At 45.7% G+C, this 72089-nt stretch overlaps 3 protein-coding genes across 4 annotated transcripts; 2 read left to right on the forward strand and 1 right to left on the reverse strand.

Annotated features, from left to right (window-relative positions):
• Positions 1-16571: 16571 nt before the first annotated feature.
• LOC123398817 (pentatricopeptide repeat-containing protein At2g02980, chloroplastic) lies at positions 16572-18565 on the forward strand. Its single transcript, XM_045093268.1, has one exon. It carries the CDS (start codon positions 16617-16619, stop codon positions 18408-18410), a length of 1794 nt encoding a protein of 597 aa, XP_044949203.1. The 5' UTR covers positions 16572-16616; the 3' UTR covers positions 18411-18565.
• A 3689-nt stretch (positions 18566-22254) lies between these two features.
• On the reverse strand, positions 22255-23699 carry LOC123398820 (leucine-rich repeat extensin-like protein 6). Its single transcript, XM_045093269.1, has 2 exons — positions 23119-23699; positions 22255-23014 (listed from the first exon to the last, which is right to left on the reverse strand). Exons 1-2 carry the CDS (start codon positions 23682-23684, stop codon positions 22402-22404), a joined length of 1179 nt encoding a protein of 392 aa, XP_044949204.1. The 5' UTR covers positions 23685-23699; the 3' UTR covers positions 22255-22401.
• A 10231-nt stretch (positions 23700-33930) lies between these two features.
• Positions 33931-38124, forward strand: LOC123452681 (pentatricopeptide repeat-containing protein At5g64320, mitochondrial-like). Of its 2 annotated transcripts, none has more exons than XM_045129385.1 (2): positions 33931-36380; positions 37247-38124. In XM_045129385.1, exon 1 carries the CDS (start codon positions 34040-34042, stop codon positions 36200-36202), a length of 2163 nt encoding a protein of 720 aa, XP_044985320.1. In that variant the 5' UTR covers positions 33931-34039; the 3' UTR covers positions 36203-36380; positions 37247-38124. The 2 variants fall into 2 exon arrangements, with proteins under 2 accessions (XP_044985320.1, XP_044985319.1); XM_045129384.1 differs by lacking the exon at positions 37247-38124 and adding an exon at positions 36632-36824.
• The last annotated feature ends 33965 nt before the right edge of the window (positions 38125-72089 follow it).

Here is a 72089-nt window from a genome sequence, read left to right on the forward strand (position 1 = left end):
CCATACCACTCTGTAGTAGTTCGCGACCTTGTCGACCTACGAGGTTTGTAGTAACTTGATCCGAAGCTCAATGATCACCATCATCAGCTTCCACTTCAATTGGTGTAGGCGCCACAGGAACAACTTCTTGTGCCCTGCTACACACTAGTCGAAGTGATGGTTCAATAACCTCATCAAGTTCTATCACCCTCCCACTCAATTCTTTCGAGAGAAACCTTTCCTCAAGAAAGAACCCGTTTCTAGAAACAAACACTTTGCTTCCGGATCTGAGATAGGAGATGTATCCAACTGTTTTGGATATCTTATGAAGATGCATTTACCCGCTTTGGGTTCGAGCTTATCAGACTGAAACTTTTTCACATAAGCATCGCAGCTCCAAACTTTCAAGAAATGACATCTTAGATTTCTCTAAACCTTAGTCTATACTTTTTCATCTCAACGGAAATACGCGGTGCCTTATTTAAAGTGAATGCGGTTGTCTCTAATGCATAACCCATAAACGATAGTGGTAATTCGATAAGAGACATCATAGTATGCACCATATCAAATAGGGCGTGGCTAAGACGTTCAGACACATCATCACACTATGGTGTTCCAGGTGGCATGAACTGCGAAACAATTTCCACATTGTCTTAACTGCGTACCAAAACTCGTAACTCAGATATTCATCTCTATGATCATATCGTAGACTGTTTATCCTCTTGTCATGACGATCTTCACTCTAAAATAGCTTTGAACTTTTCAACATTTCAGACTTGTGATTCATCAAGTAAATACTCCTGTATCTACTCAAATCGTCAGTGAACTAAGAACATAATGATATCCAATGCGTGCCTTAGCACTTATTGGACTGCACATATCGAAAATGCATTACTCCCAACAAGTTACTCTACTTGCTTCATGTGGCATGTTTTGCATGTCTCAAGTGATTCAAAGTCAAGTGAGTCCAAACGATCCATCAACATGGAGCTTCTTCATGCATTTTACACCAACATGACTCAAGTGGCAGTGCCACAACTAAGTGGTACTATCATTATTACTTTTTATCTTTTGGCACTAATATTATGAACATGTGTAACACTACGATCGAGATTCAATAAACCATTGAGGGTAATTATTCAAGCAAATAATATAACTATTATTCTTTTAAATGAATAATCGTATTGCAACAAACACGATCCAATCATGTTCATGCTCAACGCAAACACCAAATAACAATTATTTGGGTTTCACCACCAATCCCGATGATAGAGGGAGTGTGCGACGTTTGATCATATCAACCTTGGAAACACTTCCAACAAGTATCGTCACCTCACCTTTAGCTAGTCTCCGTTTATTCCGTAGCTTTCATTTCGTGTTACCAATCACTTAGCAACTGAACCGATATCCAATACCCTCGCGCTACTAGGAGTACTATAAAGCACACATCAACATCATGTATATCAAATATACTACTTTCGACTTTGCCAGCCTACTTATCTACCAAGTATCTAGGGTAGCTTTGCCTCAGTGACCGTTCCCCTCATAACAGAAGCACTTAGTCTCGGGTTTGGGTTTAGACTTGGGTCTCTTCATTAGTGCAGCAACTGTTTTGCTGTTTCACGAAGTATCCCTTCTAGCCCTTGCCTTTCATGAAACTTAGTGGTTTTACTAACCATCAACCATTGATGCTCCTTCTTGATTTCTACTTTCGGAGTGTCATACATCACGAATCTCTCAAGGATCATTGTATCTATCCTTGATATGTTATAGTTCATCACGAAGCTCTCACGGCTTGGTGGCAGTGACTTTGGAGAACCATCACTATCTCATCTGGAAGATTAACTCCCACTTGATTCAAGCGATTGTCGTACTCAGACAATCTGAGCACACGCTCAAGGATTGAGTTTTTCTCCTTTACTTCATGGACAAAGAATCTTGTCAGAGGTCTCATACCTCTTAACAAGGGCAAAAGCATGAAATCACAATTTCATCTCTTTAGAACATCACTCATGTTCCGTGACGTTTCAAAACGTCTTCAGCGCCACGCTTCTAAGCCATTAAGTATTTTGCACCGAACTATCGCGTAGTCATCAGAAACATGTATGTCGGATGTTCACAACATCCACAAACGACGCTCGAGGTGCAGCACACTGAGTGGTGCATTAAGGACATAAGCCTTCTGTGCAGCAACGAGCACAATCCTTAGTTTTACAGACTCAGTTCGCAAAGTTTGCTACTATCAACTTTCAACTAAATATTCTCTAGGAACATATTAAAAATAGTAGAGCTATAGCGCAAGCTACATCGTAATTCGCAAAGACCATTAGACTATGTTCATGACAATTAGTTCAATTAATCATATTACTTAAGAACTCCCACTCAAAAAGTACATCTCTCTAGTCATTTGAGTGGTACATGATCCAAATCCACTATCTCAAGTCCGATCATCACGTGAGTCGAGAATAGTTTTAGTGGTAAGCATCTCTATGCTAATCATATCAACTATACGATTCATGCTCGACCTTTCGGTCTCATGTGTTCTGAGGCCATGTCTACACATGCTAGGCTCGTCAAGCTTAACCCGAGTGTTCCGCGTGTGCAACTGTTTTGCACCCGTTGTATGTGAATGTTGAGTCTATCACACCCGATCATCACGTGCTGTCTCGAAACGAAGAACTGTCGCAACGGTGCACAGTCGGGGAGAACACAATTCCGTCTTGAAATTTTAGTGAGAGATCACCTCATAATGCTACCGTCGTTCTAAGCAAGATAAGGTGCATAAAGGATTAACATCACATGCAATTCATAAGTGACATGATATGGCCATCATCATGTGCTTCTTGATCTCCATCACCAAAGCACCGGCACGATCTTCTTGTCACCGGTGTCACACCATGATCTCCATCAACGTGTCGCCATCGGGGTTGTTGTGCTACTCATGCTATTACTACTAAAGCTACGTCCTAGCAATATAGTAAACACATCTGCAAGCACAAACATTAGTTTAAAGACAACCCTATGGCTCCTGCCGGTTGCCGTACCATCGACGTGCAAGTCGATATTAAATATTACAACATGATCATCTCATAGATCCAATATAACACATCACATCATTGGCCATATCACATCACAAGCATACCCTGCAAAAATAAGTTAGACGTCCTCTAATTGTTGTTGCATGTTTTACGTGGTGACCATGGGTATCTAGTAGGATCGCATCTTACTTACGCAAACACCACAACGGAGATATATGAATTGCTATTTAACCTCATCCAAGGACCTCCTCGGTCAAATCCGATTCCACTAAAGTTGGAGAAACCGACACTCGCCGGTCATCTTTGAGCAACGGAGGTACTCATAGTGATGAAACCAGTCTCTCGTAAGCGTACGAGTAATGTCGGTCCGAGCCGCTTCGGTCCAACAATACTGCGGAATCAAGAAAAGACTAAGGAGGGCAGCAAAACGCACATCACCGCCCACAAAAACTTTTGTGTTCTACTCGAGATTACATCTACGCATGAACCTAGCTCTGATACCACTGTTGGGGAACGTCGCATGGGAAACAAAAAATTTCCTACGCGCATGAAGACCTATCATGGTGATGTCCATCTACGAGAGAGGATTTCCGATCTACGTACCCTTGTAGACCGCACAGCAGAAGCATTAAGAAACGCGGTTGATGTAGTGGAACGTCCTCACGTCCCTCGATCCGCCCCACGAACCGTCCCACGAACCGTCCGTGATCCGTCCCACGATCCGCTCCGATCTAGTGCCGAACGGACGGCACCTCTGCGTTCAGCACACGTACAGCTCGACGATGATATCGGACTTCTTGATCCAGCAAGAGAGACGGAGAGGTAGATGAGTTCTCCGGCAGCGTGACGGCGCTCCGGAGGTTGGTGGTGATCTAATCTCAGCAGGGCTCCGCCCGAGCTCCGCAGAAACGCGATCTAGAGGTAAAACCGTGGAGGTATGTGGTCGGGCTGCCATGGCAAAAGTTGTCTCAAATCATCCCTAAAACCCCACTATATATAGGAGGGAGGGAGGGGAGGAGGCAGCCTCAAAACCTAAAGGTTTGGCCGAAATTGAAGGTGGAGGAGTCCTACTCCAATCCTACTTGGAGTAGGATTCCACCTTCCCACTTGGAAACTCTTTCCATCTTGTGTTTTTTCCTTCTCAAACCTTATGGGCCTTAGTGGGAACTTATTCCAGCCCACTAGGGGCTGGTTTATCTCTTTCCATAGCCCATGAGACCCCTTGGGGCGTGACACCCCTCCTGATGGTCCCTGGCACCCCTCCCGGCACTCCCAGTACACTACCGATGAGCCCGAAACTTTTCTGGTAATGCACGAAAACCTTCCGGTAACCAAATGAGGTCATCCTATAAATCAATCTTCGTTTCCGGACCATTCCGGAAACCCTCGTGACGTCCATGATCTCATCCGGGACTCCGAACAACATTCGGTAACCAACCATAACTCAAATACGCATAAAATAACGTCGAACCTTAAGTGTGCAGACCCTGCGGGTTCGAGAACTATGTAGACATGACCCGAGAGACTCCTCGGTCAATATCCAATAGCGGGACCTGGATGCCCATATTGGATCCTACATATTCTACGAAGATCTTATCGTTTGAACCTCGGTGCCAAGGATTCATATAATCCCGTATGTCATTCCCTTTGTCCTTCGGTATGTTACTTGCCTCAGATTCGATCGTCAGTATCCGCATACCAATTTTAATCTCGTTTACCGGCAAGTCTCTTTACTCGTTCCGTAATACAAGATCCCACAACTTACACTAAGTCACATTGCTTGCAAGGCTTGTGTGTGATGTTGTATTACCGAGTGGGCCCCGAGATACCTCTCCATCATACGGAGTGACAAATCCCAGTCTTGATCCATACTAACTCAAAGAACACCTTCGGAGATACCTGTAGAGCATCTTTATAGTCACCCAGTTACGTTGCGACGTTTGATACACACAAAGCATTCCTCCGGTGTCAGTGAGTTATATGATCTCATGGTCATAGGAACAAATACTTGACACGCAGAAAACAGTAGCAACAAAATGACACGATCAACATGCTACGTCTATTAGTTTGGGTCTAGTCCATCGCATGATTCTCCTAATGATGTGATCCCGTTATCAAGTAACAACACTTGCCTATGGCCAGGAAACCTTGACCATCTTTGATCAACGAGCTAGTCAACTAGAGGCTTACTAGGGATAGTGTTTTGTCTATGTATCCACACAAGTATTATGTTTCCAATCAATACAATTATAGCATGGATAATAAACGATTATCATGAACAAAGAAATATAATAATAACTAATTATTATTGCCTCTAGGGCATATTTCCAACAAATAGAACAACCATTATTCTCTGACTTAAATGAGTAGCCGTCTCGCATTAAGCAAGATCCTGATACAATATTCATGCTCAAAGCTGGTACTAAATAACAATTATTAAGGTTTAAAACTAATCCCGACGGTAGATGTAGAGGTAGCATGCCGACGGCGATCACATCGACTTTGGACCATTCCCCACGCGCATCGTCACCTCGTCCTTGGCCAGTCTCTGCTTATTCCGTAGTTCGTGCTTTGAGTTGCAAATGTGAGCAACAGCACCGGTATCAAATACCCAGGAGCTACTACGAGCGCTGGTAAGGCACACATCAATAACATGTATATCACATATACCTTTAACGTTGCCGGCCTTCTTGTCCGCTAAGTATTTGGGGCAGTTCCGCTTCCAGTGACCTTTTCCCTTGCAATAAAAGCACTCAGTCTCAAGCTTGGGTCCATTCTTTTTCTTCTTCCCGGCATCTGGCTTACCGGGCGCGGCAACAGCTTTGCCGTCTTTCTTGAAGTTCTTCTTACCCTTGCCTTTCTTGAAACTAGTGGTCTTGTTGACCATCAACACTTGATGCTCTTTCTTGATTTCTACTTCTGCAGACTTGAGCATCGAGTACAACTCGGGAATGGTCTTTTCCATCCCTTGCATGTTGTAGTTAAGCACAAAGCCTTTGTAGCTTGGTGGGAGAGACTGGAGAATTCTGTCGATTATAGCATCATCCGGAAGTTCGACTCCAAGTGAAGTCAGACGACCGTGTAACCCAGACATTTTGAGTATGTGCTCAATGACAGAACTGTTCTCCTCCATCTTACAGCTAAAGAACTTGTCGGAGACTTCATATCTCTCGACACGGGCATGAGCTTGAAAAACTAGCTTCAGCTCCTGGAACATCTCATATGCTCCGTGTTGCTCAAAACGCCTTTGGAGCCCCGTTTCTAAACTGTATAACACGCCACACCTAACTAGAGAGTAGTCATCACTCCGCGTTTGCCAGACGTTCAGAATTTCCTGGGCTGCTGCAGGAGCGGGAGGGTCACCTAGCGGAGCATCAAGGACATAAGCCTTTTTAGCTGCTTCAAGGATGAGCTTCAAGTTGCGAACCCAGTCCGCATAGTTGCTACCATCATCTTTCAGCTTGTTTTTCTCTAGGAATGCGTTGAAATTGAGGTTGACGTTGGCCATCTACAATATTTATAAAGACAACTTTTAGACTAAGTTCATGACAATTAAGTTCATTTAATCAAATTAAGTATGAACTCCCACTTAAATCGACATCCCTCTAGTCATCTAAGTGATACATGATCCATGTTGACTAACCCGTGTCCGATCATCACGTGAGACGGACTAGTCACCATGGTGAGCAACTTCATGCTGATCGTAGTCAACCATACAACTCATGTTCGACCTTTCGGTCTCTTGTATTCGAGGTCATGTCTGTACATGCTAAGCTCGTCGAGTCAACCTAGGTGTTTTGCGTGTATAAATCTGACTTACACCCGTTGTATGCGAACGTTAGAATCTATCACACCCGATCATCACGTGGTGCTTCGAGACAACGAACCTTCGCAACGGTGCACACTTAGGGGAACACGTCCTCGAAATTTTAAGAGCGATCATCTTATTATGCTACCGTCGTTCTAAGCAATAAGATGTAAAACATGATAAACATCACAATGCAATCATATAGTGACATGATATGGCCATTATCATCTTTGCTCTTTCGATCTCCATCTTCAGGCATCGCATGATCATCATCGTCACCGGCGTGACACCATGATCTCCATCATCATGATCTCCATCATCGTGTCTCCGTGAAGTCGTCACGCCAACTACTACTATCACTACTACTATAGCTAACCGTTAGCGATGAAGTAAAAGTAGTAAGCACATGGCGTTGCATCTCATACAATAAATTAAGACAACTCCTATGGCTCCTGCCGGTTGTCATACTCATCGACATGCAAGTCGTGAAACCTATTACAATAACATGATCATCTCATACATCATACATGCAACATCACCACTTTGGCCATATCACATCACATGTCAAACCCTGCAAAAACAAGTTAGACGTCCTCTAATTGTTGTTGCAAGTTTTACGTGGCTGATTTGGGTTTCTAGCAAGAACGGCTTCTTACCTACGTGACAGCCACAACGATGATATGCCAAAGCTATTTACCCTTCATAAGGACCCTTTTCATCAAATCCAATCCGACTAGAGTAGGGGGAGACAGACACCCGCTAGCCACCTTTTTGCACGGTGTGCATGTCTGTCGGTGGAACCAGTCTCATGTAAGCGTACGTGTAAAGTCGGTCCGGGCCGCTTCATCCTACAATACCGCCGGAAAAGAATAAGACTAGTAGCGGCAAGCAAATTGACAAATCACCGCCCACAACTTTTGTGTTCTACTCGTGCATAGAATCTACGCATAGAAAACCTGGCTCGGATGCCACTGTTTGGTAACGTAGCATAAATTCAAAATTTTCCTATGCATATTCAGATCTTCCTATGGAGAGACCAGCAACGAGAGAGGGGTAAGAGCATCTTCATACCTTGAAGATCACTAAGCGGAAGCGTTGCTAGAACGCGGTTGATGGAGTCGTACAAGCAGCGATTCCGATCTAGTGCCGAACTACGGCACCTCCGCGTTCAACACACGTGCAACCCGGTGACGTCTCCCGCACCTCGATCCAGCAAGGAGGAGGGAGAGGTTGGGGAAGGACTCCAGCAGCACGACGGCGTGGTGTCGATGGAGAGACGAGGTCTCCCGGCAGGGCTTCGCCAAGCACCGGCAGAGAGGAGGAGGAAGAAGGGCAGGGCTGCGCCGAGAGAGAGACCAAAGTCTCATCTCCAATGGCCAAAAGTGCCCACTACATATAAGGGGAGGGAGGGGCTGCGCCCCCTTGAGGGTTTCCCTCTCCTGGGGGGGCAGCCCTAGATGGGGGCTGGTGCAGCGGCCAAGGGGGGGAGGAGGGGTGTGGCGCACCCCGGGTGGGCCTTAGGCCCACCTAGCTTAGGGTTTGCCCCCCCCTTTTCTCTCCCCCACGCATTGGGCTGAGTTGGGAGGCACACCAGCCCACCTAGGGGCTGGTTCCCTTCCCCACTTGGCCCACCTTACCTCCCGGGGTCGTTGCCCCCCTTCGGTGGACCCCCGGGGCCACCTCCGGTGGTCCCGGTGATCCCGGTACGTTACCGATGATGCCCGAAACACTTCCGGTGTCCGAAACCATCCGTCCTATATATCAATCTTTACCTCCGGAACATTCCGGAGCTCCTCGTGACGTCCGGGATCTCATCCGGGACTCCGAAAAACTTTCGGTAACCTCGTATAACAATTCCCTATAACCCTAGCGTCACCGAACCTTAAGTGTGTAGACCCTACGGGTTCGGGAGACAGGCAGACATGACCGAGACACCTCTCCGGCCAATAACCATCAGCGGGGTCTGGATACCCATGGTGGCTCCCACTTGCTCCACGATGATCTCATCGGATGAACCACAATGTCAAGGATTCAATTAATCCCGTATACGATTCCCTTTGTCTGTCGGTATAGAACTTGCCCGAGATTCGATCGTCGGTATACCTATACCTTGTTCAATCTCGTTACCGGTAAGTCTCTTTACTCATTCCGTAGCACGTCATCGTGTGATTAACTCCTTAGTCACATTGAGCTCATGATGATGTTCTACCGAGTGGGCCTAGAGATACCTCTCCGTCACACGGAGTGACAAATCCCGATCTCGATTCGTACCAACACAACAGACACTTTCGGAGGTACCCGTAGTGCACCTTTATAGTCACCCAGTTACGTTGTGACGTTTGATACACCCAAAGCACTCCTACGGTATCCGGGAGTTGCACAATCTCACGGTCGAAGGAAAAGATACTTGACATTAGAAAAGCTTTAGCATACGAACAATACGATCTAGTGCTATGCTTAGGATTGGGTCTGGTCTATCACATCATTCTGCCAATGATGTGATCCTGTTATCAATGACATCTAATGCCCATGATCAGGAAACCATGATCATCTATTGACTAACGAGCTAGCCAACTAGAGGCTTGCTAGGGACACATTGTGATCTATTTATTCACACATGTATTACTGTTTCGTGTTAATACAATTATAGCATGAACAATAGACGATTATCATGAACAAAGAAATATGATAATAACCATTTTATTATTGCCTCTAGGGCATATTTCCAACAGATCAGGCATGCCCGCCTCGCCCGCATTGGCCCGTGTTGGCCCACATCTACCCCACATATATTCGTCCCCATCCGCTTGTCGGACCAAGCCCTAGCCACTTCATCCCACTCCACTTCACTCCCCTCCACTCCCATCCACCACCCAAGCTCACCTTCGGCATGGCTAGGCAGCGGATCTAAGTCCTTCACCTCCAGATTCGTCGATCACGAGCTCGTCCCACGCGGCCCCGAGGAGGAGATGGTCGTCCGGCTTGTGCTCCGCCGCTCCAGGAAGGTGGCCGCACAACGGCAACGCTCGGACTCGCAACGCTGGGAATCCATTGCGTCCGCATAATAGGTGGTTGGATCCGGCTTTGCTGCCTCACCGGAGGCAGTGCAGTCAGTCTAGCGTCTAAACGTCGTGGCGGAAGCGCAACCCCTCCGTTGGCGCGCCGAGCACGAAGCATAGCCGACCTCATACAATGCCATGGTGCGGCGTGCCCATCGGGCAAGGCAACGGTCATGGGATGTGGTGGAGGTCCTCGTGGTGGTGGATGTTGGAGATTCGGAGTAACACTCTCCGACGCCTCGTAGGGTGCACCAGTGCGGTCGACGCAACCGCGTCGTGGTGGACGTCGGCTCCTCCCAGGAAGGATCCGTCATCGACCTCACGTCGACTAACACCGTCCAGGTTATGGGCTTCGACGAGGAAGAGTAGGGCATGGGAGACGGCGAGAGCTCGATTCCCCTGAGGCGGGTAGTGTCCCATGTCCTATTCTACCTCGTCGACGACCGAACCGACACTATGTGGGGCGCAGCCAGCCGCCGGACATGGGCACGGCGGAGCCGGACGATCTCCGCTTAATATTAGGTTTACGTTGCATGTAATAGTATGGATTTGAGGTTTCTAATTTGAGGTATCGGGATGTAGAACACATTATTTAAGACGTGACAGGTAAGTGTCCACGGACGCGCCCGAACAAGTTAGGTGTTTGATGGATCGGATTTGAGAGATGTGACTGTAGATGCTGTTACATCACACTTGGGTCGCTACATGCCTTATGTTTAGTGCAACATGATAAGTCAAGGTTGGGACTTGTGATAGAGAATTTAACAAATTGAAGCCTGTGAGGAAAGAGGTCATTGTTTGCTCAACTAGTAGAAAGTTTAATGAAGTGGCTCGTGTTCTTGCACAATTAGGTCCTAGAGAGTTGTGTGGCGGTGTAATGCAAGATGCTGTGCCAACCTGCATTTTTAGCTTGATGACCTTCCGCAATTATAATGACAAGTTATTTTCTAATTAAAATACAACATGCTTTCAACAGTTTTTATTTTGGGCAAGGCAACAGTTTGGCAAACCACGAATTTGGCTAGCAATTGATTATCTACCAACTTATACTTTGCCCATCCCACAAAACTTGTCAAAAGTTAGCAAGTCATGGAGTTGCCAAATGTTAGCCAGCCAATTTTTTGGCTACGGACCAATCATGCTCTTAATTACGTGGTAGGAAGTAATGAACATACATATGGTGATATTGTTAGGCTATGGATGTCGTTGTGCTAAATACAAAATCTATGACTTGTTATAGAAAAATAGGCACACCGGCAAGGAAATGATTTTCTTATTGAATTTTTACTTAACACGGTACAATTGTAAATACTCACATACATGTATATACTAAGGAAAAAGATTCTGATCACGCGATCCCACAGTAAAACTCCACTGTTTTCCTTGTGCTCCACGTGCCCACGTGAGCCAGCACCATTGCGCCCACATTTTTTCCTTATCTTGAACGAACATTTATAACTGAGATCTTGTTGCAGTAATTATGTTTGCAAGAAAAAACTTGTTATAAAGAAAATAAAAAATACTGCAACTGGGATCTTGTTGCAGGAATGAGCTTTGCAACAAGTCGTGTGTGACAGAAAAATAGAAAATAAAAAAGAGAAACGGACGAGATCTTGTTGCAGGAATTATGTTTGCAACAAAAGCCTTATTACAGAAAAGAAAAATGAGTTTTGCAACTGGGATCTTGTTGCGGAAATGACCTTTGCAACAAAGCGCCTGTGATAGAAAAATAGAAAAGAGAAACATACGACTTGCATCATACAATCGGACAGCGTGCAAGGCGACGGATGTTTTAAAACGTCATTTTTCATTGAAGGAACATTGCCGAAACATTGAAAAAAAAAATGAGCACCAGCTTTAAGTTTAGGACTTGAACTCTGTTGAATTGGTTTTACGACAAGAAACCTAGCAATTTGAGAAACATGATTTAAGAAAGAATAGAATGGTCGTGACCAACTTTACCGGAAATAGCGTTGGAGGGCGTTTTCCTTCGTTCACGGAGGGTACGCACGTAGCCATCCGTCCACGCTGGGGCTGGGGCTGCGGCCGCGGCCCAACCAACTCAACTCCCTGCCGATGATGGGCGGCATCCATCCATCCATCCATCCATCCATGATGGCAGCACCGCCGACGGCGACCGGGCGCCGAGTCAAACGACGGGAATAGTCGCCCGCGCGTGCCCCGTCCGTCACCGGCTCCGGGCGGGGGTTCGAGCGGCGCGCGCCCGCCTCGAAACACCCGCGCACCGCTCTACCCATCCATCCATCCATCCATCCGGATCACGTACGCTCCACGCCTCCACCCGACAACGACGACGACGACGAACCTGGGATTGGGATGGGATCTCCGTGCCGTGCGTCACTGTTGACCCCAGCTCGTCCGTCCGTCCGTCGTTGAACAGTGTTCCAACAGCCCTGCCTTTTGTCTCTCCGCACGCATTGACCTTTGGCTCGGAGTAGTAGCTAGCTCCTCGCGTAAAGCAAAACGCGGGATGGGATGGGATGGGATGGGACGTGATTTGACCCCTACGCTTTTGGCCTCCTAGATCCCCCCTTAAAGAAAACACACTCTACCTTGATCTCGTTTTTCACACACCGAGTTTCGACAAAATAAGTTGACCGAGGAAAGGAAGAGTAGACCGCCGTGTCCACAGCATCTTCCAATACATGACCTCGATGTGAAAATAATAAATTCTTGGAAAACACTTAAAATCAGGCGGATGATTTTCCCACCTTTTAAGTCGCTTCCCCCTCTCATCACGTGTCTCGCAGCCTTATCTTTTCATTCATTCAGATTTTATCGTCTCCCTCGAGCTAATCCCCTTTGTGCTAGCACTGTATCTCTCCCTCTTCTTCTCTCTCACGGCGTCCTCTCCTGCTCGGGCTGATTCGCAAGCCCGGCCAGCCAATCAGCGCAACCTCGTTCCTATTGCAGGAGGAGCCAACCGGCGGCAAGCCGGTCGGTTCTTGCAGCGACGCTTGTTGAGGAGCAACACGGGAAGGGGAAGGTTACGTGCTTCGCCAAAAGGTGCGGTGTTGCGAAGCGCTGGAGTTGCAGTTGAGCTACGTCGGAGACATCGGCGCTGCGTTGGAGCTCTGTTGCGTCTGCAATGGAGCTCGACCGCGGTTGCAATGGAGTTGTGCCGGAGCATCGGTGCTGCGTTGGAGCTCCGCGAGGGCTGCAATGGAGCTCTGTCGAAGTTGCAATGGAGCTTCGTCGGAGCCGTCGAAGGTTTGTCGAGGCTGCAATGAAGCTCGGTCAGAGTTGCAATGGAGCTCCGCCGGTGCTGCACTGAAGCTTCGCCTGCGGCGTCGGTGCTCCATTGAAGCTTTGTCTCGTTGTTGGGGTTTGCTATGAAGCTTTTGGCGATGCTTGATAGTGTCATGGACAACACTTGCAGCTTCGGATGCAGCGCCTCATCGTACATTCTTAGCGTCAAATCTAACCACTAGCTAGGCGGATGATTTCCTGGCGAAATCATCCGACTGATCCGTAGCAGCCGTCAAATTTTTTATATTATCAAGGGGCCAAAACATAGCTCCAACATGATGTACATGTAAAAAAAAGATTACTAAGAAATTGTCGGTGATGTAAAATAGGGCACCAAGTGCCTCTCGAGTAAATCTCTAGTAAAACTCAAGCAATCGTGCACAGCCTTAACTCTCACAAGAAACTTCCCCGCGCCGCGCTTGACCACTCCTTGCCGTCGCCATCGGTCCCCATGGACGCCTCCTTCAGCCCCGTGACGGTCATCGCCGCTCCGATGCTCCACGGGGCAGCCGCCTACGCGTTTGCCACTGGTCATGTTGCCTTTCCTCTCCTAAATCGGTGTGGCGTATTTGCAGCCCCTCGTCTCATTGCATCCATCGGAATAGAACCGCCGGCGAGGAAGATGGCATCCACGACCAAACCATGCGGCGGCGGCTCGAAGCAGACACCACACGAGCCCGTTGCGGCTTCGTCCTGGACGAAGAAGAGGAAGGCGGTCGTGCCTCCTCCCACGCCACCTCCCGTTCTGTCATTGTCCGTGGAGGGGAGCCATCGATTCCTGCCACGACTGTCTCCAACTTGTTTGACGCAATGTCGTGGTTGTGGAGGAGCATACCAAACTATGGTTTTAACATGTGGATTTGATATTAAATTGGATATCTTATTGATTGTGTGTGATGATTTAGAAAGTTTAACTAGTCATATTTCATATTTTATCAAATACATATGCATTTGGATATAACAAATTGTGGAGCGGTTGCCGTGTGGCTGATGTATTTTACATCACCTATTGGAACACTAGTCATTTTACATCATTTATAGAGGTTGAAGGTTTTTGATGATGTGAAAATGCAATTTTTGGTCATGAATATTTTACTCGAATCACAATTTGATGATATAAAATACATCATTATTGAAAATGCTCTGAGGGTTGTCCTATACTTGATAAAACCAAAATTGTTTTTCTAGACAGAAAAAACCACTTTGTAGAAATGTCTATTTATGAAACCCGCTTTTAAATTATGTTCAAGACCTCACTTGGATTTACCTCGTTTCTCTCTATCTCTATTCCTATGCCACGACATATGCGCCAACATAATCCCACCTCCGAAATACGGACAACTATCATTTTGCCCTCCCTTCAAAAATAATGTTTTGTCCTCATCAACAAAGATTTATCCACCTCCTTCGTGCCCGATACTTGGGTACTTAACTATCATCTACCCACCACCTTCCCCAACCTATCCTCCCACACTATCAAACCCATAATCCTAGTCTATCGCATCACGCTCGATGGTTTACTATATAACCCGAGGAACCACTTAGCGGCGGGAGTGGTCTCCATAGAATCGGATGTTGGTTGCTCTTTGTTGCAGGATTTTGGCTTGAACGACCCCACGATGATCGCTTCCCACCCATGGGACCATTTTCTCCACCAAGAATGCCTACGGTTCTTGGATGATTATCACATCAATATTTGTAGAAAATTTAAGAGTGGCACAAGCAACTACTCCCTTCATTTCATAATGTAGTGCGTCCACGTTTTTTAAAATTTAAATTTAACTATAAATTTAATCAATAAGATCGATTGCGACGGGAGCATAAATTATACCATTGGATTCGTATTACGGTTAAATTTTAAGCTTAACAATTGGTCTTGTTGGTTAAGTTTATGATTAAATTTTGAGCTTAAAAATCGAGAACAGGCTATATTATGAAATGGAAGGAGTATATGGAAGATTTAGGCAGCAAAAAATTCTACGCATAAATCACTTATATAATAATAATAAAAGCTAAACCAAAGAGGAAATTAGAGAAATCTCCGAAGAGACTCCTCATGCCTTGTGTTTGGTGGATGGGTTAGGATTACAATGTAAACTCCACACCTTTGTTGAAGATCATTAAGGATGTGGTGATAGGTTGGTGCTGAAGGTGAACGCCGCACCCCATCGTCGGTGCAGAGACATGAATGATTGATAGCGGTGCTCACTAGGAGATAACGATGGGAAGTGTGGTGCTAAGAGAATGTCATTTTGTGGGTGACAACTCGATTAGACAACAGAGTTGACTCAACACACTTATATTGGACTCACAGTTTTCGAACTCATGTGGGGATATATACAAGTACTTTCTGCAAAAAATCTTGTAAAAACTGGACACTAATATTCCTTGATATATACAAACATTGTTTTTGTGTTGTCTTTATTAGCATCTTGAAAAAAGAGAGCAATATAACATAAAACTACAATACTTTCCCTCTATGTATTATAAAAACAAAAAGTCCGTAAATAATTTTCTAAATGCCAAAAATGACCTTTTCTTTCTCTTTCATATAAAAAGACTTACCCGGAAAAGAAAGTAGAGAAGTCATCAAAGGGGTGCCTCCTTTGCCTTGCTCTTCGCGAATGGGTTGGGATTACAGGGTAAACTCTACATCTTTCATTGGAGATCAGCGAGGGTGTGGCTATAAGTTGAAGATGAAGGTGAACGCCTCACCCCTTGCTCGTGGGGAGACATAAGGGCAACTCCAATGCACGATCTCAAATCGTTTGTTTGCATTCGTTTGGGGTAAACAAACACAAATCGTGGCCCAATGCACGTGAAGAAACGGACAAATATTCGTTTTCGGTCCGCTTTCGATCCATTCCCGGTTTAAGTTTGGGTCGTGTTTGCGGCCAAACGGACACAAGCGGACGAGCACGACGCATGCCCTTGTTCGCCCCTGGCCCGGCCGACGGTGACACATCCCCTTTTCTTCCTCCCCTTTCTTGGCTCCGCCCTCGGCCCCTCACCATCGCCGTCGTCACGCCTGTCGTCCACCTTGCTTTGCCCGTCGGTGAAACAATCCCTTTTGCACCTTCCTTGTCGCTGCTCTGCCCTCCGCCCGTGATCGTCCACCTTGGTGCCCGCTGAAGAGTGTTAGGGTATAAGCAACTAAAAACAAAAAGAGTATACAACACATAACCATATACGTTTTGTCAGAGTATTACAGAACTCAATAAAAACCCTTAAAACAATTTTGAAAACAAATACTCCCTCAGTCCGAAAATACTCGTTGGAGAAATTGATATATGTAGGCGTATTTTAGTTGTAGATGATATATATTTCTTTTGCATTTAATGGTCTCTGACAGGTTGGGCCCACATGTGAGCCAACTCGCAAAGCACTCAACGCCGTGTGATGTAATCTTCTCCGGACGACGGAGGAGCAGAGGATAGGCAGCGTTGCAGTTGCACGACGGCCATGTCGTCCTCGCCTCTAACCGCCACGCCCACCCCTCTCCTTCCCGCCAAACCCAAGGGCCCGCTCCTCCCCCACCTCCCGCACTGCACGAGCCTCCGGGCGCTCGCCCAGCTCCACGCCGCCGCCGTCAAGTCCGGCCTGGGCGCGCACCCGGCACTCGTCACCCGGCTCCTTACGCTCTGCACCAAGCAGGGCGCCGCCCCGGCCCACCTCGCGTACGCCCGCCAGGTGTTCGACAGAATCCCCAGCCCCGGGGACGTCGTCTGGTACAACACGCTGCTGCGCGGGTACGCGCGCTCGTCTGACGGCGCGGCCGAGGCGGCGCGGGTGCTCGCCCGGATGCTGGAGGAGGGCGTCGCGCCGGACACGTACACGTTCGTGTCGCTGCTCAAGGCGTGCGCGGCGGCGCGGGCCGGGGAGGAGGGCCGGCAGGCGCACGGCGTGGCCGTCAAGACCGGCGCCGCGGACCACGAGTACGTCCTGCCCACGCTGATCAACATGTACGCCGAGTGCGGGGACGCGCGGTCCGCCCGCGCCATGTTCGGCAGGGTGCCGAACGGGGACTGCGTGGTCTCGTACAACGCGATGATCACCGCCGCCGTCAGGAGCAGCCGGCCTGGGGAGGCGCTGGTGCTCTTCCGGGAGATGCAGGCCAAGGGGCTCAAGCCGACGTCCGTGACGGTGACCAGCGTGCTCTCGGCGTGCGCGCTGCTGGGCGCGCTGGAGCTGGGGAGGTGGATCCATGAGTATGTCAGGAAGGCAGGGCTTGACTCCCTCGTGAAGGTCAACACTGCGCTGATCGACATGTATGGGAAGTGCGGGAGCTTGGAGGATGCCATCGATGTGTTCCAGGGGATGGAGTCGAGGGATAGGCAAGCTTGGTCCGTGATGATCGTGGCGTATGCTAACCACAGCTACGGCAGAGAGGCCATTTCGCTGTTCGAAGAGATGAAGAAGCAAGGGATAAGACCTGATGCTGTTACATTCCTAGGCGTGCTCTATGCCTGTAGCCATTCTGGCATGGTGAGCGAAGGGCTACAATACTTCGATAGCATGAGAGAGTATGGTATCGTTCCTGGGATAAAGCACTACGGTTGCGTGACTGATTTGCTAGCCCGATCAGGTCAGCTAGAAAAGGCTTACAAGTTCATTGATGAATTGCCGATACAGCCCACCGCCATCTTATGGAGGACGTTGCTTTCTGCCTGTGGAAGCCATGGAGCTGTTGATCTTGGAAAACGTGTCTTTGAGAGGATTCTTGAGCTGGATGATACTCATGGCAGCGACTATGTAATATTCTCGAATTTGTGCGCCAACACTGGGAAATGGGAAGAGATGAACAGGGTAAGGAAGCTGATGAATGAAAAGGGGGTGGTAAAGGTGCCTGGCTGTAGCTCAATTGAGATAGATAACAGGGTTCATGAGTTCTTCGCAGGAGATGGAAGACACCCACAATCACAAGATGCACGCCGAATGGTCGATCAAGTGATTGAGCAGCTAAAACTTGTTGGTTATGTTCCTAATACATCTCAGGTCTTCCATGTTGAAATGGGTGAGGAGGAGAAGGCCACAAGCTTAAGATACCATAGTGAGAAACTGGCAATTTCTTTCGGGCTCTTAAATACATCTCCAGGAACTACTCTCCGTGTTGTCAAGAACCTTCGTGTATGTCCAGATTGTCATTCGATGGCAAAGCTTGTCTCTATGCTCTTTAATAGGCGGATCATACTCAGAGATCTAAATCGTTTCCACCACTTTGAGGATGGGGTCTGCTCTTGTGGAGACTACTGGTAGATTTTAGGAACACAATAATTGTTTCACTATGCTCTATCCTTGTTGTGTCCTTCAGGTATGGTCAACTTGTATATGCATGCGAAACTAACTGATAATTGAAGACTCTTTTCAAGTACTGATGGACCTGAACAATAATAACTAACCCAAGTTTGTTACTGGATCTGTACCGTTTAGTCATACCAGTAGGCAAATACCATAACTTCCTGACTGCCTGGATCGCATGTTTTACCATGATCCTTGCAGAGCACTACTATCTGTTATAGGTACTGCATTAGTGTGCGCAAATGACCTCCTACGTTATTGCCAAGATTCTGAAAAGGGAACTCCATTAATGTAATTGATCCATGAGTACTGCTTCTTAGCATAAATGTAATTGATAGCTAACATGGGAGTCTGTATGCAGTTTATAGTCCTTTAAGATCTGTAACAAATTCCCGATATTTTTTTCTCTCTTTGTTCCTGTTTCGATGGTGCTTTAAACTTGGTTCAGTTGGTTGTACCCGACTGTTTATTTCCTCTTTACAATGGAAAGATGTACATCCTCCGATCCGAATTAATTGACGCAGCCTCTATAGAGGCAGCATCAGTTAATTTGGATCAGAGGGAGTACAACACTTGTGGTGTTGAGAAAAAAAAGTTTCTTAGTTGAGATTTTTTTTTCTTGCTAAATCATGTAGCTTATAAAAGCTGTTTAGTTAGTTTGACAATCATACTATGGTCACCTTATTTATCGTTCATTGAATGCAATTCCAGCTTTTTTGAATTAAATGCATTTCTTTGATAGTTTGAAGTCTTGCTGCAAATGCAATTCGTACCAGTCATGGTATGGGGTTTGGGTTCAGGGACACCTTTTCGCCAAATTCTATAGAGCCTGTGAAGACGTGCACTCAATGCATTTTGTGCAGCAAAATTGTCAGTTAATGGATATCCCACTCATGTTTACCATTTTTGCATCTCCACTTGATGCACAACAGCAATTTAAAATCTTTGCCTGCCACCTTCTTTTCATATTACTAACATATTATGCCAAACACATAAGCCCAAATAGGTGATTCTGATGATGTTAGTTTGTTCATTTCATGATTGTTTTCACTCAGTTTCCCAAAGTTCATATTTTCCTGATGTATAATGTCAAAACCATGCCATCTGGACCTTAAAAATGCTACTAATCTTATTTTGTTGTTAGCATTATCACTCTTGCCCATGTAAAGAGAGGAAAGGCCTGTCAAAAGAATGAGAAAAAGCAGATGTTTTGTCACTTTATTTTTATGAATAAAGTTGCTAGGTATTCTACACATTAGCCTGATGATTTGCCCCAACTGACCAGATCCATGCTAGCAATGCAGATTAGCACCGTGCCTTGCTGTGGAGTTAGATCATATCTTACATGGGACATTTATCAGATTATAGAAGGGTTTAGGTTAAAATGTTTCCAAGTAACGGAAGACACTACTTTTTTGGTACACAACTCTGCCCCTAAGAAGTTCATCTGCCTGACACAAGCAATATGAAGTCTTGTGAGTAAGTAGTCGTTTCATTATCTGTACAGTGTGGTTGAGCCTTTGATCCTTGATAGACCAATTGTTAGAAAAATGTGGGTAGTGCGGATAAGCTGTATAGAGCAGAGTCACACAGACTCTGTTCGTTCTAAGGAAGATGGTGTCATGTCACCGAAAACACATATAAATGTGTCTAGTCAACAGTGCCTTAGTTAATTGGCAATGAAAGTTGAAATAGACTGGCTGCTCCATTACAGCGCTGGAGGTTAAAATGTTGCAAAATTTTAACTGCAATGCAGATTCAACAAATTTTGTTGACATATCTAGTAGGACCATTGGACAATCTGCATATCTTTATCTCTATATGATGCTAGATTATTTGAAACCTGATTTTATAGCCAACATTTGCTATGTACAGTATGTTGGTATTGCATGAGTTGATTGGTTCCCCTTGTACTATTCAGGTGAAACTGGACATGTTCTATAGTCTACTTGTGTAGTATCACTGTTACACTCACATCCCATGGTTGAATTCATTGTGTTTGTAACATTTCTGGCAAGGCGATTTTGTGAAGAAAAAAAAAATTGTGCTCACTGGAACTCATAGGAGATTAGGACATATGCAAAACTTTTTGGTAAACCTAATCTTCTACTGAATGAAATCAACACTTCATCATATACTGTGCCTTTAAGGTTCAGTTTGGTCATATATCTCTTTCTTGCATGTGCTGTCGTAATGAAACTCGTGGTATCGCCTACCAGTACATGTCTAAGAATAGTCATAACTGAATTAGATCTCAGACCCCATGTTCCTGCTACTAGCATAGAATAGTGTATCAGTTCGGCTTCATCATTTCTATGTTATGTCATAAATAGGGTAGCAAACCACGTTGTTTAGATGACTGGAATGAATGCTTGCCAAATCAGCCACCATTTATGCATCCTGAGATATGTTTAGATTGCCGTGCTTCATTTAACTTGGTAGACTGACCTTGCCGTGTGAACATGACAATGCATTAGGTTACCTGCTATCTTAGCGGATTTGATTATCACTTAACTTTGTCTGCACCTTCATGAGTGGTTACTTAGACAACGAGGTAAGACCGCCGTCAGCTCTCTTTATCAATTATTCTAGGGCAAGTTGCATGTTTTACTTGGTCCAACAGCTGGTTTAGTCATATCCATAGCCACATTTTATTTTTCCTCTTCCATTATCAGCAAATACGTTCAGTATTTGCCTCGTTAACATACGCCGGCTTGTCATTAACTCAATCCATCAATAATGATGAAAAGGTCAGTTATGCCATGCTGCCTGACCACTAAGTTTCATGTGTTTTATTTCGATTTCTTGTAGCTATGTTCTTCAGTCGTACCATACATGTTCTTGCTGCCATACATACAGTTCCTGTCGCTGTTGCCCGTCTCTGAAAATTAGTTGACATACTGTATTATATACGTACTTGATAGACTTTGAAACAGTGCACCGTAATCTTTCAGTTACCCGAGCAAGCTTAGTGGGCTGCTGTGTGTGACAAGGTCAAGGTGCAAAGTTCACATGGGTATGGTGAAACCATGAAGCCGTCTTGTTCGAACGGATCGCGGAAAGGAACCCGGGCCTGCCTGGAGCCAGCAAAGAGGAGGGGTAGAAGAAGCTTCTTGCCCCTTTGAGTTGATCAACCAACGAGTAAAAGAAGCCCCTCTTTGCAGCTGGAATGCATGAACGGTACTCGCTTTTTAATTAATTCCTCTCTGACCTATCGTTATCAGATGCGTTTGTGCCATTGCTGTTCATAATTTGGTGGCTTAAGAATCTTGGCTTACTTTATTGTCTATGTTTTCCATTACTTGCTCCGTCCTCTGTTTTTTGTAGCTTCCTTTTTCGACAAGGACATCCATATCCTTTTGAAATGGAGCTCTTTGGCGGTGTTTGATATCTAAATTGCCAGATGGCATGATATTATGTGCTTTTTATAAATCCCCAGGGTTCATATGTTCAACACTTTAGGTTAATTAATTTAGCGGAGCAGTCAGTCTTTTAAACCTTTACAGGGAAAAACAGTGATACACTCCCTCTTTTCCCACTTTTAGCAGTGGTCCTAAGTCCTAACAACTAATTCTGAACTGAATTCTGACATATCATGGCCCCTCAACTAACTGCATCCCAGATCGACCCAACTAATAACTACACCAAGTTTTTGCAGAAGTCACACCGCCAAATTAGCGCATTATTTTGCTATGATTATGTAGGACTGGTAGACTGATAAACAATTGTCTCTTGAAATGAGGAAGGAACAGGTAAAGGACACTGGAATGATTTTTTGCCTTTCAGTTGAGTTCTAGGAGTATAATGCAAATCCGTCAATCCATTGTTATTTCTTTGTTTCCGAAAAATAAACATTACAGTATATACCAAGTGTGTGCATTTTTACCCTTTTCTCACGGCACAAAGGCAGCAAACAGCTACAAATTCCAGTATTGCCGTCTGCCACGTATCAGTACATCGGCGGTGGCGACGATTGCCCGTGCGCGGCACACTGTGCAGGCGGCCGGTGGAGGAATTCGATGCACTGCTCGCCAGGCCGCTGGTCGGGGCGTCCGGCGATGCAGTTCTGCCGGTCGTCGATGTGGGGCACCTCCAGGCACCGGTGCGGCTCGCCGCAGAAGAAGTTGTGGGAGTAGGTGAAGTTCTTGAGGTTGGGCAGCGCGCAGATGCTCTCGGGGATCTCGCCGGCAAGCATGTTGTTGGCGACATTGAGCTGCTCGAGGGCGCGCATGTTGCCGATGGTGTCGGGCAGCTTGCCGACGATGCCGTTGGAGCTGAGGTCGAGCACGGTGAGCTTGTCCAGCTTGCCGATCTCCGGTGGGATGCAGGAGGAGATGCCGCTGTTGAGGAGGATGAGCTCGTTGAGCGTCCCGGCCATGTCGCCGATGCTGCTCGGCAGGCACCCGCCGACCCGCGGCAGGTTGGCGAGCACGATCACCGACGCCGTGGAGCTGCTGAAGTTTGCGGGCAGCGTGAACTCGAAGTTGTTGTTGTTGATGAAGAGCGCGTCGATCTTCTTCTCGAAGATGGCCGCCGGCACCTCGCCGCAGAAGTTGTTAAACCTTGAGAGACGCCATGGACAGCCAGTGAGTTGTTAAACCTCTGTGAAAAGTGCGGTGCGGTGCAGGACTGGAGGTACAGGACGATGATGACGCGTACGACGTACCTGATGTCGACGTACTGGACGTGGGGGAGGCAGAGGAGCTGGGAGGGGAAGTTGCCGGTGAGCTGGTTGTTGCTGACGTCGATCTCGTGGAGGAGACGGAGGGAGCGGAGCGCGTCCGGGAGCGCGCCGCAGAACCTGTTGGAGTTGAGGTGGAAGACGGCGAGGTCGGAGAGCAGGCCCAGCTCCTCCGGCAGCGTGCCGGCGATGTCGCCGTGGTTGAGGTCGACGGAGGCGACGGTGCGCGCGCAGGGGTCGTCGGGCGCCGTCGCGCAGTAGACGCCGTGGTAGCTGCACACGTCGGGGCCGCACCAGTTGTTGGTCATGTTCTTGGGGTCGTCCGTGATGGCCTTCTTCAGCGCCTGCAGCGCCACGTAGGCCTTCTCCAGCCTCGAGTTGTTGGTCGCCGGCGGCGCCCCCACCGGCTGCGCCGCCGCGAGCAGCAGCGGCGACGCCACCACCGCCAGCGCCAGGAACGCCGCCGTCGTCGACCCCATCATCGTCGACCCCATCAGGTAACGGAATAATGTTGTTGGCTGCTTCTTTGCTTGGGATTTGTGTTGTAGCATATGTCCTGCCGTCGTGCGTTCAATTCGGCTTATATAGCCGCGGCCGGCGCCTTCCCCCGCCTGTTATTCCTTGGGTGTTCGTTGGTGGCGGCGACCGGCGAGTGCATCGTTTGTTCATGTCTGCTTTGTTCCTTTCTTTTTTCCCCTCCCTCTCTTTGTTTAATGATGATGATGTCCGGGCATCATTGGCGCGCATCCATGCAAGTGCAAAAAAATAAAACCAAAGCCTCGGTTCACCGCTTCGTGTTCGCGATTTTGTTCATACTCCGGATTTCGGGAGTGGGTGCAGATTGATCCGCCTGTGTTTTTTCCTACCCAGCAAATTGACTTCCGCTGTCGTGTGCCTTTGTACCCGACTCCTCGGCCCCGAGGACGACACGGTCAAACACTGATGCCTGCACTCAGTGACAAAATCCCGCTCACCGTGTTCTTCAGGGTTAGTGGCGCCAACAGAGCACACGCACAAACTATTTTGAATTTTGTTATTTATTGATGGAGTGCACGTTGGTAAGATAAGATGCCTTCCCTTAAAGTCGTCTTGCAAAACTCCTTGTTGCTCATAAAACTCCCTTGTCTGCTATTGCTTAGCCTCATTCGTTTTGTAGAATACCTTAGCTTCATCCATTAATTCCGCTTGCTTACTTTTGGCCCATCATGTTTCTTAATGCAAATCCCACCGATTCACAAACACCGTCTCCTCGCAACGACGATGTTGATACATCTTTCTACCTACCTACCTATACCTACCTATCTCGAGGGTCTTGATTACATACACGCTAATCATCATCTCCTTTTCAGTGCTGAAATCAAATGATGGCCTGCCCTAACTAAGGCAAAGTACCAGTCCTACGATCCTTTCCTTTAGCTTAGGATTAGGAGAAAGAGAGGGAATTATTCCCCGTGTTTGTCGGCCTCTCGAGCTGTTCCCTTTTATCGAATCTTGCTTGGCTTTTTTGTGCTCATGCATATGCTTTCCATCGCCGCCCAATCGGCGCAAAACCACCGGAATTATGTGTGTGGCCTGCACGAATGTTGACGATGGGGGGCTTCATCGATCCTTCCTGTGCTTGGAATAGTGCAGAGGCGCAACTTGTCTGGCCTTTTCGTCTTGCATTCACTATTCGGTGCCGGTGGTCATCATTTTTAGCTACTGTTAGGGGTCTACTGCTTCTGATAGGCTTACAATATCTGTTATCCTAACCTTCTGAAATTCATCTTTTATTCCACCCCTAGGAACCATTCTGCCATTGACATATATATGGGGTTTCTAACTGTCGTCCGAAAACGAATATCGATAGCCAAATTCGATGGGATTTGAGGATGGTTGGCAATGCAAGGTTACCCGTGTTCGGCTTACTGTTCAAACTCTTGCCAAGAATTGTTGGGTGCCCCTTTCATCTTTTCATCACGAGCAACCAGTGAACAAGAAAGTCTACCGGGAGAGTAGGAACCGTAGTTGTTGTAACGAAACTATGGGAATTATCATAGTTTAGTGGTGAGGTGAGGTCACGTCAGGCCCGTCTGCAGTTTTCTTTTTTTTAGCTGTCACGCTCGATCGAAACGTAAACAAAGAATCGCCGGAAAAATAGAATAGAAACCCAAACAAAGAGAATATCTACTAGCAGGAACCATAAATCACAGGGAATATATATAATGGCTGAAAAAATAGCGCCCTTGTCTGTTGATGCAGAGTAGCACATACGTATACTAATGGATCGGCCTGCGTGAGAATCTCTGTTCTAGATGGTGACTGATGTCGTAATGCAACCATCTCCATTAGTTAACCGCATCCTAATTGTGTTTTCGCTCTTCGATCGCTGCGATTCGCTCTTAATCTTGCATGATTCTGCGGTTTCGGGAACCTCGACGTCACCACCCGGTTCTGACGTGACCGGCGGCTGGCTGCCGCTGCCGTTAGTCGTCGCCGGCCGGCAGAGGCATCAGGTGGCACGTCGAGCTCTCTGGATCGGCCGTTGGTGTGGTATGATGAGATGATAAGTTGCTCACTCGTTTTCCCTAATGATTTTTGATACATTGTATATCAACCTGCCTATGATTTACGATCACTTTAACTATTATTTTCTGCAAAAGGTCTACTGGGGGCTTAAGCTCACCTGACCACTTTGATTATATGCAGTGTCTTCAACTACATGTCGTAATCCAGTACCGGTTCCTTGATCGGTTCATCATCCTTTGCCGGGCTTGATTAACACAAGAAACCTGTGTATCTTCTAATATAATACTATACGTTTTATTTTGTTCAGTCTGCCCTTTATTTATCATTTAAGCAATTGCATGTTAAGTGTTTGACATGATCATTTCAGCTAATTTGCTCCCTGTTTTCAATTGATGTATTCTCTTCTCATGTCTGCTGCATGTCTTTTTGACCAAATAATACCCACAATGCTTCATTATTCAAAGGGGTGCCACTATCATTGGGGATCGGATGATTCTCTTCATGGGAACTAGGCAACTATAGGTATGTCATGCGGTTGTTTAACCTAAATGTTGTTCGGTAATGGGTCGTCTAGATTCTGAGATGTATATGCTCCTTTGCTTATTTAATATATAATATCACATTTCAGACATTTATGTTTGGACAATAAAATTCTGAAATTTATGGTTGTACAAAATGCAATAGCTAGCTCCCCTTTTATTTCTTCTATATAAAGTTAAGCTTAAATACTCATCCATACATGGCGCTATGTTTTTCTTAGAAAAGGAGATTGAAACCCCTTCCTCTCTGCATCGAAACCCCTTCCTCTCTGCATCATTGCGATGCACACATCTTTATTTATTTAAAATGCAAGTAACATCGTGCAATATACAGTACAACACAAATACACTAAGGAGAGAAAAAAAAGCCACATCTAGCATAAGGACTGCCCTCCAAACAAGTTGAATGTATCTCGTGCGACGTCTCTCATTGGTTGCATCCAAATGCTATAGGCTTTTGCACCTCCACACTTTAAAGTAAGGACCATATATACGGGTTCATATGTATCTCTAAAAGTTCATATATAGGTTTTGTGTTGAAGAGAGCGCGATTTAGACTTAGTGTAGGGCCACTTTGAACCAATGGTGATTCCAAGTTAGAAGCTGTGAGGGGAATGTATGTGGTGCATCCATCCATGTGGTGCTACCGGTGTACCCACCCTGATGCCGAAGGGGCCGACGTCGTGGTCATTGACGGTAGATGGCTTTACCCCCCCACCCCCTCGTCAAAGAGCTCCATCCCGAGCTGTTCGAACAACTCATTGACTTCGACTTCGATCATGCGGTCCTCCTCGTCATATTGTAATTTCTTGCGGTGTGCCTCCTTCTCCTTGAAGTATGCAATGTTCTACGCGAGGAGCTCTAGATCGACATCGACGAGCTTCGCTATGTAGAGCACATCATTGGCCTCGGCGTTGCGTTGTGCCTCAGCTTGGCGGAGCTCCTTCTCCTCCTCATGGGACACGGTCCAAATGGGAGGGACGAGGAATTCCGCATACCCGGCCTTGTTGGGGAAGCTGAGCACCGCCCGGCTTTGGCCGTACCGGCGCGTCGTATGCTCGTGTTGAAAGTTCGTAGGAATACTATACATGGTTTCTACTCCCTCCCTTCCTAAATATAAGTCTTTTAAGGGGTTCCACTAGGGGAACTATATATGGATGTATATAGACATATTTTAGAGTATAGATTCACTCATTTTGCTCCGTATGTAGTCCTATAATGAATTTCTAAAAAGACTTATATTTAGGAACGGAGGGAGTACAAGAGTGTCCTTCATCCTTGCTTTGAGATTCGTGCTTGGTTCTCTCTCGAACATGCAGGAGCGTGCGTCAGTGCATGTATGTGGAATGCAAATAATTGAAAGTGGATGCAAACCTTGTCTCTCTCATCGAAAATATATACAGTATTATTTTGAACATGTACTCCCTTCATTCCTAAATATAAGACATTTTAGAGATTTCATTAAAAAATACATATGGATGTATATAGACACATTTTAAAATATAGATTCATTTATTTTGCTTCGTATGTAGTCTATAATATTTTTTTTAAAAGATCTTATATTTACTAACGAAGGGAGTATGATGCATGCACATTCACGCGTGCTGGAGGATAAGGCGTAGTCTCTGTAGTTCCATGGCGAAGAAGACTGTAAAACGCGTGCATATTGCAACTTGCGCATTGTATATGGAAACTTGTGCAAAACAGCTGCTCCGTTGCAATTTGCAGGAGATCAGAAGCTTGTTTTTCTCCTTTGACGTTCGTTGGTTTGCGTGCAGTCCGTCGTTGGTACGAAGGAAAAGTGGGAGTCGACCATTTCCGTGACCTGAAGATTTGGTTGACGTATGCAGTGTGCTCAACCACTGCATGCTCACCAACTACTACTGCATGAGACGGACCAAGTTGATCATTAGGCTGCTTCCAATGCTCTATTTTGGATAGGTGCTAAGCATGCTAACAAAGAAAAAAAACCTATGTAACAATCTAATTAAGAAGAAAGAGAGAAGTTTGATGTTTTCAGAAGAAAACGGTGCTAGTCACGGAAACCTATGTAAAACATTAAAAATAAAGGGAACTAGCCTATACATGCAAGACTTTAGTTGCTAAACAATTAAGTAAGTCAACCTTAGCAACAACAAACTAGCACCAATGCATTGAATATCATGGTTGCTTAACATATTTAATGCTCTTAGCACCTCACTTACTACTCATCTTTGCATTGGAGGAAGCCTTAGAGCAAGTACAATAATGTACAGCCAGCAAGCTGTAAGGATTAAAATACTATATTTTTGCTGAATTGAATGAGAGAGAAGAGGAGAGAGAAGGGAAGCGGGCTCTTCGTGAAGAGCCAGCTCTAGCACGTGCTCCTAGGTGTTTTGTGAGAATGAAAGTTGGACCATATATGATAAAAGTAGTATTTTTTTGTAGCTAACTATTGTACAAGCTAGCTATAAGGTGGAGGGACAAGGGGGGGCTAGACCCCTTAACAAATTGATTTTTCTACTATAACAATGGTTGTTGTAGCTACTTTTTTTCTTCCTATGAACTTTGCCTCCTCCATAAACAAACTTGCCCCTCTATACTTGCATGTTGGCTTCGTCCCTGACTATAAGATGGCTTATAGCCAGCAGTTGGCTATACTATTAACCATGCTCTTACACGCATGCATTTGTTTTTTTCATTAGTACAACCATGTTGCCACTGTTGACTAAAAAAACATGTTGTCGCTGCAACTTGCACGTTATGTTTGACAGTTACTGCTCGCGTGACATGCAGAGTGCAGACTCCACCTGAGAGCGCTAGCTTCCTTCCGGAGGCAGCACGGCGGATGCGTTGACCGGCGCCGACAGAGAATAGTTTCGGCGAGAACAAACGCATAGCCACATACATGTCGTGTGACCTCTGTAGTTAGTCAGATGTTTGGAAAATAGACGGTCTACTCATTGTTGTACGACGAGCCTGGTGTGCAGCTACATTCGATCCTTTTCAATCTTTTGTTTAGCTCAGTTAGTGAAAGGTGAAATAATGAAAGTAGTTCCTTGGCTCTGCTCTTGGGCTGGACCTCTGGTGCGTGCTTTTTTGCGTGGAGACGCTGAAGGCTTGATGTTTGCGTAGTTTTTTTATCGGTTCGATAACCTTGATTTTTACTCAAGAAAATATTTCTCTTTAATGTGTTTCATCTTTTTTTTATATTTTTAAGGAAAATTCCAACACGGTTTACAAGTAGCAAAGAGCAAACCGAAAATAGCTAAAAAACTAGTCTTCTGGTTTATCCATACTTGAGCATTTTGGATACATTAGTCATGATTCACACAATAGTCCTCAGGAACTAAACCTGAGATGCACTTGACAGAATTGGTTAGTTCTCTATATGCATGTTGTCATCACCATAAAATATGATTAAGGGCATGATTACACTTTCAGCACCAGCACCACTGCATGCTCCAGCAGCCGAGCCGCCGTGGGATCTCGTGGTGAAGGAGGAGGAGGCTAAGGACGACGACGAGGCCCCTAGACAGGACCGATCTACCAGTGGTGCTCCACGCATTGGTGGTGGAGGCCACCACGCTGATATGTCTAAAACATATCTACCTTTTCAAATACTTTTGCTCTTATTTTGAAATCTAATTTGCATGATTTGAATTAAACTAATCCGGACTAACGTTGTTTTCAGCTGAACTACTATGGTGTATTTTTGTGTGGAAATAAAAATTTTCGGATTGAGCTGAAATTTTATGAAGAATATTTTTTGAATTAATAAAAAAAATATTGGCATCAAGATCTACCGGAGAGGGTCTACCCAGGAGCCACAATCCTGGTGGACGTGCCCCCCTAGGGCACGCCCACCGAGATTATGCGCCCCTCGGGTCCCGAGCCCTGGGTGAGTGTGAAAAACTCAAGCGGGGTCAAATAGCTCAGAAAACATTCGCGTTAGTAAAAGTGAACCGTAGCCTCCGAGACTCTGGCAGGATCGAAGAAAACCTGGCACAAGATCCAAAAACCTATAACTCGGGAGTATGACATGCATGACTGTTATGCATGCCTCGTTTTCGGCACCAGCCACCAATATCGTGGAGCTGGTGGAGGTGAATCGGAAGCTCAAGAGCTCCGATGAGGAACTCGACCTTCTCAACAAGCGGTTTGACAACGCGCAAGGTAAGTCCGAACTGGGCTGCTTAATACCGTTGTTTTCCTCATTAAGTGAGGTATTTGGATTTTATCCTTAAGTGCGGGGTGCTTATTATAACTGTAGCTGTCGTCGCGGAGGTCGAGAACCTCAAGGCCGAGCTGAAGAAGGCAAGGCACGAGGCTGCAGAACAAAAGTGGACGGTCGAACGAGCGGCCGCCGAACTGACATCGGTAAAGGTCGTCACTGATAAGCACGAGGCAAGGGTGGACGAGGTGCTGCGGGAGCTCAAGAATGTCGTCACTAAATGTGAGGCCCTTGAACAAAAGAGTAAGAATTAGACGTCCGAGTTGATCTCGTTGATACCGGCGAACCAAGAAGCGTGGGTGGAGGCGCAAGGCTACCAAAAGGAGCTCTGCCAAGCCAAGCTTATTGCGGATGGTAAGTCGTACTTACTACAATGTGTCTTCGCTGGTAACAGGGTTGTGTTGCCCACACGAGTGAGGCGTTCCTCGGGCGCTTTTGCGGATCTTCCGAGGAGTGCGGCGAATGTGGCAAGGCACTTTGCATCCTGGGAGGGGGATGCCGAGCTAAGGTTGTTTTGGGCGCAATTTCAAGCCCCCGAGCAACCTCCCCTTCTTACTGATCAGATGAAGCAGTTGATGGAGTTGCATCGGATGGCGGAGCTAGCCATGCAGGACCTCTACGTTAGGCTATGGCCTTCGGAGCCGTTGTCGAGCAGCTACTTCGGCCTGGTGCAGAAGTCGTTCGACGCCGCACCCTAGATTGACATCCTGAAGCACTTCGTATGCATCGAGGGGGCTCAGATAGACTTTGCGAAAGACCATGGTGCACTGTCCAAATATCAAGCCGACCGAAATGGACACCGGACCCCGCCTCCAGGGAAGGAACATAGGTGCCTCGAGCAGTACTTCCCCATTGTAATGGATGGTGCTCGGGTGACAGAGGCCCTTTGCCCAAAAGATGTAATTTATGAGTGAGCGTACTATCAGGTACCATATGACAGTTAAATTCTTGTGCTTTTATGATGTCGTTGCTCTGCATGGTATATCATGCTTTGTTTATTTATTTTGACTCCCGTGTGGCTGTTTTAATCTAAAAGTTATCAGTCATCGGCTTCGGCCCCCTTGTAGATGCTACAAGCGGTGTTTCGACCTCCGCACTATGACCCTTAGTCGATGTCTCGGTGCCCAGAGGCGGTAGTGTGTTAGGGAAAGAAGGCAATCAGACTATGTGGCTTTAGTGCTTTCACTTAGCCATAGGAGCTTGACTGCGGGGGCTAGTAACTAGCCCCCAATGTTTTGTGATGTCCGGGTATGCCATGGTTGAACCATTATCACTTGGTTTGTGTGAGTACAAATCCTTCGTGTAACACGGCGTAACCTCCATCGATTTTTAGTTTCACACTTATCATCAGATCACCGACCAGTTCTCGCTCATTATGAAAGTCAGTTTTCGACTTTCTCCACTGAGGTACTTAACGAGGCAAGGTGGAAGTACAATCGGAGTGGTTCTCCCTTTACCCTCCTAGCCGAACAAGCATAGCATAAGAGGGTAAACACATGAGTTGGGCAATGATACATCTCCGTCGTATCTATAATATATTATAGATACATGCCTACATACAAACACAGGGGTAGGCAATGATACATGCCTACATTATACTGATGAATTGAAACTAGTTCTGTGTCGCTCTAGGTTGTGGTTGTTACAGGATGAATGACATCCAACATACTTATCCATCGTTGATGCGATGCCTATGCTTCTCTCATATCGATCATGCTAAGTTACTGTTGTTGTTAGTGCTATTACAAACTGCTATGGTTATGGATCTTATTACTATTGCTACTATAACCAAACTATCAAATTCTTGTGGTACTAAATACTTTGATGTAGAATAACATTTCACGTGTGGTCGAATTGACAACTCCACTGCTAAGGCTCATAAATATTTTCCGGCTCCGCTTGTGGCGAATTAATAAATTTGGATGAAATGATATCCTCGAAGATTGTTGTGACCCCCTGTATTTGTGGGATATCATGCGTCGTCCCCGCCGGAGGAGAGGCCACTACAAGGGCTAGTGAGGTAGACGCGGTCTTCCAATGCGCACACCTGATCCATGCGGTCTTCCAATGCGCACACCTGATCCAGAGGAGGAGCGATAGGAGGTGGCAACTACGCCACCACGCGCGCCGGCGGTAGGACCACCGACACTAGTGTGGCCATGTCCATGGTCGCCTTTGGTCTACATCGACCTCGTCGGCGACGATGACAAGGACGAGCAGTATATCTAAGGATTATTTATCTTTTAGTTATATATTTCTTAGTTGAATTAATGTAGGTAAAGGACTTTTGGCGGCCTAATATATATTTTTTAAATTGAAAAAAGAAAATAAATAAAAGCCTCATGCGTGTTCGGTGCACTGGGGGCCGGCGGACATGAACAAAAAGAAAGGGTCACATTGGTGTTTGTTTGGGTGGGCGCAGCTGACCTAACTTTTTCTTTTTTTGAAATTTTGGAGTTGCCCTAACTAGCTAACTAACTACTCCATTCATTCATTTTTTTAAGACATTTTAGACATTTAAGCTAACACCTAAAATAGTTCAATTTGAGTTGTCTTAAATGCCTTACAAAAATGAATAAAGGGAGTAGTTTTTGTGTGTGTGCCCTAACTAACTACTCTTATGTTATGAGACGGAGAGATTAGTTTTTTTCGTGTGCCCTAAGCCCCTAACTGACCAGTGATTTCGGAAGATCTCCATTTTACCTGCGCGGGGCTCTAACTGGGCCGCGGCCCACAAGGCCGAGCTGGGGCATCTCTGCTCTCCTCTTTTCTCTCCAGTCCTCCACTCCCCTCTGCGCCACCGTCAACCTTCGCCGCCGGATTCGCGCCCGTGGACCGCCGCCGCACGCCTCGGCTCTCACCCGGACCCTCTACTCCACTCCGACAATACAAGCTAAGATCCCTTCCCCTGCGGGTATCGCCCCGCGTAGCCAGCAGAACACGTCGCCTGGTCGGCACCCAGGCCTCCGCCGGACCCAGACGAGTGCGGCACGGCAAGGCGGCGCGGCGTGCTGACGTGCTCTACCGAGGCATCCCGGCGAGCAGAAACGCAGGGCACGCGACCATGCGGCAGGTGTGGGATGCGTTTCCTCTTTTCTAGCTCTCCGCTGATGGTATCTGAATTTCCTTTTTCATTCAGTCAATGTACCAGTGCGGCGTTCATTAACAGAATGCCAGAGCCTGCCTGTGAGTGCTAATTGTTGCCTGCGTGGAGCTTACAAATAGTGCAAACCAGACCTGATGCGCATATATCGACACTGTTATTGCATAGCAGTCGCCACACCTCATATGATTTGACCCATCCCATGTGTGTGATCGATTGCTTCAACACCATGAAATGCTTGGTGAAAGTGCCTCGCTCATGCAGAATTCTGTGGCTTGCTCCTTTCTTGATCCACCCATCCATAGTTCAGTGATCCTGTATTTACATCAGAAATACTACTACATGTACTTGTACGGTACCGTTCCTAGTGTAACAGGTTGCAGTTTTTGGGACCACAAGTGTTTCTGGTTTCATTTGTTTTTTCTTGTTCTTATTTCAGCGGGGCACAGGATTGCAGTTGGCTCAAAGATTCTAACTCCAGCGTGAATCCATGAGTTGCTCCTTGTCAGTTTAGCATGATTCTGTAATCATGTAGTTGGCTCCATGGCTCTGAAGGTTGCATCCTGCATATGGTTTTCAAGACTGCGCCTGTTGTCGAGCAGGCTAACATACTGCTCTTTCTCAGATGTGCCTGCTTCTCGTGATTCTGGGGGTACAGCGGGGTCCACTGAGTTCGAATCTGCAATCCGGTCGCTCAAGAACAATCTCCAGCCAGAGATACTGACCCGCTTTCTTGATTCTACTTCAGATTTGAACTTGTCCCTTCGGATATTTAAATGGGCATCGAGTCAGAGGATGTTTGCTCATACGGTTGACACATATGCCTGCATGATCTCCAAGCTCGGTGGTGTTGGGAATTGTGATGAGATGGACAGCCTCCTAAAGGAGATGGTTAAATTGAATGCTCCTGTATTGGACAAAATCTTGAACGATCTAGTTCAGTTCCTGAGCAATAAGAACCGGTTCGATGAAGCCTTGCTGGTGATTCAGAATGCTTGCTCTGGGAAGCTCAAGATGTCAGTGTCATCTTGCAATGCTGTGCTATGTGGTTTGGTCAAGGAAGGGAGGGGTTTGCGGCCATTCATCCGCGCGTACATGGAGATTGTGAAGGCGGGAGTCCTTCCTGATGTGGAAACCTTGAATTGGTTAATTGAGGCATTGTGTGAAGCTGGCAAATTAGATCTGGCACTGATTCAGTTTGACAGGATGAGCAAGAAAAGGTGTACTCCTAATAGCCATACTTTCAAGATACTCATAAAAGCACTTTGTTCTCATGGCAGATCAGGTGAATCAATAGAACTCTTTGAGAAGATGGTGCAGCTGAGATGCATCCCTGATGGCTGCTTTTATGTTCAAGTGCTGCCCCTATTCTGTAAATTCAATAAACCCAAGGAGGCAAGTAAATTGCACCAAATGATGAAACAAGATAGCCTTCAGTTGGACCCACATTTGTATAGTGCCTTGATAAAATGTTTGTGTGAAAACCAACTATTGGATGATGCCGTCACAACATTTAAAGAAATGACAGCGTCAGGTCAAGCACCATTGACAGATACGTATGTGAATGTTGTAGATTGCTACTGTACATTATCCCAGTTCCACAAAGCTGTGAGTTTTCTCGAGGAAAATGATGTCGCAGAAACAGAGCCATATAATGTACTGTTGAGAGGGTTATGTGTAACAGGTTCTCTGAGAGATTTAGTGAGCTATTTTGAGAAATTTCGTACAAGGGGGCTGGTTGATCGTCGCTCATGGAACATAGTTATCGCTCAGTTCTGCAATGAAGGGAACATTAGAAGAGCATTGGAGCTTATTGGTAGAATGACAGTTTCTTCTTTTACAGCTGACGAGAGTACTTATTCTTCTGCTGTATCTTGTTACTGTCGGTTAGGGTTTTACAGAACAGCCCTCGATCTGTTCAGAAGGGCCAGTGTTAGCAATCTGGTACTTAATTCAGAATCTTTCTCGCAGCTGATAGAAGGCTTGTGCCACATGGAGCGGATCCAAGAAGCTGCCGAAGTTTTTAAATATCACTGCAAAAGAGGTTGCAGCCTTACCAGCAAGGCACTTGATATACTAATCGAAGGGAGTTGTATGGCTGGAATGATACGTGACGCAATCAGAATGCGTTCACTAGCTGTTTGCACTGGCACTTCTTGCACATTGTCAACTTATAACACAATTATCCATGCACTACTGCATTTGAAGAAGGAAAAGGATCTGTTGCTTCTCCTTGCACAGATGCTGATGGAAGGTTGTCTATTGGACAGCTACACATACAATGTTCTTGTGCGTTGTTTCCTCACCAAGGAGACAATTCTTGAGGCTGCTCTGTTATTCAACAAAATGGTGAATAATGGCTTTGTTCCTGACCAAGAGACGTTTGAACTACTAGTCTGTGATATGGCTGTGTTTTCGTTACTAAGCAGGGTTTCAGAAAGTTTACTGAAAGTGGTAAGTATAGATGGAATGGCGAGCCCTAGAATTTCTAACATTATCATTTATGGCCTTATCAAAGAAGGCTTCAAGAGTGAGGCGTGTAAGTTTCTGGATCAAATGCTAGACAAGGGATGGGTACCTGATTCGAAGACACATCGTGTGTTAGTTGGCACCATTGATGGAGAGGAGGCTAGAGAAGTCGACAATGCCTTCCAAACAGCTGATGATGACACTGTGAGCAACATACTGTTAGAGGGGCTAGAATGAGAGTCTGGAACCAAAAACTATTTCTCCATATTATGTGCAGTATAACAGGCAAGGGAGAGCCTTCTCAAGTTTTCAGGCGGTTACAAATATGTGTTGAGATTAAATGTTGGATGCTCAATTAGCTTCAGCTCCGACACCAAGGTTGTTGAAACTAGGAAGATGGGCAGCTCGCGAGATGGTGAGTGACTAATGTTATTTGTAACATCATTTAAGTTTCACACATTCGTTGATGTTGTAGTCTAGTGCTCTATATATTTGGTTTATACTCATTACATTTTGTGAACGTACTAGATTTCCTTACTTAAGATACTGCAAAAGTATATATGTTTTGCTCAACAATACTATCTGGACATAAGTCCCTGCGAAGAAGATATTCTGATCAGTATGGTAGTTCATTCATCCTGATCAGGATATTTTCTGCACAAGCAGGTATTGTGCCATGGCGCGATTGCGTCACCGGCTCAGCGGAGAGACAGTAGGTGGTGGAAGGAAGATATCAGTAGATGAGAAGAAGTTTTGAACATTGTTGGATGAACGAGTGAAATGAGGGGCACTTTGGGCAATACGGAAATACAGTGTGAAATTCGACTGGCACATCAAGAAATTTTGGACGACTGATAAATAGTGGCATGTTTTTCTGCATAACGCGTGCGCATGCCTCAAGGAAGAAGAACATTCCATTAGTTCCAGATTTCACGTGAAGCAAAAAAAAAAAAATCGTATACGTCGCCTTCCTTTTCTTTTTTTTTTAGTTGGAATACTCGAATTCCATTACGCAACGGGTCCAGCAAGATCGCTGGCCACTAGGACGTTTACATTGTTCGGCACAGTCTCCGTCCATAGACTAGCTCCCAGAAGAGTTTATTTTATTTCTGCGAGTCCACCATCTCCAAAGCATGCATGCGATCAGGACCTGATTTTCCACATTGAGCTTGAGAACCTCGTTCACCACTTCTCTTGCGTTAATAGTTAATACAAGTGCACAACATCACACGCAAATGTTCCAGGTCCAACTCACGCCATAGTTTCTTTACTTCCTTGCAGCGGATGAACAAGTGGCAACCATCCTCATCCGCTCTCTTGCAGCAAACACAAAGAGTCTCACACTGAGTGCCCTTTCGCCTGATGCTCATCTTGAATGGCAGACTATTACGAGCCATTCTCCACATGAGTTGCTGTACCTTTGGCTGACAATGTACCTCCCATATTTTCTTCCATTCGACCTCTGGCTGTCTTGGTTCAGACGTGGCTGGCGACTTCACATTATCTCTGTCGTCAATGACATAAACCTGGTACGCCGATTTCAGAGAGAAACGGCCTTTACCATCATAATGCCAAGTTGGGTAATCCTCAAATTCTTCCCTGATGGGCATGGCCAAGATAATTTTTGCATCAACCTCCCTGGTACGTCGCCTTCCTCCTGCTACTGAACAGTGCGTTCAAGGCGGTTATCGGGCCGGTGTGGACCTGCACATTTTGGAAGGCTATGTGGCGCACTGTCGTTAAAGGATGGCGTCTCAAGCAGCAGTATCCATTCGCCCGTGGCAGTAAATTACGTGGCGGCTGGTGTTTTCTTCGTACTCTCGGTCATGACCGTACTAGCCACGACAGATGCGAGCCATCATCCTGGGGCACTTGCGCCTGCGCCTTCGTCTGGCCTCTCCTAGGAGCAGCATCCAAATTGGAACTACTCTGAGGTGCTAAGATAAGACTATTGTACATGCTCTAAAATACTCCCTCCATTTCTAAGTATAAATCTTTTAAGAGATTTCACTAGGGGTCTATAAACAAAGTAAAATGAGTAAATCTACACTCTAAAATATGTCTATATACATCCTTGTCAAAGTCTTGTCAGATGTAATTCAGCTTTAGAAGCAAACCAGAGCACTCCTGCACGACAACCTCAACGAAATTCCCCCTTCTCTTTGTCGACTGCTAACTATATGTGTCGCCGACATTGTACTGCCTTCGCCACACTGCGACGGCTCTGGCAGCCATGAAGGCAATGATAGATTGCGCGTGGTACTATTGTGTGTAACTGCCCACGACGTGGTGGTGTGGTGGAGACTGCGAGAAAGAAGAGATGGGCACGGGGCGTGGTGGTCTGGTGGAGATTGCTAAAATGCATTGGTTAGCGCTAATGGCATGGTGGGTAATTAAACCATAAAACGTGTTTGATATGTTGGAGCGATAAAGATCAGCAGATTATAAGATTTGATGGATGAGATGAATTGGTTCTCCGCCCTTTCGTGCTTTTATAGGGGTAGTTGATAGATTCTTCCTATTGAATATTTGGCTGGTTAAAATTTAGGTGGAATGTGTTATCTCGTGATTTGGTTTACTCGATTGCTTTGTAACGTGTGCTCGTGCTTTTAGTTTCTGTCGGCACACACAAAAGAGAAGTGGCCTTCGGTCGGGGTGGACGTTTCAAAGTAAGTTTAGTTCCCTTGCCTGTTCGCCTTGCTGGGCGAGGCTAGCCTTGCCGACGGAGGCTAGCCAAAACGGCTTGCCAACTACATCGAAGGAAAAGCTGGAAACCACAGGTAACGAGGCATGATCATCTAGGAATCAAATAATTAGCTTCCTTACTAGGCTGGGCAAGGCCAGCGCTTGCCAAAGATACCCAATACCCATATTGTCTTCTTGTCACTTTTTGGGAGTTTGGCTAGATGGGGTGCACGTTGACCAAAAAAAGAGAGAGAGATAACGAGAATGAGGCAGCAAAGAGATGAACATGGTCTCGCTCGTGGATCGAGTGGGTCTCTCGAGAGCGAGGCCGCGTCAGAGACTGCGATCAGGAGAGCCCTGATCAAGAGCGCCGCCATCATCCTCACTTCGCCACCTACCCGCTTCCTCGATATGATATCTATGTCATGAACTTTTTTTGGAACTTTTCACAAGCTTCAAATATGTACATCTGGTTTTGGGTCATTGAAATTAGGGTACAACTTTCATGAGGATGGGGGCATGCGCCCCCCCCCCCCCCCTCCCTCCCAAAAAAAATAAAACCAAAAACATGTATAAGTAAATCATTTATAGCATGATTAAATTTCGTGCATCTTAAGCATATCGGCACCTCAATATTTTCTCTCAAGCTCCTTGATTGTTTGGACTTGCTGATTAACCACGGCCTATGGGCATCTCCTATAAGTTGAGAGGACAAAACTGTATACCAGTTTGCTGTACAGGTGGAGGTGGTACCAGCGTATGTGTTGCCAAACAAAAGCAAAACATAGTCAGCTCCTCGGCAAGCAACAGAAATGAAGTAGCAATGAAGAGCGGGACGCGAGCTACTCCACTTACAACAGCATGTACAGTTAGATATTGTATTACGTCACGAAAATCAAGTCTGATTTTAAAAAAGAAATAATTTCCAATCCTAAAACAAGATTCACGGGAGAACACTCACATAAATTAGTCCCTGTTCGGTTACACCCCCTTCCAAGGGGATTGGGGTGAACTGGAGGAGATTTTGACTTATAGTGAATTTAATCCCCGTCAATCCCTGCCTAATCCCCTTCATTTCTCTGTCAACCGAACAAGTCCATAGGAAAATCTGGCAGCCCATCTGGATTTCCAAGCGTGTGACATCTGTTCGATCTCGCGATGAGAAGACCATAGAACACTGCTACAATGAATACTGTCAAACTGGGATGCCACCGTCTGTAATTCATAGAGCCCGTCGACGGTATTCTCGGGTTTTCACGTGTTGGGTCTGCGTTTGCCGCTGGGTGGCTGGCGTATGCGCTATGCCTTGGGCGGCTGGCGCTAACCTGGAATACTCCCTCCATTCCCTTATACAAGGCCACAATGAAAAACATATTTTGCATCTATACAAGGCCACTAACATTAAACGAGGTAGAAATTAATGATGTTTCCTCGTACTAGTAACTTATTTGATACTTGCATGCATGTAGTCACAATGACACTGAACTACTTCCCAATAATTTCTTCCTTGCATGCAATCGGCGTATTAATGATCCCGCTAAACAAGAAGAAAAGTTGGCTTATAAAGTAGTCATTAAATTTTACCTTGGTACCTGTAATTTGAGTTTGTTGCCTTGTATAAGGGAATGGAGGGAGTAATTAAAGTGCGAATGCACCTAACATAATTAAAGTGCGATTTTTTAATAGTGTGATTTAAAAATAATTAAACAATTTTAATTCCATATTAAAAAATTGAACATCTGCGAAAAAGAGCCCTGATCCATACTAAAGTGTGATTTTTGTATTTACATTAAAACAACATTCCTAGTGTACTTGCAAAAGTGTTGGCCCTGCATTCCAAAAAGTTGTAGAAACATATATTTCAGAAAAAAAATTACATAGTGTATTTAAAAAATTCAACATTTACACTAAAATGTACATTGTATACTGAAAAAAATAGACGTGTGTTGAACAAAAAAATAAACGATGAAAACTGACAAAAAGAATAAACAAAGAAAAAAAAATAGAACAAAAAACCAATAAAAACGAAATGAAAACAGTGAAAGCTGAGAAAAAACAATGAACCATGAAAAAAACCTAAATAATATATAAATAATCTACAAAGAAACAAACAGAAAATCTAGTGAAAACCGGAAAAGAAACAGGAACCAAGGAAATCATAGGGAAAATTAAAAAAAAAAAATCAAGTGAAACCATGAAAGAAACAAAGAAAACCGATGAAAAAAGCAAAGAGAAAATAAAAAAAAATCTGTGAAGGTGCAAAAAAAAATAAAAAGTAAAAAAAATGAGAAATGGAAAACGGAACAAACCAAAGGATTGCATAAGGATCGAGCGAACGAGAAGCCAGCGAAATGAAAAAAATCCCAGCAAAATGGGTCGACCTAGTAAATTGTTCTATCACGCGTTGAGCGAGCCAGCCCACAAGGCTGAGCTGTAGCATCTCTGCTCTCCTTTTTCTCTTGGTCGCATCGCAGCCGTCCATTCGCCACCGATTGAACCGTCCATTGCCTGTGTTGTGATGTTCTCACAACAGATGTCATGAGGTGATTTATCAAGTGTGGTTGGGGCCAAAATGCGTCGATGGATTCTGGAGACAAGATTGGGAACAAGCGGTGCGAGACACACGATGTATTCAAGTTCGGGGCCCTCCGTGGGAGGTAACATCCCTAGTTTTGTCGGATCAAGTATATAGGAGAATAGTAGTACAATAGTGCTCCTTGAATTGTTCAGTGGAGGAGGAAGAAGGAGCTTGCTTGCTCTCTCTGACTCTCCTGTAGGTGCGTGGGTGCGCTAAGCTAGAACTCAGGGATCGCCCCTAGCTAGGAGGGGAGCTAAGGGGTTTTATAGGTCAACCCCTCAGCTCTTACAATATGCAAGGGTAATGGGGGTGGGCCTCGATGCGGTCTCATCGCCTGTAGGGCCCACCGACTGTAGGATCCGTCGTTGAGGGGTCCATCGGCTGGCGACTACTGTAGCCATGTGTCAACGGCGTCATGGAGTAGGTAGGCGCACACCTGTTACAGGGATGGACCGACCGGTCAAGGTCAGTGGTACCTGCAGCCCTATAGTCAGGTCATGCTCCCGTCAAGAGTCTTATAGCCACGCGCGCTCTGTCAACGGGTCATGTAGCCACACGGGTTTGTGTATATGGTCCAGCATAATGCTCACAGTAGAAGTTTCGGGTGAAAATGATTTATGTCGTATTTTGAGCAAATTAAAATTACCAATACTATCTAAACGCTACTATCCATGATTTTTTTGGCTACACTTTTTTCTGCTTAAAATACGAGATAACTCATTTTGTCCTGAAACTTTGAACGTAAGTATTATGCTAGACTATGTTTGTCGCAAAAAAGTTTCACATTCTTCTGACTTTTTACTATCTTTGTTTTTGCCAAATCATATGCCCCTAGACCCAAAAAAATCTGTATTGGTATTTTTTTCCTAACTCTTCCACATTGTATGTTTGGACGAAAGAACGATAGAATCTATATAATTATGCATTTTCCTAGAGCTACTTCTTAGTTAGTGATTGTTTACTACTCGCTCCATCTGGAATTAATTGCCGTAGAAATGGATGTATCTGGAGATATTTCAGTTTTAAATACATACATTTTTATCCATTTATGCTAAAAGTAATTTGGGGTGGAGAAGTAATTTGAGGGAGTAGTTTATTAACTGGTGGAAATTAAACCTTAAGAGTAGGCAGGGGGTGTGCTTATCTGATTACATCATACCATGAAAAAAGGGAAACTATAGTAGAGAAAACATGTAATAGAATGTTGCCAAAAAGTGTAGTAGATAAATGATAGAAAATGCAGCAGGGCATAGACAATAAAACATTGCAAGAAGGTTGACCAAAGGTGCAATAGACAACAAGTCAAAAAATCATAGAAATACTCTAAAAAGTTGCAAAAAACACACAATCCACAAAAAACACGGTAGAGACAAATATTATTAGAAAAATACAAGAAAACTAAATATGACACTTAAAAAAGAGAGACTGAGATACAACCCTTGGAAGTAGCACCACCATATACTAGGGATTCAATTAGTGTGGATCATATGAATATTGCTCGTTCCATTTCCTAAATCTTTTTTTTTCTTGAAATTAGTCAAAACATGATCATGTTTGATAATGAATATGAATGTGGACAATAGTGATATGAGTTTGAATCATAAAATCATGTGTATGTCATCATCTTCATATTTGGTTTGAATATTCTAAAACAAGAAGGACATTTCTCATCATGACATCTTGCTTTATTGACAGTTGTTGGATGTAGCTTGTGTGTCACCTTTACTGTGAGCTTGATTTAATAGATCATTCAAGCCTCTCTATTCCTAAAGCGGGTAATAAATATGTTTCGCTTGGTAAATAGTAATGTCATAAGATGATGACCAATTAGGTTTTGAAAAGATGAATAATAAGAGAGCACATGGTTTAATTCGATGCAAAGCGAATAACCTTACCCAGGGCTTGACATGTCGTGAATCCTCTTGAAAGAGAGGGGTGCTCTTGGGAACGCGGACACATGTGATGCATGGTTGTCGACAACTAATGCCGTAATGTGTTGGGTTAAGTCTCGCAATGAGCACAACCCTCGTGATGAACATATAGTGACCGGTCAAAGTTTCAAATTGCAAATTTAACATATATGTATTACGAAGATACATAGATTACAAACATATGTGATTTCAGTCTTGTAAGCTTCTAGTGCGAGTGTGTGTGCGTGTCTGATGTTGTATGTGTATATGCATGTCTATGTTATACTCTATATTTTAGAAAGTGATTACTAAAACAATATTAAGAGTTTAGATGAGATAAATAGGGTGCTAGATCATGTATAATTGTTGATAAGATGATTTTTGTTGTGCATTCACTTCATCTATAGAACGTAAAAAAATCATTTATGCAGTAGATTATCTCTTGCTCCTAATTAAATCATTAAAAGATCAGAATTAAACTAGAAAATGTGTGACTAACAGAAAAGATAACGTACAATGGAGAAAATGGCTAGCAGAGCAGTATCATGATCATCTATATGTTTTCCCTCATATTAGTGATCATGGTTTTTAAACATTAAGTGCACGTATAAATAATGTGCCTTCCATTTTCAAGAAGAAGAGAGTACTATTGAGATTTGCGATTGGGCCCCAATGCAACTGCCCCGTTGTGAGTTGCAATTACAACTGTAGAGTTGTTAATGAGAGTTATTGTAACCCCCACCCCCAAGAAATCCTCGTTTTTAATGTACATCGACATATGAATGAACACCGATCAAGGTATTAGGATTTTCGTACATCTTCGAACTTGTGACCATTGTGGGTTTACTAAACAACTACCTCTAGTTCATGAACCCATACTACAATAACTCACAAACCTAGCACATATATAATTCTCTTCACTTCTACATATCCAAGCTTGAAGTGACCAATTTCCATGCTAGTGTTTTCTCCGAGCATATAGGTGGTGTCCATCAAATGATAAACAAAAGCAGAGATATGATAAGTTAGAAGAGGAAGCTTGATTTCGTGTCATTGGTGAATATGTATGCATTGGATTAGTGTTTAGTTTCAGAATGGAAGGCATCATGACTAATTATCGCAGCCCACCAATCTTAGTTGTGACCAGGAGCAACTGTCGATCTGCAGGATGGCTCCCTAGTGCCTTAACCGCAGCACGGGGGGCGTCCTGGGAGGATCCTGGTGGTAGCCGAGTTTCCCCACCGCCACTTGGGTTGGAGCCAGAGCAGGTTCTAGGGTCCCCGTCACCACCAAGGGAGGGCGACGCGGTCGACGAAGTCTTTCCTTCCATTCCCTGCACAATTGGATGATGGACCACTGTAAATTGTGTGGTATATGTGCTATTTATAGGGGAACGCTACAATACGTTGGGGATAAGCGTCGTGAAGCATCAAATCACATCTCCGCGCAATTCCTCCCATCGCAGACACGTGTGACTGATCGAGCACTGATCCGTGCTGGGACAACATTTCACATGTTTGCTCGGTACTAATCCTGCATGTTTATTTAGTCATAATTTCTGGGGCGCAACTTACTGTAATTTTCAACGTGAGCTTGATTTAATGAAAAATGGAGTTCTCCGTACTACTGACGGAGGTTCGTTATCAAATGATTATAGTTCGATACAATTTAGATTTTGAAAATGATTCTCTCATTGGAGAATAATGGCCCAAGATGATGACCAATTTTGCTTCAAAAATGTGAGGACACATTAAGTGTGAGCTTATGATCGAATTAGAGGTTCAATTTGCAGATTACGGACAAGCAAGTACACATATTAGGAAAGAAGAAGGTAAATAAAAAAATTAAAGATTTATGACAGATCAAAATAGTTGATGTTAATTAAGTGACAACTTGTGAACGATGAGATGCTAATTGATATTATTTTTTGGATTTGGAGATTGCAACTGAGAAGTGCCACTGTCCCGCAAGTCAGTTCAAGCGCGTATCTGCATCTACTCTCATCATGCGGCTTTCCCTTAAGGCCTTGTTCGGTTGCGTATGGATTCAAGAGGATTGAAGAGGTTTGAGGAGGATTTAAACCCCTTGTAATTCAAAATATGTCCCAATCCTCGTCAATCCCCTTTAATCCTGTCCCCAAAAGGATTAACCGAATAAGCCCGAAGGCATGTTCGGTTAGTAGAGGTTTAACAGGGACTGAAAGGGATTAAATCCCTTACAAAAATCAAAATCCCCCTCAAACTTCTCCAATCCCTGTGGTGAGGGGATTAACCAAACATGGCCTAAAGTATGTACAACGGGAGCGTTTAGAGAGGTGCTATAGGGATTGAAATCAAAACCATTTTAAGGGCACAAGCCGAATTCCTGATGTCACACCTGGAGCAGCCGGACGCTTAGACGATTTGTGTGATAGAATAAGTGTCTGGTTGGGCACTTGCGCATTGGAAGCTAGCGTCCTGTATAGGCGCTTAATTAGGTGGGAGTAGTTAAACGCCTACTCTCTCCGTTTCTAAATATAAGTATTTTAAGATATTTTATTAAGTGACTATATACGAAGCAAAATGAATTAATCTATAGTATAAAGTATATATGTCTATATACATCCGTATGTAGTCTCCTAATAAAATCTTTAAAAAAAACTTATATTTAAAAACGAAGGGGGTAGTTAAGAGTCTTGGCATTGGACATGCCCTTAGAGCATCTACATAAGGAACTTGCAAATTATGTTCCTCAAACGCTCTCATACACTTAGCAAGGCGCTACTGGATGGGTCGTCAAGCGCTTGGGCACTTATTTTTCTCGTGCGACAACTTTGTCTAGAGGCTGGCGCTATCCGAGCACTGAAAAATGCCCTGGAAAATCTCATAGCCTCAAGAAACTAAACAGACTTTTTACGAGCACTTCGTTGTGTGCATTGGAGAAACGAGCCCTTCAGCTGTTCTTACTGAAGAAAAAAAATCACATAAACGCTTGAGCGGGCGCTCTTACGTTGCAAACACAAAGTCCTACGCAGGTTCTTCATCATCAATTAATTTTACTGCAAGCACCCAAATAGCAGGGCCGTCTCCAGATATTTGGGGGCCTGGGATGAGAATCAAAATAGCCTCTACTGGATCATCACCATGTGCATCATCGATATTAGCATCTGGAAATTGGCTTTTAGAATTAGTTCGAGATTTTTTCCACAACAAATTTATCGAGAGCAGCCTTTTTGGGATAGAGCGTCCGCTTCTAGTTTTTGTTTTTCGTTTACTTTGAAGCACTGAAATCATACTTCCTTCCAAGATGCAAGATTGTTTTTGTTTAATAAATTAGAAAGTAATAATCAATTTAAACTCTGAATTATGGCTCTGTGTAGCTAAGAAAATAACAAAAAGAACTCATCTAGATCTAAGATTTGGAAAATTTCGTTTAACAAATATATGGCTTTATCTACAAAGGACTTACGCCAAGAAGGGTTGATGTGTCGTGGGGGTGTGGCCGGACGGCGGCCGTGTACACACGTTCCAATCTGACCTAGCATCTTCCTTCTACTGCCATCACCGTCGCCCAGACACCCAGTCGCCGTCGCGCCCTGCTGCCTTTTGGAGGTCGTGCGATCCTGAATCGCCTAAGTAATAACTGCCTTCGAGTGTGCACTATACATCACACTCGGGGACTTAGCTGCGATCCTGAATCGCCTAAGTAATAACTTCCTCCGAGTGTGCACTATACGTCGCACTCGGGAACTTAGCTGCCATCCTGAATCGCCTAAGTAATAACTTCCTCCGAGTGTGCACCATACATCGCACTCGGGGACTTAGCTGCGATCCTGAATCGCCTAAGTAATAACTACCTCCGAGTGTGCACTATACGTCGCACTCGAGGACTTAGCTGCGATCCTGAATCGCCTAAGTAATAACTTCATCCGAGTGTGCACTATACGTCGCACTCGGGGACTTAGCTGCGATCCTGAATCGCCTAAGTAATAACTCCCTCCGAGTGTGCACCATACGTCGCACTCGGGAACTTAGCTGCGATCCTGAATCGCCTAAGTAATAACTACCTCCGAGTGTGCACCATACGTCGCACTCGGGGACTTAGCTGCGATCCTGAATCGCCTAAATAATAACTTCCTCCGAGTGTGCACTATACGTCGCACTCGGGGACTTAGCTGCGATCCTGAATCGCCTAAGTAATAACTTCCTCCGAGTGTGCACTATACGTCGCACTCGGGGACTTAGCTGCGATCCTGAATCGCCTAAGTAATAACTTCCTCCGAGTGTGCACCATACGTCGCACTCGGGGACTTAGCCGCGATCCTGAATCGCCTAAATAATAACTTCCTCCGAGTGTGCACTATACGTCGCACTCGGGGGCTTAGCTGCGATCCTGAATCGCCTAAGTAATAACTTCCTCCGAGTGTGCACTATACGTCGCACTCGGGAACTTAGCTGCGATCCTGAATCGCCTAAGTAATAACTCCCTCCGAGTGTGCACTATACGTCGCACTCAGGGACTTAGCTGTGATCACGAATCACCTAAGTAATAACTCATTCGAGTGCACACTACAAGTCCCACTCGGAGACTTAGACGTGGCCAACACTCACCTAAGTCTTACTCTTCTCCGAGTACGCACTAAGTGGTGCACTCGAAACGCACCTAAGACTAAAGGTTTTCATTCCGATTCCACAAGTTTAGCAACGATAACTGACTCGGTGCAGATCAAGCTTACCCGCACCGATTTAAAAGTACGATAGCCAACAGAAGTGGCGAGAGTATCTTACAGGCAAACACTCGGCATACCGAGGACAAAGTTTTATCACGCGTCAGCTGGGCCGGCGCCAGGACTGGAGGGCTCCACAAAAGTGTCCAAGTCGATTCCATCAGCGATACGGGTAGCAGTCTCAAGGAACGTCTCCATGAAGTCTTCGAATCGAAGCTTCTTCGTATTGACGACCTTCAATGTCTTCAGCTTATCTTCCCGCACCTCCTTGCAATGGACTCGGACCAAGGACAGTGCAACTTCAGCACCGCAACGCGCTGCCGATTTGTTCCACGATTGCACTCGGCCCGGAATCTCCTCCAGTCGCCCCAACAGAGTCTCCATCTCCTGCCGCGACTCGTCTTCCGGCCAAAGCTCCTTGTCAATGCGGCCGAGGACTTCTCTCAGTCGGCTGATGAAAGGACCCACTTTGGCTACGCGGATATGCGCCCGGAGCAGATCCCGGTTGGCGTCCTCGCCGAGTGGCACATTATCCTTCATGGACCGCTCCACAGCCGCCGCTTCAGCTTCGGCGTCACCGCAAAAGTCTGCACCAAACGAGCAAGCAGGCAGTAAAAACCGAGTGTTCGTCACACGGTCCAACCACTCGACAAAGCATAAGACTTACCAGCCAGACGAGTCATCATCTGCGCAGCCCAGTCGGTGACATACTTCTCTTGGGCTATGCATCGTTTGTTCAGGATGCCCATCTGTTTGTGCAGCTCAGTCCTCTGTTTCCCAATCCTCTCCACCTCCGCCGTCAACACCCTGTTTGCCTCCAGCGCCTCCTCCAAGGACTTCTCTCGTACTTCCAGTGCACTCTTCATGCCGGCCATGGCGAGCATCGCAGCTTCCAGTTCACCAGCATATTGGTTCCTCTCATCCCTCAGGGCCTCATAGGCCGTTCCCATCTCACAAGTTTTCTGCCACCAACAAACAAAGGGTAATCAGCAAGTTTCTCACTACACAGTATAAGTTCTTCAGACCCCTGCCGACGCAAGCAGTCGACAGCGGTCTCGGGGACTAGACCCAGTGGGTTCACTAAGAGTGACCCCACTGGCATGCACCTTAAGCAGGCCCGCCCTATTGAGATGCATGTTTTCACCTACGCCTCACAGGCTAATACTACTCGACCTGCGTGCAACTTACTCTCGGAGACTCTTACCGCAAGAGCACTCCGACTGCAATAAGTACTCGCACTCGGAAATCCTGCCTAAACACAACCAAACTGAAGACAAAATGTATAAAGACAACCGTCGGTGCAAGCACTCGACAGAAGTCTCGGGGACTACACCCACTGGGTTCACTCGGAGTGAACCCATTGCAAAAACAATACCACCCAGTGGGTTGCAGGAGAAAAGTAAATACTTACTAGACTACTTACTCGGATGTCGTCGCGCAGCTCCAAGCTCCGCTGGTACAACGCCGCAACGGAGTCGTAAGCCCTCTTGGCTTCTCCAGCCATGAGCTCCGCCTGCACCATGGCCCCCTTGGCCGCTCCCACCTGCTCCTCTAGAAGACGCCGGATGCTGAATTCAACATTCGACGAACCGTGAATCGTGGGAGGTCCCTGGGGCATCCCAAGATCCACCCCAGTCGGGTCCTCCCCCACCGGCACCGGTTCAGTCGGTGGAGGCGCTTTGGTTGGCGGAGCGTCGGCGACAAGGGTGGCAGCGGGAGGCGCAGCCTCAGGGACTGGCTCCAGGACAGGCTCCACGGCGGGGTCGGCTCTCCCCTGCTCGTCCTCGACCAGGTGAATCGCCCCTGACAAGTCAAATGGCACGACGACTTAGAAAAAGAAAGAATGGTGCAGTCTACAGAAATAAAGCACCTGACTCTCCTACAACATACCTGGCTGGGACGAGACAACGTTGTCCGTGTCCATGGGGTCGTCCCCTTGGCGGGCCGGAGAAGTTGCAGAAGTGGCGACCCTGTCGAGTGAAGTCCATTCGACTTATAAAACAGGAGTTCACTCGGACAACAGAAAGATTCGAAAGTTAGATTCACTTACGTGGAGGTGACGGGGATGGCAACCCTCATCCGCGGCAGAGCCTTCCGGGGTTTGGGCCAACTCGCCTAAGCGCCCTGGAAGACTGGCCCGCGGGCTCAGCGGCTGCGTCCCTGGCCCTCTTGGTGCCTCGAACACTCGGGACCACCGGGGCAAGAGGCGGAGCACTCGACGACGCAGGAGGAGCTGAAGGGATGGCAGGCTTGTGCCGACGTTTGCTCGGATGCTCTAGCTGCTGAGGTGGCGAGTCTGTCTCTTCGTCCTCTTCCTCGTCCTCGTTGTCCTCCTCCGACTCCCCGCTGTCGGAGACGTACTCGACACTCTCCACGCTCCCCTCCTGGCTGCCTTCTTCCTCCTCCTCCTCCGGATTCCCGTTCGAGACGGGTGAGAACCAGTTGGTCCACGCCTGCATGAAGTTCAGTCGGAAACATCAGACATCACACGGAGATATAAATAAAAGACAGGAATTGATACAGTTCAATGCACTCGGCTCATGTCACTCACCTGATTCGGTGGAGGGTGATCCGCGCTTAAAGGCGTCACTCGGCGAGCTCCTTGGGGTTCTCACAAGGGCCCATGATTTGGAGCACCCACGAGGTCACCCTCTCCTCGGGTACGCCCACCACGTTGGTCCGAGTGGAATCCTCAGGCCCTGTGTAGTGCCACATAGCGTGATCGCGGGCCTGCAGCGGCTGGATCCGCCGACCCAAGAAGACTTCCAGCAAGTCTATGCCGGTGACCCCCTTCCTGACAACGTCCACAAGTGCCTCGACCAATGGCTGGATGTCGTTCTTCTCGGCTTTCGAGAGCGCGAGCTGTTTAGGTGGGGCGGGCCGGTCTAGACTAAACGGAGGCAGCCCAGTCGACGCATTCGGACAGGCTATGTCCTGGCAGTAGAACCACGTCGACTGCCAGTTCCTAACCGATTCGCTCAACTGGAGGGCAGGATAGCTGCTCCGACTCTTCTTCTGAAATCCTAAACCCCCACAGAGCTGGAGGAGATGCGTCTTGTCGTCCGACTGACTAAGGTGTTTGATGGTTTGAGAGCGGGCGGAGAAGATATGTTTGAATAAACCCCAATGGGGGGGACAACCGATAAAACACTCGCACAAAACAATGAAGGCAGAAAGGTGGGCGATGGCATTCGGAGGGAAGTGATGGAGTTGAGCACCAAAGTGGTTCATGATGCCTTTGAAGAAGGGATGCGGGGGCAGAGAAAAACCTCTGTGGACATGGCTGAGGAGCAAGACGCGCTCCCCCTCCCGTGGCGCTGGCTCGACCTCGTCATCCGCCGGCAGCCTCCAGGACTTATGCACGAGCATGCCGTGCTCCACCAGCTCCAGCAGGTCCCCCTCCGTCACCGTGGAGGGGAGAAAGTCTCCCTGGATCCACCCCGCCGGCAACGGCCGCTGCCGCCGCTGAGCAGCCGCCGCCTTGTTCTTCTTCTTCCTCGCTTCCATCTTGCTGGTCTGATCTTTGGTCATGGCGGCGACGGCGAGCTCTCGAGAAGGAGGAGAAGGAAGGAGCGTATGAGCGCAGGAGGTGGCGAGGAAGACGGAGCAGGCGGAGCGAAAGATTCGGCGAGCGTAACCGAAGGGTCTCGTCGCCCAGAGTTAAATAGAGCACCGACTGGGTCGCTGGCGAGCGGGCCCGAAATCTTATCTGCCCAACCAGCCGCGGCGATATCAGTGGAGGGGTTGAAGGCGCGAGGATCGAGGAGTCAGGAGCTACTCGAGCGCGCTGACGTCGTCCCCGCTGAGCGCGCGGAACCCGAAATTTGAGATCCCGGAAAATCCACCGCTGTCAGTTGACCGGTCGCGTCAAAAGATGTCGTGGAAGCACTCGGTTCCTGACAGTCTGTTTCGCAAGCACTTCCACTCGGAGCGTTGGTCGAGAGAGATAAAATGGATAGAGGCAAGCAACGCCCAAGCCGAACCTAGTTCAGTCGGATCTGAACCTCAAACACCGCTTCTACATTTCAACCCCAATCCATTCGGGGACTAATGATGGGGTCATAGTCCTAGGGTAGGGTCATAGGCCTGCCGTACATGTCCTACCCAAGGACTACCCCACACAAAGGACAGGACCTTAAGTCTGCCCCGACTGAATTAAGGTATCCCCATCATCTAGTCGGTAACAGACCCTGAATCATCCAGTCGGTAACTAGCATTCGGAGGACACCAGGCTCACCGACTAGATACACTCGGTACGTCGTAACCTCTCCGGAGGGAAACGGCCATACGTTTCCGGGTGCATTTATTAGCATTTAGAACATAAGTTACTTGTAACGTACGCATTCAATCGCCACTACTCCACCCCTGAGTCAGAACCGTTGTGGGGGGCAGCGCACTCTATATAAGCCGCCCTCCCCCACTGGTAAAGGGGTTAGAAAATCTTGGTACTCCATATCACACTCGGTAACAAGCTCCGAGAGCACTGAGACGTAGGGCTATTACCTCCACCGCAGAGGGGCCTGAACTAACACAACCTCGCCGTAGCTAAGACTCTGCCCATCTCATTCATACCCTACACATCTACTGTCAGGCTTATACCCACGACAAAGGGCTTCAAGGAGGTGCACTTGAACACCGTTGCGAAGCAGGTGTTCGAGTTCTATGGGCAGGACGTGTCCGCCACCCAGGTGTACAGCCACCTGAGGAAGTGGAGAGGTCAATGGATCCAAGTGTCCAAGCTGAGAGACCTTAGCGGCGCCTCATGGGATGAGAACACTTGCTCCATAGTTCTGGAGGCAGAGCACTACGCCGGCCATGTCGCGATTAGCTCACAACCCTCTTCCTTTTCATACTGTCCACCATTGCCTACTCCTAATCGCAACAAACAACACTTGTGTTTCATTCTTTGGACCACCCAAGGGATGCTGAGTTCCTCAACACACCCATACAGAACTACAGCTAGATGCATCACATCTTCTCCTTCAGGCTGGCAACTAGGAAGCATGCCATGGGCTCGGGGGAGCTTCTTGGTTCTCCCATGCCAGACTTCCCTGCGACCCCGGACGTCGAGGTCATTGATGGCCCTGACAAGCACTTCGGGGGAAAACTATTTGATGGTTTGTATATTTTGGTGAGGTGGTATATACTAACCCCTCACAATGATGGTGAACTTGCGGTGGTAGGACGACACCCTCTTTTGGATGTGGTGGTAGGATAACAGCATGGTAGTGCCATGTAGAACTTGTTATGTTGTATGATCATGCATGCTTTACTTCTTCTCTTATACTTGTGTGCTCCATTGATTTGCTGCTTCAACTCTTGCTCTTGTGCATTTCTAGGAAAAGTGGTATGTCGTGTTCATCCGTAAGGCTCCAGGGGTTTACAGTTCATGGGAAGAAGCAAGTGCACAAGTGGCATCGTATAGCAACAACAACCATAGAGGGTTCAAGACTAGGCACGCACCAGAACAAGCTTACTCTGACTGGATGCAAAAGCACAAAGGCAGCAGTGTTGATAGTGGAAAGGTTGGAGGTGTCAAAATGGAAGGTGCTACGACGGATCGTCAGTTGGGGTTGAAGCTGGAGAACTTCATCATCTTCGCCTAGTTCATCGCCATTGCTGTGATGTGGCGTTGGTGTGCTAGGTGTGTTCATTGTGGCTAAGCTCACCAAGTAGGGTACAAGGTAAGCACACCATGTACGCCGTATGCAACCAAACACCGTGTTCATGTGCTGCTTGGGCCAATGCAGGAAACCAAACAAAGTACACTTGCGTATTACCTAATGCAGGGACCCTAGATGCAGGCAACCAAATAACTTGCACATGTCACATTTGAGGCTGTTTTTGCTCAACCAGGCTGAGTTGAGAAGGCTATGCAATGCAGGTACTGTTCACTAATGGAACCAAACACGCCCTATATGTATGTATGTAAATATGTATACGGCGGTGGCCTCGTGGAAATTCCAATTGGACATAGGTAGCAGCCTAACTTTTTTGAGAAGACTGTTGGTGTCCTGATGTCAGCTATGCTAATGCACAAAAGTCCTTCCAATGGCGCCAGAAACAGGTGTGTCGACGACACCAGGAATCCTTCAGCTGTGGCTACGCCTTAAGGGACTTCCTAGGCAAGTATGCAAAGGATTTCCCCCGTGGCCTTGGAGCCTTGCGTTGGTGTTCCCTTGAAGCGGAAAGGGTGATATAGCACAGTGACGGTAAGTATTTCCCTCAGTTTGAGAACCAAGGTATTAATCCGGTGGAGGAGTATCACAAGATCCTCCACAAACACAAAAGCTTGCTCCCAACGCTATGAAGGGGTTGTCAATCCCTTATAGATTGTTTGCCAAGTGAGAACTGAAAGCAACAAAGTAACAAAGCAAAGTAAAAGCGGAGGTGTAAACGATGGATGTGAATAGACCCGGGGGCTGTAGTGTTTACTAGTGGCTTCTATCATGAAAGCAAGTAGACGGTGGGTGAACAAATTACTCTCGGGCAATTGATAGAACCGCGCAAAGTCGTGACGATATCTATGCAATGATTATATCTATAGGCATCGCGTCCAAAATAAGTAGACCGATACTTTCTGCATCTACTACTATTACTCCACACGTCGACCGCTATCCAGCATGCATCTAGTGTATTAAGTCCATAAGAACAGAGTAACGCCTTAAGCAAGATGACATGATGTAGAGGGATAATCTCAAACCAATGATAAAACCCCCATCTTTTTACCCATGATGGCAACTACTTGATGTGTGCCTTGCTGCCCCTACTGTCACTGGAAAAGGTCACCACATGGTAGAACCAAAAAACCAAGCACTTCTCCCATTGCAAGAATCATAGATCTAGTTGGCCAAACAAAACCCAAGACTCGGAGAGACTTACAAGGATATCAAATCATGCATATAAGAAATCAGCAAAGACTCAAATATATATCATAGATAATCTGATCACAAATCCACAATTCATCGGATCTCGACAAACACACCGCCAAAGAAGATTACATCAGATAGATCTCCATGAAGATCATGGAGAACTTTGTATTGAAGATCCAAGAGAGAGAAGAAGCCATCTAGCTACTAACTACGGACCCTTAGGTCTGAAGTGAACTACTCACGAGTCATTGGAGGGGCGATGATGATGATGAAGAAGCCCTCCAACTCCAAAGTCCCCTCCGGTAGGGCGCCGGGAAGGGTCTACAGATGAGATCTCGCGGAAACGGAAGCTTGCGGCGGCGGAAAAGTATTTTCGAGGCTCCCCTGATTTTTTGCGGAATATTTGGGAATTTATAGGCCAAAGACCTAGGTCAGGGGGCGGCCAGGGAGGCCACAAGCCTGCCCACCACCGCCTCCCCCTGGTGGCGGAGTGGGGGCTTGTGGGTCCATGGAGCCCACCTGGCTTGGCCCAAAAGCCCCGTGGTCTTCTTCTGTTCGGGAAAAAAATCATTTCGGGGTTTTTCTTTCGTTTGGACTCCGTTCCAAAATCAGATCTGAAAAGAGTCAAAAACACAGAAAAAACAGGAACTGGCACTTGGCACTGAATTAATAAGTTAGTCCCAAAAAAGATATAAAAGATACATAAAACAACCAAAGAAGACAAGATAACAGCGTGAAACCATCAAATATTATAGATACGTTTGAGACGTATCAATCACCCCCAAGCTTAACTCCTGCTCGTCCTCGAGTAGGGAAGTGATAAGAATGAATTTTTGATGCTTTCATGCTACCTAGCATAGGTGTCCTTTGTAATTCCTCTTATGCGCCGTGAATGTTCAGATCCATTAGATTCAAAACAATAGTTTGCTATTGACGTGGAAACAATAATAATTCAAGAAAACTAGCAAAGTAATCATGAACTTTCAAAATAATAAGGCCAAAAGAAAGTTATCCCTACAAAAGCATATAGTCTGGCTATGCTCTATCATCATTGCACAACGAATTTAAATCATGCACAACCCCGGTATTGGCCAAGTAATTGTTTCACACCTTTACTTTCTCAAACCTTTTCAACTCTCACGCAATACATGAGCGTGAGCCATGGTTATAGCACTATAGATGGTGTGGAATGTAGTGGAGGTTGTGAGACAAAAAAAAGGAGAAGATAGTCACATTAACTAGGCATATCAATGAGCTGTGGAGATGCTCATCAATAGATATCGATGTGAATGAGTAGGGATTGCCGTACAAATGATGCACTAGAGCTACGAGTATGTGAAAGCTCTTAAAGAAAACTAGTGGGTGTGCATCTAACTTGCTTGCTCACGTAGACCTAAGAGAATTTTGAGGAAGCCTATCATTGGAATATACAAGCCAAGTTATATAATGAAAATTTCCCACTAGCTATATGGTGGTGACAAAACGAGAGACTCTCAATCATGAAGATCATGGTGCTTAATATGCACAAGTGTGGAAAAAGTGGTAGCATTGTCCCTTGTCTCTTTTTCTCTCATTTTTTTTATTTGGTGGGCTCTTTGGCCTCTTTTTTTTGGGTGGGCTTCTTTGGCCTCTTTTATTTCCTCACATGGGACAATGCTCCATTAATGATGATCATCACACTGTCAACTCAAAACTTAGAGCAACTATGACTCTATATGGAATGCCTTCGGTAGTGTACCGTGACAATGATCTAGCATGGCATAGACATCAATGGAAACATCATGCTAGCTATCTTACGATCATGCAATGGCAATGTATATGTGGTGGCACATGTCATGGTGGTATTTGCATGGCAATATATCTCAGAATGACTTTGAAAAAGCCATAGTGGGTAGGTATGGTGGCTGTTTTGAGGGAGGCTAATGGTGGGTTTTGTGCACCGGCAAAAGTTGCTCGGCACTAAGAAGATAGTGATGGTGGAAGGTGAAAGTGCATATAAACCATGGACTCAGCATTAGTCATGAAGAACTCATATACTTGTTGCAAAAGTTTTATTAGTAGTCGAAACAAAGCATTCAACGCATACTCCTAGGAGAAGGGTTGGTAGGTATAAACCGTCACGCGATCCTGACCGCCACGCAAAGGATGACAATCAATATACTAATCATGCTTAGATTTCATCACATAGCGGTTCACCATACGTGCATGCTACGAGAATCACTAACTTCAACACAAGTATTTCTAGATCCACAACACCTTACTAGCATGACTTCAATATTACCATAACCACAACTCAAAACTAATTGATATGAATCAAACTTCTCTAACTATTCAATGCACATGAAGGTGGAAGTTTTCGTATACCTTTGGATAACTACCCTTTTTGAGGCTACCTTCAAAGCATAGATCAACTACCAAGCCACGCACCGCTGTGCTCTAAAAGATATAAGTGAAGCACACAGAGCAAAAGTATCTAGCTCAAAAGATATAAGTGAAGCACATGTGAGCTGAATTGTCTAGCAAAAGATATAAGTGAAGCTCGACAAAATCACGGTGTGTGCATGTCTCTCTCTCTAGGTGTGCAGCAAGGATGATTGTGACACAACAAAAATAAAAGACTCCTACGATACAAGACGCTCCAAGCAAAAACACATAACATGTGGTGAATAAAAATATAGCCCCAAGTAACGTTACTGATGGATTGAAGACGAGAGAGGGGATGCCTTCCCGGGGCATCCCCAATATTAGGCTTTTACAACATCCTTGAATCTCTTGGGGTGCCTTGGGAATCCCTAAGCTTGAGATCTTTCCACTCTTTATCTCTTTGTCCATAAGAACTTCACCCAAAACTTGAAAACTTCACAACACGAAACTTAAACAGAAACTCGTGATAACATTAGTACAAGAAAGCAAACCACCACTTCCTTAGGTACTGTAGCAAACTTCAATTCTACTTGTGCTGATGTTGGGTTACTGTACTTTCAATCTTCCATGGCTAATACCCCCATATACTATCCATAGTTTCATCAAAATAAGCAACCAACACAACAAAAAACAGAATCTGTTAACAGCAGACCAGTCTGTAGCAATCTGTATATTTCCTATACCTCTAGTACTTCAAAAATTCTGAAAACTTTCGACAGTCTGAAGAATTTGTGTAGCAATCAGCATAAAAAAGAATCAACTCAAAATCTCTTACATAAAAAAAATTAAAATTCTTTTCGTGAGCAGAAAGTTTCTGTCTTTTCCAGCATGACCAAACGATCATCCCCAAGACTAATCATAACGGTTTTGCTTGGCACAAACGCAAAAAAGAAATACAAAAACACAATCATAACAGAATTATGAAAGTGTGGAAAACACAAAACAGAAAGAAAAATGATATATTCGTTGGGTTGCCTCCCAACAAGCGCTTTTGTTTAACGCCCTTAGCTAGGCGAAAGGTGATGAAATCACGTATAGTCATCTTTGGTGCTCAAACCATAGGTAGCCCTCATCATAGATTCATAAGGCAATCTTATTTTCTTTCTAGGAAAGTGCTCCATGCCCTTCTTTAAAGGAAATTGAAATCTAATATTCCCTTCCTTCATATCGATGATAGCACCAATAGTCCTTAGGAAAGGTCTACCAAGAATAATGGGACATGAAGGATTGCAATCTATGTCAAGTACAATGAAATCCATGGGTACATAGTTCTTATTTGCAACAATAAGAACATCATCGATCCTCCCCATGGGTTTCTTGATAGTAGAATCCGCAAGATGCAAATTAAGAGAACACTCTTCAATCTCATGAAAACCAAGAATATCACATAAAGACTTTGGAATCGCGGAAACACTAGCACCCAAATCACACAAAGCATTGCACTCATAGTTTTTGATCTTGATTTTGATAGTAGGTTCCCACTCATCATGAAGTTTTCTAGGTATAGAGACTTCTAGTTCGAGCTTCTCTTCAAGAGATTTCATCATAGCATCTATGATATGCGCGGTAAAGGCTTTACTTTGGCTATAAGCATGTGGAGAGTTTGCAATGGATTGCATCAAAGAAATGCATTCAAACAAGGAGCAATTGTCATAATTGAATTCCTTGAAATCCAAAGTGGGAGTTTCATTACTACCCAAAATTTTGACTTCTTCTACTCCACTCTCCATACCTTTATCATCAATATAGGTGTACTCCGAATCATTGGGGTGTTTTTCAACCAAAGTGGATTCATATCCAGCCCCTCCATAAGTAGGGTTGACACGCGAAAACAAATATTCAAGAGGAGACACACCAAGCACTTTAAGATCTTCGTGATTTGCATCACTAGAACGCACCCTTTAAAACCATTCATGTCTAGCGCGAATTTGGGTGGTTCTTTCTTTGCTCTCATTCATGGAGATACGCATAGCTTTCAAAGTTTCATCCAAGTTGACTTTGGGAGGAGCGCATCTAACTTTCAAAGCATCAATATCACAAGACATCATATCAACGCTCTTACCCAAATCGTCTATTTTGAGTAGTTTTTCCTCTATGGACGCATTGAAAATCTTTTAAGAGTTGATGAACTCTTTGATATTACTCTCTAGATCAGAGGGTAATTTGTTGTGATTTCCATAAGTGTTGCCGTAGGAATTGCCATAATTGTTAGAGGAGTTACTAGGAACATAGTTTCCCCTAAAAGCATTGTTGTTGCCAAAATTGTTCCTACCAACAAAATTCACATCCAAACTAGCGTTGCTACTCTCAATCAAAGAAGATAGTGGCATGTCATTAGGATCTATGGTAATGTTTCTACTAGCAACCAAATTCATCAACTCGTCCATCTTAGCACTAAGCGAGTTAATCTCTTCTATAGCGTGCACCTTTTTGCTAGCAGGCGACCTTTTAGTGTGCCACTGAGAGTAGTTGGTCATGATATTGTCTAGGATTTTTGTATCGTCTCCTAACGTGATTTCCATGAACGTTCCACCTGAGGCGGAGTCCAAGATATTGTGATAAGCGAAATTCAAGCCAGCGTAAAAGATTTGTATAATCATCCACAAACTTAAGCCATGAGCGGGACAATTTCTAATCATAAGCTTCATCCTCTCCCAAGATTGTGCAACGTGTTCATGATAAAGTTGCTTGAAATTCATGATATCGTTACGTAAGGAGATGATCTTAGCCGGCGGAAAATACTTGGATATGTAAGCATCTTTGCACTTATCCCAAGAACCGATACTATTTTTAGGCAAAGAAGAAAACCAAGTTTTTGCGCGATCTCGCAACGAGAAAGGAAAAAGTTTCAACTTAATCACGTCATTATCCACATCTCTTTTCTTTTGCATATCACAAAGCTCAATGAAGGTATTGAGATGGGATGCGGCATCTTCACTAGGAAGGTCAGAGAATTGCTCTTTCATAACAAGATTCAGCAAAGCTGCGTTGATTTCATACGATTCCGCACTAGTGGCGGGAGCAATCGGAGTACTAATGAAATCATTATTATTAGTGCTCGAGAAGTCGCAAAGTTTGGTGTTTTCAGACATGATGACTTCAACAAACAAACAAGCACACAAGCAAGCAAGAGAACCGACAAAGGAAAACGACAAGGGCAAAAGAAAACGGCGAAGGAGAAAGGCAAATGAAAACGGCAAATGTGAAGTGGGGGAGAGGAAAACGAGAGGCAATTGGCAACAAAAGTAAATGCAAGAGAAGAGTTTGTGAGACCTACTTGGATAGATCTTGATTTCTCCTCCCCGAAAACGGCGCCAGAAATGCTTCTGATGTCAGCTATGCTATTGCACAAAAGTCCTTCCAATGGCGCCAGAAACAGGTGTGTCAACGGCACCAGGAATCCTTCAGCTGCGGCTATGCCTTAAGGGACTTCCTAGGCAAGTATGCAAAGGATTTCCCCCGTGGCCTTGGAGCTTTGCGTTGGTGTTCCCTTGAAGCGGAAAGGGTGCTGTAGCCCAGTGACAGTAAGTATTTCCCTCAGTTTGAGAACCAAGGTATCAATCCGGTGGAGGAGTATCACAAGATCCTGCACAAACACAAAAGCTTGCTCCCAACGCTATGAAGGGGTTGTCAATCCCTTATAGATTGTTTGCCAAGTGAGAACTGAAAGCAACAAAGTAACAAAGCAAAGTAAAAGCGGAGGTGTAAACGATGGATGTGAATAGACCCGGGGGCCGTAGTGTTTACTAGTGGCTTCTCTCATGAAAGCAAGTAGACGGTGGGTGAACAAATTACTGTCGAGCAATTCATAGAACCGCGCAAAGTCATGACGATATCTATGCAATGATTATATCTATAGGCATCGCGTCCAAAACAAGTAGACCGATACTTTCTGCATCTACTACTATTACTCCATACGTCAACCGCTATCCAGCATGCATCTAGTGTATTAAGTCCATAAGAACAGAATAACGCCTTAAGCAAGATGACATGATGTAGAGGGATAATCTCAAACCAATGATAAAACCCGCATATTTTTACCCTTGATGGCAACTACTTGATGTGTGCCTTGCTGCCCCTACTGTCACTAGGAAAGGTCACCACATGGTAGAACCCAAAACCAAGCACTTCTCCCATTGCAAGAATCGTAGATCTAGTTGGCCAAACAAAACCCAAGACTCGGAGAGACTTACAAGGATATCAAATCATGCATATAAGAAATCAGCAAAGACTCAAATATATATCATAGATAATCTGATCACAAATCCACAATTCATCGGATCTAGACAAACACACCGCCAAAGAAGATTACATCGGATAGATCTCCATGAAGATCATGGAGAACTTTGTATTGAAGATCCAAGAGAGAGAAGAAACCATCTAGCTACTAACTATGGACCCGTAGGTCTAAAGTGAACTACGCACGAGTCATTGGAGGGGCGATGATGATGATGAAGAAGCCCTCCAACTCCAAAGTCCCCTCCTGCAGGGCGCCGGGAAGGGTCTCCAGATGAGATCTCGCGGAAACGGAAGCTTGCGGCGGCGGAAAAGTATTTTGAGGCTCCCCTAATTTTTTGCGGAATATTTGGGAATTTATAGGCCAAAGACCTAGGTCAGGGGGCGGCCAGGGATGCCACAAGCTTGCCCACCGCCGCCTCCCCCTGGTGGCCGAGTGGGAGCTTGTGGGCTCCCTGGAGCCCACCTGGCTTGGCCCAAAAGCCCCTGGTCTTCTTCCGTTCGGGAAAAAATCATTTTGGGGTTTTTCTTCCGTTTGGACTCCGTTCCAAAACCAGATCTGAAAAGAGTCAAAAACACAGAAAAAACAGGAACTGGCACTTGGCACTGAATTAATAAGTTAGTCCCAAAAAAGATATAAAAGGTACATAAAACAACCAAAGAAGACAAGATAACAGCGTGAAACCATCAAAAATTATAGATACGTTTGAGACGTATCATGTCCCTGCCTCTGCGACGCTCTCGCTCTACCACCCGCCTCGCTGCACTAGCCCAAAGCAGAGAAGAAAGAAGGAAGAAGGAGAAGGCACAGGTGGACACGGTGGAGTTTTCCGGCGCACGTACGCCACGGCTGCAATAATGACCTCTTTCCCGAGCTCGTACTCATCACCACACCGATTACAGACGCATACCACACGGGTTTTATACCCAGGGTAGCGTGCCGGGCATGACCCGCACGCCCCCACCTCTCGAGTCTACGATCGTGCCCGCTCCCGCCGCGGCCACCGCGCGCACGAATGCACCCGGCACGTGCACTGAGCCCACACCAGATCACCACGGAAGACCCGGTCCGGCACGGCTACCGGCTAGCCCTAAACCCACGCACCCAGTGCACCGCACGGATAGACCCTTGTTCGCACGCACACGCACACACGTAGACACGCCGCCACACCCGTCGTGTCCCAGCTGCGCACACACGCGCTCCCGACACGCCCGATGTGGCTTATGCCCAACACACACACCCTAAGCCCACAGCCTAGAGGAGCCTGTCGTCCTCGACGTTGTTGTCGACGAGCAGAGCCTGGTGCTCCGGAGCCTGCGCCTTCCGTGGTCTCAGGCACTCTCGCCGGAAGTGCGCGCGCTGGCCACAGCCGTAGCAGCGCCCACGCCCTTCCCTCCACAACTCGACATCGTGCTGCTGCCGCCGTCATCGCCGTTGAAGCCGCCGCCGCGCTGTCGTTGCCGAGCTTGACACCGCGCCGCCGTGAGCATGAGCAGCTCCTCTGATCTCCCGCCGCCCTGATTGCGTCGCCTCATGCACTCGTCGATGGCCTTGAGCCGACTCAACGCTTCCTCGAACGACATCACTTGACATCACGGAACTGCTCGATGCCCGCCAACGCCACGTACAGGCGGTCCGGCACCGTATCGAGCAACTTCTTCACCATCGCCGCGTCATCGAGAACCGCCCCGAGCCCTGCCTACCTTGTCGCCATGTCGTAGACTTTCCCGGCGTACGCATCCAGATCATCACCGTGGTCCATCCGCAGGCGGTCAAACTCGCTGCATAGCGTCGCCAGCCACGCGGCCTTCACCCGATCGGCACCAACGAAACACACCTTGAGGGAGTCTCATACCTCCCTCGTTGTGAGCTTCAACACCACCCGCATGAGCAGGTCCTCCTCCAACGCCGTCAGGAGCATGGACCGCACTGTCTTGCACCTATCGGCGTCCACCATTGCTCCTATCGCCAGCGCCACCATGCCCCACAGCCTCTGGACATCAAGGATGGCCTCCACCTTGATCGCCCAGGAGGTGTACCCCGTAGCCGTCAACGACGGGATCTGCATCACCCCCGACACACCGCCTCTACTGAACAGAACCATCGCCATAGCCGCAGGCGATCACCTCTCACGAGGCTCTCATGCCAATTGTTGGTATCCCTGCCTGTCCGACGCTCTCGCTCTACCGCTCGCCTCGCTGCACTGGCCCAAACCAGAGAAGAAAGAAGGAAGAAGGAGAAGGCATAGGTGGACACGGTGGAGTTTTCCGGCGCACGTACGCCGCGGCCGCAACAACGACTTCTTTCCCAAGCTATTACTCGTCACCACACCGATTACAGACGCATCCCACGCGGGTTTTATACCCAGGGTAGCGTGTCGAGCACGACCTGCACGACCCCACCTCCCGAGTCTATGATCGTGCCTGCTCCCGCCGCGGCCACCGCGCGCACGAACGAGCCCGGCTCGCGCGCTGAGCCCGCACCAGATTGCCACGGAAGACCCGGTCCGGAACATCTATCGGCTAGCCCTAAACCAATGCACCCAACGCACCGCATGGACAGATCCGTGCTCGCACGCACACACACGCATGCACACATGCCACCGCGCCCGTCACGTCCCAGCTGCGCACACACGCACTCCCGACACGCCCGCTATGGCTTATGCCCAGCAAAGACAGAGCTACTAGTAATTGTGCTCAAGTCATCAAATTAATGCGTATAATCAACTAATCAAGAACTTTGTACCATGTCTTGACAGGAGATGGGACTTCATGTGATTAAGACTAGGAAAGAGTATAAAAAATATGTAATATAAATAACTAAAGGACAAACTGGGAATATGGAACAATGCTGGCCTCCTTTGAGGGCCCACGAGCACACACCATCGATGATCTATGGATCTGTGGTGGAGGATAAAGCGGTAAAGAGAAACACGCATTCTAGCTATGATGACAGAAAGGAGGAAGAGGTGGAGGAATTTTATGGACAGCTGTGGGTCATCCCTTCCCCCACACGCCGTCGAACCAACCATAAATATCGTCCTCCCTCTCCAAACCCTAGATCGACAATAGGCAGCCGCCTGTTCTGGATCAAGAAAACTTTGCTGCGGTCTGGGAGCTTCTCTGTAGAAGATTGTTATCCCATCATCCACCCCGGCCGTTTTGATCCTGCCCCCACTAGGTTTCGGATCTGTGAGGAAGGTGGTGAGAGGAGAGCTTCTTTCGTGTCTGTGGTGAAAGGGATCATGGATCCCAAGGGGCAACAGCGACCCAAGAAGAATCCTGCCAAGAAAGGTGGACATGGGGCTCTTCCTCCACCTCCTGTAGCTCCTGTTGTCAAAGGGGCAGCGGCAGGTCAGAAGCAATCAGGTAACACTGGTAAGATTGCCCCCAGTGTTCAAAACACAACCCCTGCTCCAGTCCCTGCCTCTGTCCCAGCTCCCACTGTGCAAGTCTTAGATCCCAGATATAAGGAGATGATATGCTTCAATTGTAGCTGGCCTGGGCACTATGTAGGCAATTGTGTGGAACCAAAAAGATGCTTTATCTGCTCTGGTACACATAATGTCAATAATTGTATTGCTTGGGCACGTCTGCAACCTACTACTGAGTACTTTGGTAGTGCTGCAGTAGATCTGGGATTCTATCATATTGACATACCTGTGGCAGCTGAATCCAACTGGTTGAACTACAAGAACTGTGCAGTTTTGAAGGTGCTTAAAGGAGAGGTCTCTGCCTCTGATTTGATTGTGCAGCTTAATGGAATTTTCTGCAAAGGAAAAGAGTGGCCTTGGCAAGTGAGAGAATTAGAAGAAAGAAAGTTTCTGTTGAGATTTCCTCCTTGGAAGAAAGTAGAGGAACTTATTGAATTTCCTGCATTTGATCTTCCCATTGATGGAGTTTCTGTTAAGATATGTGAATGGGCTGGGATGCTGGAACCTTATGGTGAGCTGACTGAAGTATGGATCCAAGTGGAGGGTATTCCTCCCAGATGGTGTGCATGGATGGTTTTTGCCCAAATAGCATCCTGCTTTGGTATCCTAGTTGATGTGGACTAGAATGAAATTTTTAAGAGTTTCTATGAGAAAGTCAGAATTAAGGTTGCTTGTAGAGATCCTACCAAGATTCCCTATGAGAGATTGGTGGAGATGAAAAATAAGCTCTACATATTGCTATTCACTGTGGAAGGATTTGACCAGGATGGGGAAGGTTCTGGAGGAGATGGAGATGACCCTGATCTAGATGTAGAAGATGAGGATAAAGAGGAGGAAGAGTTTGATCAAGATAAGGAGTATATGGATGGGGATGCTGATGAACCAATAGATGAGCTAGATAGAGCAAACTTCTCAAAGGATAAGAAAGCTGGTTCTGGGATTAAGGAAGAAATCTGCACATCTGCTGCCAGCTTTCACCCTGGGATGCTGATGGATGAGTTACATGAGCAATTTTTGTTGGAAGCTGAGTGTAAAACTCCCACTGCACAAATGGAGACATCTGAGGAGAGTGTTGAGGATCTGAATCATGATATGGACATTGGTTCTCACATGGACTACTGTTCTGCACAGCTGAGGAAGATTGAAATGGCTGATTCTGAAGATGAAGAGGAAAATAATCTGCCTGAGATGGTGTGTCTACCTGAACAAATAGCTACAAGCTTTGGTTCTGCTAAGAGATCATTGCTAGAATCCCTGGATATGGAGGAAATGGATAAGAGAAGGAAAGAAGATACAGGTAAAGAGAAGATATGGGGCCATGTGCTCTCCACCAGACCTACTACAAGACAGCATGGTAACATAAGGATTATGGAGAAGGCTACTGCATATCTACAAAAGAAGAACTTGGAGATTCCTGCTTCCTTCCAAGGTAAATCTTTTGCATTAAACGATACTCAAACTCTTGCTGATCAAATTGTTAGGGTAGACATTTGCATAGGAGATAGTGATAAGGAGCAGGGGGTATTATTCAGGATTTGGTCCTGAGGGAGAGTATTAGGTGTTTGGAATTTGCAGATTCCAACCCTGAGACTGTGCTCCCTGATGACCTTTACACACCTGTTAATAAGGATATTAAGGGTTCTCCACGTGGTGAAGACATGATACTTAACAGAGCAGTAGGCGTTGATGCTTCTGGTAGTACTTGTCCAAACATGATTCATGCTAGGAGGCTTTGTAGCCTGTCACATCCTTTTAAAATCTCATGATAGGAGTTTTTTGGAATATACGTGGTCTAGGACAACCTGGAAAAAGTCAACGCCTGCAAGATTTTTTGAGGATTAATAATGTGGATTTGGTAGGGTTCTCTGAAACCAAGAGAGAAAACATTGATAGCAAGTTTCTAGATAAGATAGCGGGTAATAAGAATTTTGTTTGGCACCAGCTACCTGCTAGAGGTACAGCTGGTGGTGTCCTTGTGGGCATCAATGGAGATCTTTTTGAGACTGTTGGTTTTTTAAACCATAAGTTCTGTATTACAGCTACCATTAGGAATAAAACGGATAAACTGGTTTGGCAGTTTGTTGTTGTTTATGGCACGGCTTACAATGAGAACAAGATGGATTTTATTGCAGACCTGCATGAGGTTATGGAGAAAGCCACTTATTCTATTATTTTGGGTGGGGACTTTAACCTAACCAGATCAGGATCTGATAAGAGCAATGGTAATGTGAATCATTCCACCTCTTTCTTGTTTAATGATTGGATTAACAAATGGGGGTTGATGGAAATCAGTGTAGCTAACAGGAAATACACCTGGTGTAATAACCAGGTAAACCCCATTTACTCCACTATTGATAGAGTGTTTGTTTCTCCCTCTTGGGACACCATGTTTCCCCTTTCAGCTCTTAGGGCTTTGCCCCGAATCGGTAGTGATCACACCCCTCTGATTATAGGTACGATGGCTCGGAGGGTTACCTCCCCAAAGATGTTCAGATTTGAAAAGTGGTGGCTGGAACAACCTGATTTTAAAAATCTTGTTGAATCAGTGTGGAATGCTCCCATTGTGGGCAGATCTGCTATTGATATTTGGATTGCGAAATCTAAAAGACTTAGGAAGAAAATCAAAGGGTGGAGTATTAATATTGAAGCTGCTGTTAAAAAGAAAAAGAGAGATCTTATTATGGAATTTGATATTTTAGATGTCTTTGCTGAAACCAATCGTGTCACAGATGTGGACATTAAACGTATGAAAGATATTGAGAGAGAACTAGAAGAGATAATGAGGAAAGAGGAAATTGCCTTGTGGCAAAGATCTAGAGATCGTAGGATTAAGGAAGGTGATAGAAATAATGCTTACTTCCATGCGTTGGCGAATCATCGCCACAGGAAGAACCATCTTGCTGAACTAATTGGTGAGCATGGTCCTGTTTCTTCTCCTGTGGAGATGCTGGAGGTGGCAACATCATTTTATAAAGAACTGTTTTCCCAGGAGGCCAGACATAATATTCACTTGGACCCTACCTTTTGGGGGGATGATGAGTTAATCACCATGGCTGAAAATGAAAGTCTCCAAAAAGATTTCTCAGAAGCGGAGGTGAAAGAAGCCATTTTTGGCTCATATGCCAATGGTGCTCCTGGGCCAGATGGCTTTTCATTTCTGTTTTACCAAACTTTTTGGGAATTGATCAAGTCTGATTTTATGGCAATGGTTAAGGATTTTGAGGTGGGAATTTAGACATTCATAGGCTGAACTTTGCTTTGATTATATTAATTCCAAAAGAGCCTGATGCCAATGTTATGAAAAAATTTAGACCTATTAGCCTGAGCAATTGTGCTGTTAAGATTTTTTCCAAAGTATTAACTAATAGACTTTCCCCTATTAGTGATAGACTGATTTCCCCTAATCAGACTGCATTTATTAAGGGAAGATATATCTTAGAGAGTGTGGTGCTTGCCCATGAAGTAATTCATGAGGTGAAAAATCCAATGTTCCTCGGCTTGTGCTCAAGCTGGATTATGAAAAAGCATACGACCGTGTTAACTGGGATTTTTTGTTTGAAATGCTTGAATCCAGAGGTTTTGGATCTAAATGGATTTTGTGGATACAGATATTACTGTTCCAAGGGACCTTTAGTGTCCGTATTAATGATACTACGGGTCCCTACTTTGTAGGGGGAAAAGGTCTTAAACAAGGGGATCCCATATCCCCAATTCTTTTTAATCTGGTGGCGGATGTATTCACCAAGATGCTCGCAAAAGCTGCTGGGCAGGGTTTGATTTCAGGGGTTTTGAGTAATGTCATTCCAGGGGGGATTGTTAGTCTTCAATATGCAGACGATACTCTCCTCTTTCTGGAGGATTCCTATGAAAAGGCAAAAAAATTTAAATGGATCTTGTCATGTTTTGAATGCATCTCTGGTATGAAAATCAATTTCCATAAAAGTGATCTTATTACCATTAATGTGAATGAGGAGAGAGCTAATATCTTTGCCCAGATTTTCTGCTGTAACATGGGTTCCTTCCCCATTAAGTATCTGGGTGTCCCCCTACATTATGATAAACTGAGAAGGGAGGATCTCCAACCTATCATTGACAGAATCATCAAAGGCATTTCTGGGTGGCTAGGTAGATATCTTACATACAAAGGGAAGATTATTTTGCTGTGTGCATGTGTGATTAGCATTCCTGCTTATTTGATGGCTGTACTGAAATTTCCTAAGTGGGCCATTAATGCCATCAACTCTCAGATGGCTCATTTCTTGTGGGGGGATATGGGAGGCCACCACAAATATCACTTGGCCAAATGGGGGCTGGTTTCTAGGAAGAAGGAATTTGGTGGATTGGGCATACCAAATATTAGAGATTATAACATGGCTTTGCTGGCTTCCTGGGGGAAGAGGTTCCATAACAGTAGAGATAGTGACTGGAAGAAACTACTTGTTTTTAAATATAATGTTGATAATCCTAATATTTTCTGGTCCACACAACAAGGGGGTTCCCCTGTGTGAAAGAGTATCTCTTGGGCTCTCCAGGCTGCTAGGAATTTTTATGAATGGAAGATTGGTAATGGTAGGAATATTAGATTTTGGCAGGACAAATGGGCTGGGGATTGTTCCCTTAAAGTTAAATTTTGGGGTTTGTTTGATATTTATAATCACAAGATTGTGTGGTGTCCCATGTTTGGGATGGTACTGATCTGAGACTTACATTTAGAAGATGTGTAGATTGGGATTTGATGAATCAGTGGGTGAGTCTCATTGATTATATTAAAAATTACCCACTATCTAACAATCCTGATATACCTGTATGGGTGTTAGAGAAGAATGGGGAGTACTCAGTCAAGTCTTTTTACAAATGTATCAATTTTGGTGGGGTGGGGTCTCTGTATGGAGATGACTTGTGGAAGGTTCTTTGTCCTCAGAATATCCATGTGTTTCTTTGGTTGTGTCTATATAACAAAGTTCTGACTAGAGATAATGTGGCTAAGAGGAAAAACATGGATGACCTAACCTGCCTGTTCTGTAATGAAAAGGAATCTGTACAACATCTGTTTTTTGACTGTATCAATGCTGAGCATATTTGGTCTATTATTTCTGAATTTTTTATGATAAGAAAGATTCAATGTTTTGATGATATTTCTTCCATGTGGAAAAACAAAAAGAAAAGAATTATGCTTAATATGATCACTGTTGCCTCCTTGTGGAGTATCTGGACTTTGAGAAATGATTTCTGCTTCCAGGGACGATCATGGAGGGGTCTGGGCTGCGGCCTTGCCAAATTAAAAGGGAATTTGCAAAAATGGACGGTGCTCTGCGACGCTGCACAAGTGGAGGTGCTGAGAAGATTTGTTTTGCTCCTGGACAAGCATCGAGGCGAGCTGCTTCGGATTGCCTGGAGGGATGAGTGATCTCAATGTAATAGCTAGCTTTAATTTCCTTGCAGACTTGTCCTTGTTTCAGTTTGTGGTAGTGCTTTATGTGGTCTGGCCACCTTTCACGACTTTACCTGTGTGTATCGCCTGATGTGTGGTGTGGTAGTGGGGGCTGATATAGGCGACATTGAACTGTGTTCTATCTGCTTCATTATATAAAATGGGGCAGGGGGCAACCCCTTTCATTCAAAAAAAAACTAAATCTCTCCCTAATAATAAAGCATCGGTGGCTTCTGTCCTCCGTCGTGGCTATTTTGTAGAAAAGTCCCTGTCTTTTTAAGTAATTAACCCCCAGTCCATCTTTTAGTCAGAGCCGAACCGTTTTTTTTGCATTTTTCAGAAAACTCCGTGATGTTTCAGGTAATCAACCCGCCCTTCGTATTTAAGTCAGCCAAAAACTTTTCAGTTAATCAATCCACATTTTATCTAAAACAAAATTATCCATATCTTTTAAATCGTAACTCCGATTTTAACATGTTATATATGAAATTTGATTAAAAAAGTGTAGAATAGGATGTTATTTTTAGTTGTTGAATACTTCTTAAATATTATTTTTGATGCAAACTTAATCTGTAGTGAACAATCCTTTTTCTCTCTCTCTTTCCGGCGACGATACGAATTGCAATAAACATCCATTAAATTAAAACTAAATTGAGAGGAAAGAAAACATCGTTAACCATACATGCACACATTTGGAAAACCTCGTGGGGAGAAACAACATATTTCTCATCTTATTCCGAGTGGCTGTACATTCAAACGCGTTTTCATTGTGTGAGCACTGAGGCCATCGCCGACAACACAAATGTGATGTCATGTGAAAATATATTGCGTTCAAAACATGTGTTATTTTCTCTTCCGTTGCAACGCACGGGCTCTTTTGCTAGTTATCTCGATAGGTGCACGTGCTCTCGAAACTACAAAAGGTGTCTCTTGGTTTATGAACTGGAAAAGGTGTGGCTGGACCTAGGCTATAAATTGTAACCCAGATATCCCATCTTCCTACCCCTAGTGCATAATTGTGGCTCATGGACGGGACATTAGCACGCCTTAGCAGAAACTTTCCAGATATTGCTGGAATGGAGGGCACCATGATGAGTGGTATACCTGATTTTGGCCAAGAAAGAGCAAGAGGATGTCTTCGGGCATGTTCGGAGGCCCTCCGCTCCCCAACCCGGCTCTTGGAGTTGGTGGAGTGGCAGTTAAAAATTGCAGAGCTGGGAAAAGAATGCTCCCCGGATCCTTGGATTTCACGGAGCCGGAGGATCGCCAAACAGCTCCTTCATTTATTCTTTGCTCTCAGCGGTACGGCCAGCACCGTGAACCTGGGAAGCAGGCCGGGCTCACCGACACAATGCAGATGTAGCAGTTGGTGCTGCCGAATGAAGAGCAGGGGCTGCTGTGGTAGCCAGGGACCACGAGGGGAATTACCTCACAAGAAGATTTGAAGCATATCATGGTAGTGATTCATTTGTATGCGAGGCTTTAGGTTACAGCGATGCCATGCTACTGGCAATGGAAAAAGGATGGACGAGGGTTCAGCTGGTCACCGATAGCAAAAATGTGGCTGATGATTGGAATGCTAAACGTGATCGTTCAAGCTGTGGCCCGGTTTTTAGAGAGATGGCATCATATCTCCCAACTTTTCAGGGATTTGAAGGGAAACATTGTGAAAGAGAGGCAGATGTAACGACACATGTTTTAGCGAAGCACTGTCTTTTTACTAGCGTGTTGAATGTAACGTATGATGTAATCCCCGAGTTCTTAAGTGCGGCTGTGCTCTTGGACTATGAACGGTCTTTGATTGAATAAAATGCCGGATCGACGCTGCTCAAAAAAAAAAAAGAAAAAA

This window comes from Hordeum vulgare, chromosome 5H, assembly GCF_904849725.1.
Source record: "Hordeum vulgare subsp. vulgare chromosome 5H, MorexV3_pseudomolecules_assembly, whole genome shotgun sequence".
In the NCBI taxonomy this organism is placed as follows: domain Eukaryota; kingdom Viridiplantae; phylum Streptophyta; class Magnoliopsida; order Poales; family Poaceae; genus Hordeum; species Hordeum vulgare.

Coding starts and splice junctions, on each gene's coding strand:
- LOC123398817 (XM_045093268.1), top strand. CDS start 16,617: ATGTCGTCCTCGCCTCTAACCGCCACGCCCACCCCTCTCCTTCCCGCC.
- LOC123398820 (XM_045093269.1), bottom strand. CDS start 23,684: ATGCTACAACACAAATCCCAAGCAAAGAAGCAGCCAACAACATTATTC. Junction 23,015..23,118: donor GTCCAGTACGTCGACATCAG/GTACGTCGTACG, acceptor GCGTCTCTCAAG/GTTTAACAACTTCTGCGGCG.
- LOC123452681 (XM_045129385.1), top strand. CDS start 34,040: ATGGCTCTGAAGGTTGCATCCTGCATATGGTTTTCAAGACTGCGCCTG.